Below are 57,435 nucleotides of genomic sequence, written 5' to 3' on the forward strand. Positions count from 1 at the left end.
ACTGAACATCGACTAGGTGCACTATGATACAAAACGAAGGCCCCAGCTGAGTAGTTCAGTTGGTTTGGAGCATGGTCCCGATGCACCAAGGTTTCAGATTCGACATCCCCAGTTAGGGCACATTCGAGAATCAAACAGTGAATGCATAAATAGGTGGAACAACAAATCAGTGTTTCTCTCCCTGTCTCTTTCCCTTCCTTTCTCTCTAAAAAATCAGTCAATATATAACAAACAAAATGGGTAAGACATGATCCCTGACCTCAGGGATCTCAGTTGGGAAAGGCATGTAGATAAACATGGACAATTGCATGATGACTGCTGGGAAGCACGTAAGGACAGTGTGCTAGAAGACACAGGGGAGATGCCTAGCCCAGAGGAAAATTGGGAGGAAAAGAGGGCCTCCCAGGAGAGAGGACCCCCACACTGACTCCTGGAAGGAAGAACAGGAGCTAGTCTAGTGAATGGGCTGAGGGAAGGAGGGGGCATATGAGGCATGGGGAGAGGACATGAATGGGAATGGCCTGGAGATAAAGTGAGTCCTTTGGGCATATGTGGGCAGTTTATTGATAATGGTGTTTAGACTGCAGATATAGACCCTAAAGTGCATCAGGAAACACCTGTATGCACTGCCAGGGAGTCGAGATTTACTAAGGCCGTGAGGACCCATCAGTGCTTAGTTATTTATGGAAAAACAAAAATTCGTGCAAGAAAAGAAATTATATACTCTGGCTCAGCATTGAATAATAAGTAGTCTTAATATCATAAACATTATATAATTATTTAACCCAAAATTATAATATTGGAAAGATGGGGGCATGGGGGTGACAACTGCCTTCATAAAAAATAGCCATACACTATATGGAAATAGAGATAAGAATCAGAATAGTTCAAATCATTGAAAGTGGTTGCTTTCAGGGAATCAGGAAGGGGAAATGTGGGAGATGCAACTGCCATTGCACTACTATTACTACTGTAATATTTAAATTTGTAAATAAACTATTTAGAAAGATAATTGTGTACCTACATTAATGTAAACACAAGTTTTTTAAAATGTATATGTGAACTTCAGTTTCACCATTTAATAACTGAGTGACCTGGGGCTGATTATCCTCTATGTGGCTTAGTTTCTTCACTTGTTAAATGGGATAATACCACCTATCTTGCTGAATTATTACGAATATATATAGATAGATAGATAGATATAGATAGATAGATATAGATATATATCATGCCTAGCACAGAGTCTGGAGCTTAGTAGGAACTCAATAAATTTCAGGCATTTTCATTTTTAATAAGAGATGGAAAAGAAGCCTAAAAAGCATGTTTAAGAGGACTGGATACCAGTCTTCTATATTATATACACCTCTGATCATTGCAACACAACCTAATTTAATAAAGGCATGACTGTATTCATAAAGAATAGAAGAGAGAGAAGCTATAACTGTGATATCAGAAACCAAAAACTAGTTCAATGTTTGAAAGTCAGAAGGTATATCATACATCCTTGAAAAAAAAAATTCTGCAGAAACAGAAAGATAAAAGAATGTTCTTTGACGAACCTATCTGTCTTGGAAAATAGGGATTTGCAACCATTTTGACTTGCATGTGCGTCTAAGATAAAAAGGTAACCCAGGATTTAATCCAGCTGACAGTAACATATTTACATAGAAAGATGGTTTCCCTGAGCCGTCTAGCAGCGAAGGTTCTAGTTGCTTTCACCTCTCAGGTCCTCAGATTTCACAATTGGGTATCAAGGGGTCAAATTAAAAAGATCTCTAAGCCTCATCCCAAACTCCAAGGTTCTGTGACTTCACCGAAATGTGCTTTTGTCTTGGACGTGGCAATAAACTTACCACACAGGTTTCTCACTAGGTTCCTAAAATGAATGCATTTCCTTAAGCCGCCTCTAACTAAAACAAAGTATTTCCGAATCAGCAGCCCCTGGATTGGGTCTCGTCACTCTTGCACCCGACATCGCTCTACAGCGGGGGACCCAAGGGGCCTCTACGGTCGCCGCCAAAGTAGGAACTACATTTCCCAGGATGCCCCGGGGTTGGGAAGCCCACTCGCATTGGCCGAGGATCGGTGACGCTCAGTGTTTTGGCCCGCAAGGTCACATGTTTCCTTTGTTGTGAGCTGCGGCAGAGACTGGTGGCTGGAAGAGTCTCCGGGCTGAAAGGAGAGCTGCGCCGCCAGCCGCTAACGGACCGCGGAGCAGCCGCTACTGGCCACTGCTGCTGGCCGCTTCCAGCCTTCGCCGACAGGTACCCCGGGATGACAGCTCTGGGACCGGCCGAAAAGCGAGGAACCGGCCAGAATCAGGGCGGAGGGGCGACCGAGGTCACGAACACGGGGTTGTCTGTCTGCAAGAGGGAAGCCAGCGGCGGCCGGCCTCTCGGAGCCAGACAAGGGGAGTCTCAGAAGAGATCGCGGTTGGGGTTGCAGGGCCCCTGTCTGGGGAGAGCGGTCTGCAGGGCTTCCCTGGGGGTCTTCAGCCCCGGCTCGTTAACGACAGTCCTGAAGGAAGGACACCCCCGCCTCCTGGAACTGCCGCCCCGGAACCGCGGCCCCGCTGACGCGCCCCGGGGGGATGGGTTGGAAGGGGCAAGGCCGCCAGGGCTGGGGGTAGCAGGTGCGGGTCACCCGGTCGCCTCGAGCGCGGGAGCAGCTGGCGGACGAGGCTAGGGAGACAGGTCTCGCATGTTGCCGATGGGCTTCGAACGGCAAGCTGCTCTTTTTAATCGAAGGAAGCACTGAGAATATAAAGGCCATAGATCAAGCCTTCCCGTTTGGTGGGGGCGACCGTTGTCTGTTGGGGACGGCTGACGGGGTCCAGGTGGGTCCTCAGGCTACGAGCCGGACAAGATCCATTAAAGCAGTTGCGAAATGTGCTCGGCACTGTCACCTGACCGTTACCCCCGCCCCTACCCCCCGCGAGCCTTTGTTTACCACGGATCGCGGCGGGGCTCGCGCCGAGAACCCGGGCCTGGAGGACTGTCCCTGGGGAATGGTGGCGGGCGGGGTTGCGGGCGTTCCGCCGGCGGACTCTCCGCCTAACCTCCCCACCTTCCTACTGCTCCAGGATTTGGTTTCTTAATTTAGTTCCTTATTTCCCCGCCCCCAAGTTCTGCACTTTCTGTGTGCGGACTGTTAACACGACCGGGATTGGGTGGCCGCGGCAGCTTGCGGGGCGGGGGCTGCGGAACGAGTTCCGTGTGTTTATTGGCGGCTGTCTTGTCGCTAGGTGGTCCCGCCCAGGCACTTCTTCCCCGCCCCCTTGAAGGTGATCTGGAGGACGCGCGACGGCGCGCGCCCTGCGCTCTCCTGCAACTGTGGCCCGAATGGAGCCGGCGGGGCGCGCTCCCGCACGGAAGGACCCCGGCGCCGGCCGAAGTCCCTGTAGCCCCCGAGGGAGCCTCGCGGCTCCTGCCAGAACCTTGGGCCAGCTCTGTGCCCTCAGGGAACCGCAGCTGCGGCCCGCCCTCGAGGACCGCAGAATTAGCCCCGTTTAAGTGGTGTCGTCTTATGTGCCAGAATAGTGCGAAGGAAGTTCTGTTGCGAATTTGTTCTTGATGGTTCTGTAAACAAGGTTTAAAAAGCTAAGTAAAGATCTTAACGCCATATTTTAGGGTGCCCCAGTCATCCCTGAGGCAGTGTCTATGCATAGCTAGTTTAGTGGATTTTAATGAATAATCTCTTGCACCCTTGAGCGGTATTTAAAAAATCACGTTTTAGTATTTGCAAATACAGACTGTTTATGTCCACCAGCTGAGGCAAATTTTTATTATGTATGTAATACAGATTTAAAATTGCCTGCTGTCGACCAAGGTGTAGGAAAAAATCAGATACCCTTTGAGGATATACTCCTAAAAGTTAGATTCTTCAATACCTCGGTTTGGATGAAGTGTTTTCTTTGCGGAATTATAGCTCACTCTTCTATGTATTTGTGACAGTGAATTGCAAATATCTTGTTTTAATCTTGTAACTTAATGTGACTAAAAATCTACAAAAACGATCAGTTTAGCGATAGTGTGTTGAAGATGCGGTTTTCCTGATCCCATGAGGAGATTGTGGAAATAGAGTACTTGGGTATTATCAGGTTTTCTTTCTTATCGATTTGTAAGGATTGACCCAAAACAGTGCATTTCTGTAGGACGTTGATTGAGCCGCCTGGGTGAGGCAGGAAGTGACTATGAACAGTTCTCAATGGTTAGGCATTTTAATGTATTTTTTTTTTTTTTTTTTGACTCCTTGGAATTTGTCCTGAGGCTAAGCCTCTTAATCTTTTTTTTTTTAAGTATATTTTATTGATTATGTTGTTACAGTAGTTCCAATTTTTTCCCCTTTACTCCCCTCCACCCAGTATCTCCCTCCCCCAGCACCCCCCCCCAAGTCCATACCCATGGTTCGTAAAAAATAACTATCCCTCCCTCTCAGATATTAAGACCCTTTGTAATCTTGTAAAGGACAATGGGCGAAGGTCTCAAGCTCCTCTAGCTGCTTCAAGCTGGACATGGTCGTCGTCCTACCTACCCTTGGGTCCAGAAATCCCTAATAACAGTGGGGGTGTGGAGGGGAGGGTGGCCTTCCCACATGGGGAAGGATTGTGCAGACTCCAGGTCAGTTGGCTGTCTCCGGACAACGGCGTGCTTGGTTTAGCAGGCTGGCATCCTTGTTGTGTTCTGGGGGCAACAGATTTGGCAAAAAGGGTTAAAAAGCATCATTCAATCCATAACTACTAGGTGGCAAAAGGCAGGGATTAATTTTTCAATGTTCCACATTAGGAGAAAAAAAAAAAAAAAGGGCTTCTTTGGAGGAAGGTGTGCTAGGCACATCTCTCCTGTCCAAAACCCTTTTGCCCATTTTATTTAGTTTGGGCTGAGGGAAATAGTTTATGTTTCCCCCCTCTCAGACCTCTGGGCCCTTTCTGTCCAAGCCATTAGGATAGAAAAGAGAATTCAGTTTTAAAGTGAAGCCCACAGACCACCCCATTCTTCACCAACTCAGCCATTTAGTTCAGCCAAACTGTTGAGTCTCCGGAGGCAGCGCTGCAGGGAGGATTAAGTGAGGCTTATGCGTACAGACAATCACTCAGGTAATGCGGTCATAGGCTTATGCCCTTTGAAAACAGAAAACACATGTTAATTTATGTAACATAACCAACAAAAAAGTCTCTAAATCTGTAAGACTGTCTTATTGGGAAGACATACAGTTGCAAGGCACTTGACATTCTACTTGCCTGCAACTTGAATCTCTTTGGTGATATCACAGATATGGTTTAATTTTCAAGTGAAAATTTAATGTATTTTTAAATTGAAGTGGAGATGGCTGCAGCAGAAAGAGCAGCTTCTGTGACTCCAGACTCCTCCTCACATGTGCATTCAGGGCTATGAACCTATCTTAAGTACAAAATGGCAAACCTTCTTAAAAAAATAAAACCACCATTCAAAAGACTGTTTATCCAGACAAAGCCTGTGACTTCCTCTCTACACAGGAAGAAGAAATAGTGTTCTGAACCATATGATTTCACTCATATGTGGAATGTAAAACTGAATACTCATAGATACAGGCAACAGTGTAGTGGTTACCAGAGGTAAGCCGGATGGAGGGGGGGAGTAAAGGGTAAACGGGGCCCAATATATGGTGTCTGAAGGTGATGGATGGGACTTTGGGTGGTTGGTACACGATGCAATATATAGATCATGTACCATAGAAAGGTATACTTAAAACCTATATGATCCTATTAACCAGTGTCATCCCAATAAATTTAATAAAAATAAATAAATAAATATTTTTAAAGTGAATTAGGGCCCTGGCCAGTGTGGCTGGTTGGCTGGGCATCCCATCTCTGCAAACTGAAAGGTGGTTGTTTGGAGTACTGATCAGGGCACATGCCTGTGTTTTGGGTTCAGGTTGGTCCCGGATAGGGGCGTGTATGAGAGGAAACCGATCCATGTTTCTCTCCCTCTCTTCATCTCTCTCTAAAATCAATAAGCACATCCTCCGGTAGGATAAAAATTAAAAGTTAGGGCTGAGCCCTGGCTCATGTGGCTCAGTGGCTTGAGCTCTGGCTTGAGAATCAAAAGGCCACTGGTTTGATTCCCAGTCAGGGCACACACCTGGATTGTAGGCTAGGTCCCCAGTTGGGGGTGCATGAGAGGCAACCGATCTATATATCTCTTGCATGTTTCGCTCCCTCTCTCTCTCCTTTCTCCTCTCTAAAAGTAAATACCACCTTTTTTTTTTTTTTTAAAGTTAGGGTTGACTGTCAGCTTTAATTTAAACTTGCTTGGCTTTTGTCCAAATTACTAAAACCTTAATGCTTTTTTAAAAAATCTTTATTTTAACTTCCTTGTTTTCTGTACTTTCATTAAAACCAAAAGGTTAATCCTGTGAAAAATAAATACCATTTATTAAATAAGTAACTGCAGTTATTTTTGTATATACTTTTTAAGATCCTATTCTATTAAAAACAATAGCTAAACTAACTTAAAAATTGATTAGTTTGTCACTCTGCTTAAATTTACATAAGGCCTATAGTTTTTCAGATTTTGGCACATCTTAAAGTCTATTAAATTGGTGTTTAAATTAGGCTTTTATTCAGTGGTTTCTAAATTTTATTTTTGTAAATAATTTGTGTCACCACTAAAGTAAATAAAAACCACTTGGCTTACAAACACTTTTATACATAGAGAAGTGATCTAAAATACTAGATCTCAAATTTGTTCAAGTGGTAGAGCAACAATAGTGTCCTTGTACATTTAACTAATTCTGATAAGAGAAACAAACAATTTTGCTAACAGAAAGCATAACTATAATATATATCTATAGGTCTTTCGATTTTAAAATAAAACAATGCATTAAATACCTAAAAGAAACATGTTAGTGGGATAAAACCAATGAATTTAAGTTTACATGTCAAGTCTAGTGAGAAGCATGAGTAGGCTCAATAGGACAGCTTAATACCAGGTATGATGTCTGATGATTAATGATTTATTTTTCTTCCTTTGTGGAATACTAGTAACCAAAAACTTTAAGGCCAGGGAGAGAAACAGTAAGTGGAAAAATTCAGTGTTTTTCATTCTGTGATTTGGGAAAAGATAGTATTCTTTTTTACTTATAGAACCATGTGGTTTGGTCTGATGTTTAAGCGCTCTTAAGTTTTTCATCATCAGATACCTCTTATTTCTCTTCCTCTCATTAATCAAAGTCATAATGTATTGACCATTTGACTTTCTAGTAAACAAAGGATATTCAGTAGTTGCTGTAATTCTAGACAGAAATTTCAGGTTTTAGTTGGTTTCTGATATCTTAAGTGGGTAAATATGTTCTTGGTGGTTCTATAAAGAAATTAGAAATGTTGAAAATAGCAGCTTGCAGACTGGACTTTAAATATCACATGTGTAAAACTTGGATCAGGAACCACTGCTGAAAGAGTAAAGCTTTAAGTTGGGAAGTGTAATTTTATAATTTTTAAAAAGTGATTATTACATATAATGGCATAAATAAATTAGCTTTTGAGAAAATGGGATGAAAATATCTGAAATTTATTAAAAATTCCTTGGTTTTACATAGTACTATGTTAAATATAATTTTCTAGTTATTTTTAAATAATGGATTTCATATTATGTTGCAGTTTCCTTCCTTCTTTTGAGTTACTATGTATCTTTAAAGATAAACCTCTTCTTGGTTAGTCTTTTTGTGTGTCTGCTGTGTTATTTACTCCAGGTTAAATCTGAAAAAATTCAGTTGTGTAGAGCATAGCATGTGGCAATTCACTACTGCATGTTGTAGGGACCTTGTTAGTCAAAATATTGGTTTCCTTGGCTTCCTGGTATTTGTAAGTCTTTATAAACCCCCTCTTTATACTTTGAAGCTGATTGTAACTTTTTTCTTTGTATAGATTTCTGCATTCTAAGGGAAAAATAAGCTTGGTTGCAGTACATCTACACTCTAGATCAATTCTGATACATAGTATATATCTTCTTTGGACTTTGTATGCTGACCTCCTCTGTCTCTTGCCCTTACTACCTATTAGACTGGTAAGTATTAGCTAAAAAACCCACAGGCAATGCCCAGGTGAATTGCTTCACACTTCTACACCTTCAGGCACACATAAACTAATTACTAAAATTCTGCAGCACACCAAAAATGTATATATTTTGCCTATCTGATAAAAAAAAATAGGTATAATTTTGATTCATTCACATCAGATGACTATTGTTGTGTTGGCTCTTGTCATTTTTTTAAATTTGACAATCTAATGGAAAAGAAATCAGTGCCCCTAACCAAATAGTCAGATATTGCATGTTTTAAAAATTCTTGTGGCACACCAGTTGAAAATCACTGGCTTAAGGTATAATTCTAGACCAGATCAGTTGTGAGAGAATCTATTCCAATTTGCACCTGTGTTTTCTGCTAGAAAAACACTGAGAATTTGAGTCAATTTTAATATATTCTAGGAGTTCTTGTCTGGTTCTTACTTTAGCCAAACCCACAGAATCTAAAATTGGATCTGAGTCCAATATTTGTGATTCCTGTGACAGAGTAAGCTATCTATAAATACTTATTGAATTGACCTGAATCCCTGTGTTGGCTCAGAATCTGTTGTCCATTGGGAAGAAGTGCTAAGCTAGCATTAACAATCCCCTGATTAGACCAAGATGAAATATTAAAGGAACACGAAAGTTAGACTGAGTTTTACATGTAAAGAAGCATGCAAGGTAACATTCACCTCACAGTTAACATATAATCAGGGTATAGAGGTGTGTGTTTGTGAGTATCTATAGAAAATAATCAGTAGTCCATAGCTTGGACTTCAGAATTTATGAGCTCTATTTCTCTGGGCCAGAAACGAGGACCATTTGTGTTTAAATACTATTGCTATTCTGTGCACAGTTCAAAGTGCTAGAATTTTCTCTTAAGCATTCCTCTCCTCCCCTTCTATCAAAAAAAAAGGAGGGGGGATGTTATGCTGAATAAGTGGTTTCTATAGGTACTACGTCTGTATGAGTTTCAAGAGAGCAGAAATATGCATTTACATATTAAAAGGTTAAAATAATTATTTCATAAGCTTGGAGATTCTGTATGGATAATCTACATAACTATCAATTAAAAATGAAATTATTTTCCTGAATTACCCAGAATACTCGAGGTTTTCTGACATTGATTCCGTGGTTATATAATACATAGTGACTAAACGGTTTGCTTTTGGTAATATTAATAGACCAACTCAATTATATAATGGCTCCAGACTCAGAGGTAATATCAATTACCAAACATTCTTCAAATATACAATGCAGAATTATCACAGGATATGTATTTTCCTCATCTCAGTGTAACTATTAGCATGCCATTGATGTGAGTATTTACTCATCTTTCACTTAAGAAAACTTATTGCAGGATATAATTGTCAAGTAAAGAAGTTGATAAATAATGAAACTAATTTGTATGTTAAAATAGCATAAAAATATTTGCCTTAAAGAATTGTTATTCAAATAATGATTTTGTATGCAAAAGTAAACTTCCAGTTGGAAACCTAAATCTACTAAAAACATTTTTCAATGTATTAGTACAATAAAGAATACCAGCTATACATGAAGTAAGTTGTATCTGATTCATATGTTGCTGTTCTCCATTTATTTTAGGTGTGGAAAATAAAACAGGACAAATATTTTGAAGCTTTGATTAAGCAAATGCAAAAAAGGTATTATATTTATAATATTTATAAACTATCTAAACATTGTTATTTAAGAATGTAAACCATTATACTTTCTTTAATCAGGGGTCACTTAGGTCAGTTCGAGTCATAGGGAACAATTCCATCCTCAAGATGATAATGGAAGATAGTGTCACAGTCATTTCTGTTACCAGATAGAGTATTTACCCACCCTTTCTTCTTCCTGGGAGTCTCAGTCCTGCTTCAGCATTTTTCTCAAGTCTGGGAGACACTAAAATAAGTTATCTCCATTCATTTTTCTGGGACATACATCAAAAACATGTCATTTTAAATCCACTTAACAACCAGAAACTAGGTGTACAACATTTATGAGTTCTGTTAAGAAAAGTCTTCCTTTCAAGTGATAGTGTCGCTCCCGGAATAAAGCTCCTGAGGAAATAAGGGAGTAAAAGAGTTACCAGCTTTTCTAGACAAATCTTGTGGCTTGGGCAGTCAGTCATGGACATGACAGTCTGATCACCCTTGCATCCACTAACTTATCTAGCTAGAACTTTCAGTAATTATATTTCCTTGGAACAAACATTTTCCTCTTGTTTTGTCCAGAGATGCCTACTTAGTTGCTTACTTTTTCCATTAGTAATTAAAATGCTTGAATTTATAAAACGGGAAAACAAAGGCTAGTAAGTTACATCAGGAGGCCCAAAAAATAAACTTTAAAATGTATCTCATATTTTTAAGACACTCCCATGCAAATCGTTTACCTACCCCTTCATCAATCGGAAGAGTTTACATTGGGTTGGCCGAAAAGTTTGTTTAGGTTTTTTCGTGAAATAAAAGGCACATTTTTTATCTTCACCAATAACCTTATGATTTGGATATTTTGCACATGGCAGTTATCTCCCACATGGTATAACATTAATTGTTCTTAATTAATGTCTCGATTTGATCACTATCAACTTCAACTGGTCTGCCTGACCGTGGAGCATCATCCAGCGAGAAATCTGTAGCATGAAACTTAACAAACCACTTTTGACTTGTTCAGTCACAGCATCTTCTCCATACACTGCACAAATCATTTGCTTTTTTTGCATGTCAGCTGTGTTTTTACCTTTCTTGAAGTAATAAAGCATAGTATGCCAAAAATGTTGCTTATTTTCTTCCATCTTCAATATCAAAATGGCTACACAAAACTTCACCAATTTTCATAAGTTTTCTTTTTTAATGCATGCTAATATGACAGCTGTCACAATACAATCTAACAGAACTGTTTTGAATGAAGTTAAAGACGACTAAGTGCTACTAGAGCATCTTACAGAAAAAAGCAAATGAAATTTTTTGGCCAACCCAATGTTAAATATTTCTCACTTTGTGGAGGCTGATTAACGGGAGAGTTCTCAGAAAGTCTAGAGAAAGTGAGGATGTCCAAAAAACCAAGCCAAAGCTGCTTGGAAGGAAACAGCCCCAATCTAAGAGATAGTCTTTCTTACAAACAAAGCAGTAAACAAGTATCTTGTTGCTATTGAATAGTTTATAATAGCAGGTGATTTTATAGTTGTTCTAATCTAGGATTCTCGGTTTTACATTGGGTGAAAGAAGTGGAAAACCTCTTGTAGGTCAGTAATTAAAGAACCAACTATAAGAATAAGGGGTTTTTCTCTTTTTCGTTTTTTTGAAAGTATGTTTATTAAAGGGACAGTGAAACAAGAAAGGGCTTAGGACAGAAGTAGCAACAGGAGAGAGCCCAGGCGGGGCTGCTTTGACTCTCTAAAAATGTTACAGGAATGCAGTGAGCCAACGTGGAGGGCTGCTCTGGCTCACTGAAAAATAAGTCACTGTGAAAGAAGTGAGCCAAGGCTGGGCTGCTGTCAGCTTGCCGGAAAGTCAGAGAAAAGGGGGTTTTGGAGACGGGTTCTGGGGGTTAGCGTGGGACGAGCTGCCGCTCCCCATTGCTCCCCTGGTTGCCAGTCTCAGTGGGGTCCCCTAGAGTCTAGGAGATGCACGCCTGTGGGGGAAGAAGAGGGAGAAGGGAAAGGTGTGGACATGTTCCCCCAAGAAAGAACACAAGTTTTAAGCAGCCGTACATTAATACTTAACTCACTCAATATGCTACCCCCAAATTTATGAGGTATAGTAAGATACCAGATAACAGTAAGATTATTGAATACAGAGTCGTCGGCAGCCGTCCGTCTCGAGAGACGATGGTGTAGCTTCTTAAGAGTCTATCTGCACCGCCGAGAATGGCTGTGCAGTCCGACTCGGGAGTGACACGGTATCTGTCTCCTCCCGTGTTGAATCGACATCTTGCGATGACGCTGGAGTGTCCTCTCCAGTGAAGCTGAAGCTACAGAGCCTGGGCAGGGTGATATGGAGGGTCTGCTGTTGCCCATGCAGCAGACCCCCCCTCTCTTCGCAGCTGAAGGGTCCAAGGGAAAGACGGAGTCAATACAGCTTGGCTTCAGCTGCGCCGCAGGAGTTGCCGGTGTTGACTACAACGTCAAACCGCCTTAGGGACTCCGGCTCCGGATTTTCTGTCGGGGTTTACTCCCTTAGCCTTTCCCCTGAAGAGGTATGCCGCAAGGCAGCGGAGGTTTTTTGGAGTCAGAGTGTTCCTTCTCTGATGAATACAGAGTATCTTTTCATGTATGTAAGAAAACTTGTCCCCTTTTATCCAAAAGGGAAATCCTACTGTAAGTAATGCTGCGTGAACATAGGGGTGCATATATCTTTTCTAATTAGTGTTTTGTATTTCTTCAGATACATACCCAAAAGTGGAATTGCTGGGTCATGTAATAGTTCTATTTTTAATTTTTTGAGGAACTTCTATACTGTTTTCTGTAATGTTAAGCCTTCTTCTTGCTACCATAGTTAGGCCTGGATATCTAGCTGTTGAAATATTTCAGGAGGAAGCTGGGACCTTTAGAAGCAATTGTGTATGAGAATCTGAGAGCGTGAAAATAAGTGACAGTTACTGTGAGAGCTCGTAAATCAATTACCAGTACATTTTGGATTGTATATCAACTAAAGGAAATGTGGAAAAGCGAGTAGAAGAACCTTTTAAAAATCAAAATTTAATTGATAACTATAGCCCAGTGCCTCAATCCATTAGTTACCTATTCATAGTCACTTTTGAGGGAGGTTTAAAAACAAAATACTACCTATTTATAGTGGAAATTTATGAGAAAATAGAGAAAAAACAGAAAATAAACAAATCACTTAATATTTTGACACATGTACCTCCTTTTTCCTATCCCTAGATGCACTGATACGTAAATTTTTCTATTTCCTTAGCATATATTTTATGATCTGCTTTTTCACTTACTATTTGGTTAATACTTCCCCTTGTCATTAAATAGTCAACATAATTTTTAATGGCTGCATAGACTGTGTTCCATCCTTAAGATGTACTTTGGTTTTACTAACCGCCTCTTATAAGGCATTTAGGTTGTTATAAGTATTTTTTGTTAAAACATCATTGAGCATCTCTGTAGATAAATCTTTCTACATATCCTGATTATCTCTTTGGAATTTCTAGAAAGGAACTTGCTGGTCAAACAATATACAGATTTTTAAAGGCCATTGATAGATATAATTGAATTCCTCTCTAGCAGCACTATATCAAGATAATATACACTTACATTTGGATTCTGAATGTAGTCAAATTCTGTCTTACAGTATTCTGACTTACCTCTACAGTCAGTGGATGAAGCCCAGGTGTATAGAAAGGGAGACAGAGGTTATTAGTAATTCACAAAGTACATGGTATCCTTTCAGCTGGGGAGTTAAGGAGTACTATTGCAAATTCTGATTGTGAAAAAGCAATTTTTATTAAAACAAAATAGTGCTCTATACCCTATATGAAATATATTATGCAATTTTATTGTAGCATTACATCAAAATGAAATTATGTAATTTGAATTCTGAATTTTTTACTCATTGAAATGTTTTCACTTTTTTTTTTTTTTTAGCCACATAAATAAGATCCCTAACAGTCATTTCTCAGCAATTATATAGTCAACTGATGTAACAATGGTCCTAATATTGGGGCGAAGACTAAACAGAGAGGATCTCGGGGTGCGTGATTCCCCAGCAACTAAGCGTAAAGTTTTTGAAATGGACCCAAAATCTCTGACAGGCCATGAGTTTTTTGACTTCTCTTCAGGATCATCCCATGCTGAAAATATACTCCAAATATTTAATGAATTCCGAGATAGCCGCTTATTCACAGATGTTATCATTTGTGTGGAAGGAAAAGAATTCCCTTGCCATAGAGCTGTTCTCTCAGCCTGTAGTAGCTACTTCAGAGCTATGTTTTGTAATGACCACAGGGAAAGCCGAGAAATGTTGGTTGAAATCAATGGTATTTTAGCTGAAGCTATGGAATGTTTTTTGCAGTATGTTTATACTGGAAAGGTGAAGATCACTACAGAGAATGTACAATATCTCTTTGAAACATCAAGCCTCTTTCAGATCAGTGTTCTCCGTGATGCATGTGCCAAGTTCTTGGAGGAGCAACTTGATCCTTGTAATTGCTTAGGAATCCAGCGCTTTGCTGATACCCATTCACTCAAAACACTCTTCACAAAATGCAAGAATTTTGCATTACAGACGTTTGAGGATGTGTCCCAACATGAAGAATTTCTTGAGCTTGACAAAGATGAACTTATTGACTATATTTGTAGTGATGAACTTGTTATTAGTAAGGAGGAGATGGTTTTTGAAGCCGTCATGCGTTGGGTCTATCGTGCTGTTGATCTGAGAAGACCACTGTTACATGAGCTCCTGACACATGTGAGACTTCCTCTATTGCATCCCAACTACTTCGTTCAAACAGTTGAGGTGGACCAATTGATCCAGAATTCTCCTGAGTGTTATCAGTTGTTGCATGAAGCAAGACGGTACCACATACTTGGGAATGAAATGATGTCCCCAAGGACTAGGCCCCGAAGGTGAGGAGACTTTAAAATTAACTACAATATAATTAACAGAAGTTTCTATTTTAAAAATATTTTTAAACATCCTGAAGGTAATTTCAATGTAGTCATTTATATATATTGTCCACATGTAGATATATATAATTAAGATTTCTTTTGGATTATGTAAATCATTAGAATGTCTCTCCCAGTGAAGACCAGATTCAACAACAGCATCTTTTGTTATTGTTCTGAGCTATCAGAGGTTGTTGCAAAGAGTCTTTGCAACTGTGTGTGTCTCCACATATTTCTACTGATTTCTCATAACCTTCATAGGGTCCCAAAACATTCCACTTTTCTTCTCGGAGGGTCTTTGTGAAGTAAGTTACATAAAGTGATTCTCAGATGTGAAACCCAGGCTTCAGATATTTTCTCACCCCCAAATATATTCAATCTCATGTTGAGGTTCTCAGACACGGATATGGCAAGTGACTGTATAATATTATCCCTTCTATTGTTAAGGCACAGAGTTGTTTTTTTTTTATAGTTTATTAGTTAAAAATATATGAGTGTTTTACAGACATAACCAATTATAAGAAGACAAATAACAGTATTCCTACCCCTTAACATAAATTTTCCAAATTCTCTAATGATGATGTAATTTTATAATAAAAAAAAATTTCAGTTTGAGATTGATATTATAAAATTACATCATCATTATAAGTGTACCATTCAATATTATTAAATATATTTACACTGTGCCCTGGTCAAGTGGCTAAGTCGGTTGGAGCATCATCCAGTATACCAAAGGTTGTGGGTTTGATCCCTGGTTGGGGCACATATGGGAGGCAACAAATTGATGTCTGTCTTTCTCTTGCCTTCCCCCCCCTTCTCTCTCTCTAAAATCATAAACATATCCTCAGGTGATGATTAAAAAAAGAAAATACATATATATATATTCACATTGTTGTGAAACTAGTGTTTATTTTTATTTTCCCATACCATCTCCACCTTTCCTATGAATTTACTATAGTATAGCTCTCAGACCACATTTTTGGTTTTGATATTTTTATTTTTTAATTTTATTTTTTAATTATAGTTTACATTCAATATTATTCTGTATTAGTTTCAGATGTACAGCATAGTGGTTAGATAATCATATACTTTACTAAGTGTTCCCCCTGCCCCCATGTTTCCATTACCCACCTGACATCATACATAGTTATTACAGTAGTATTGACTATATTCCCTATGCCGTACTATACATCCCATGACTATTTTGTAACTACCAATTTGTAATTCTTAATTCCTTCACCTTTCTCACCCAGTCCCCCAACCCCTCTCCCCTCTGGCAACCATGAATCTGTTCTCTGTATCTGTGAGTCTGTTTGAATTTTGTTTGTCAAACCACATTTTTAACTTTGGTTTTGATTATTACTGTTTTGGAATGTGATTTAAATTCACCATATTGAGAGGTAGCATGTCTAAAATCTACAGGTATAAGTTTGAATATAGCAAAATTTAATCTGTTTCTTTATATGTAAAATGAAAATGATGATAAATAGTGTGTACTTTACAGGTTTTGTCATTGAAACTATTAAATGCAGTAATCCTTAATGTACTCAGCATAGAAAGTGCTTAAAAACTATTAGCTATTATTATTTACATAGTTTAGTGAGGTCTGATCCATTTTAAGAAAACTCCCAGTGCTTTACAGTCTGAACTTTTTATAAATTATATATAATATTCAGTAACTATTATTACAAAAACATTAATGTAATATTTCTTGTATTATGGTTAAATTCTTTTTAAAGTCAGCTGACTTATGTCAATTACATCTCAATAAAACTGGAAAAAATCAGCTGACTTTAGTTTTTAAAAGTGTTTTATAGAAGAGAAATATAAATATTTTACTCTTAGTCATTTAACAAAGGACAAAAAAAAATACAGTTTTATTCTATAAATGTACTGAAGTTCCTGTCCTTTTTTTAAGGACTGTTAAAAGACTCAGGCTGAGCTTAAGAATGTGAACAGACCAAGGTTCTTAAATGTGTTAAGAAAGCTAAACAGCTTTGGGGCTGTTCCACAACTTTTCTGGATACACGGTATCCCTCCAAGGAAAATTACACATTTTTCCAAACAGAAGAAAGTCTTGGGGCCAAATGGGGCTAATAATACCTATTCAGCATATCTCATGAGGTTATAATAGGGACCAAGGGATGTATGTTTTAAAATCAAAATACTAAGTCATTTATTATTAATATTATTTATAAAAAGGTGACCTGAATGAAATCAGATTGCAGCCTAAGGGTTAATTAGGTCAAATAATAAATACTTTCGATTTACTTCATTATTTGATTTACAAAAATTTACTTTGAATTTTTAAAGGAACCAGTCCATTTTATACAGTGAAACACATCTATATATAAGATTGCCATATCACCTTTCTTTTGGAGCCATGTAGAAAAATCCAAACTATAGTTATATTGAATGTACAGACTATTATACACATAATGGCAGCTATTTATTTTATGTAGGCATTATGTGAGGAATGTAAGAGCAATATTGTATTTTACAACTGTGCAATCAACTTCTGTCCCGTATATTCTGTCTTCCACTTATTTGTTACTGCATATTAGTACCAATCACTAGGAATTTAATTATCTGAACAATGTGTATTGTTTGTACAGGTTCTCATCTTTCTGAGCAACTCCAAACTTCTTTGAAAGGGAGTGATGTCTCCGCTTCTTCAGCTGCAGTTCACTCCTCTGACTTCTGCTCCAGTCACCTCCTGAAACTCCTCTCAGTCAGGTCGTCACTGACCTTCTCTTTGTCATATGTTAGACACTTCTCTCAGTCTTCATCCAGCTTGATCTCTCTGTAGGATTTGACATTACTGATTGCTTTAATTCCTCTGGAAACTCCTCCTGTAGCTGAGGAGTACCATTTTCCTCATGGTCCTCTTACTTCTCTAGCTGCTCTTTTTCAATTTGATGCTTCCGTAGCTAGTCTTGGAAACAGTGCTAGTCCCTTTGGTTCACACCTCTTTGTCTTGCCTTATACACTTTCCTAGGCAATCTCATCTGTCCTTATGGTTTTAATTACCATGCATGCTATTGACTATCAAACCTATTATCTCCAGCCCAGAATTCTTCCTGTATTCATTCATTCATTCATGCAGCCAGTGTTTCTTTTTTTTTAATTATATATATATGTATTTTAACATAGGCAAAATAACATCATACTTAGTTAATAATTCTTTAATATTATCTAAATACCCAATTCATATTAATACTTCCCCAAACTGTTCTTTAATGAACCTGGATCCTATCTAGGACCACTAATTGCATCCGGTTATTTCCGTGAAATCTCCTTTATTTCAGCACAGTTTCTCTTTCACGATTCTAACTTGTTGATAGGCAAGTTGCCCAGGAAAATATTCCACCTTCTGTATTAGTTTTGTTGATTTCTTATGGTGTCATTTAACTGCATTTAGTCATGTTTCTGGAAACTAGAAGTTGGCTCTACAAGTGTCAGCTTAATGGAGACCAGTTAAATATTTTTGACTAGAGTTCATCCTAGGTAATGTATCATATTAGAAGACACAGGATATCTGATTATCTTACCATTAGCAATGCAAAGATTAACTCCAGATTACGGTGATGGCAGTCAGTTTCCACCACTAGTTAGGTTATACTCCACATCAGCCAATGTTTCTTTAGTATTTATCTTGTCTCAAGGATCCTCCAGAGCTCAACGCGTGCTGGATATTCTACCTATATACAAGGGTGCCCCCCCCAAAAATCGAAATTATCTTCTGAAGGGAAGACGCCTTGTAATACAGGCTTCCCCACTAGGTAAGTGTTCTAGGAACCCACCTGTATAAGTGTACCAGCTGGCATTGTTGTGGGAGGCTGCGTTCAGCTTCAGTAAATATTTTTTGAAGACTCTTTCAATGTGTTTGCCCATTTCATGATGGGTGATTTACAAGCACACCTGCCCACACCATTCTGAGTGTTCAGCAGTTTTTGACTAAAAATGGCATGACCCCTGTGCCCCACCCTCCCTATTCACCTGATCTCACCCCAAGCAACTTTTTGTATTGTTTCCCTGGTTGAAAAAAGGTCTCAAAGGGAAACATTTTACAGATGTGGAAGAGGTGAAACAGAAAACAGCAAAGCACTAAAAGGCATCAAAATTGACGAGTTCAAAACTGTTTCGAGCAGTGAAAAAAAAAATCTCAGTAGGTGTATTGCATCCAAAGGACAGTACTTTGAAGGTGCCTGAAGTTTAAATATGTAATAATAAATACATAATTTTTTATAAGTAAATTCTGGGTATTTTGGGTTCCCCCCTGATATACCCATATGTCTCTTAAATGACAGAGAAAGCCCAAAAATGCACCCAAGAGCATGACAGTTTTGATAATCCGCACTGTCAGTTGTAAACCCTTGGATGCATAGAGAGAAAACAGCGGAGACCAATCACAGAAGCAACAAAGCATAGGGACAATTGGTTATAGTGTTTATTAATATGTATTATGCAACTTTAAATCTCTGTATTAATACATAATGTTATTTGAGTAAATACCAAGTGCAAGCATTGTAATGTGTTTATACAGTACTGGCTTCAGAAACAGTCCTGGATTAGAATCTGTCTCAACACAACTAGTTAACTATCTGTAAAGTGAGCATAATACTACCTACCCTGTAAGACTGTTGTCAGGATTGGAGACACCGTATGAAAGAATGGATAACCTAACATTTGCCACAAAAATGCTTAATAAATATTATTGCCGGTTTTATGAATAATCAAAATATGTTGTAAATTTATACTATACTTTTACAGAATAGGAAATGTAGTTTGAGAGGCAGAAATGCTTGCTATAAAATGGTTCATTTTAAGCATAAATTTTTCAAGTCTGGGGGGTAAAAAAAATCAATGCTCTTTGCCATTCTCCACTGAGAAATAGATAGCTAAGTTTTAATAAACTACTACCTCTTGTCTAATAATCAGTTACTATATAATGAATATAGGAATATGACTACCATAATGAGAACAAGGTTCAAGTTCCTATTAGAAACCAGTTGAGAAAACTAAGATAAAGGTTTATTGGTGGGTTTTTTTTTTGTGTGTGTGTGTGTGTGTTTGTTTTTTGTTGTTGTTGTTTTTTTTAAGAAATAGTGTTTTAATTGAAACAGACAGATACAGACAACAGACTCAAGGTTGCCAGAAGGGAGGGACCTGGGGTACTGAGTTTAAAAAAAGGTGACAGGATTAAGCACAGATTCATGGTTACAAAATAGCCATGGGGATGTAAAGTACAGCACAGGGAACGTAGTCAATAATGTAATAACTATGTGTGGTGCCAGGTGGGCACTAGAAATGTCAGGCGCAATACTTTGTAAAGTATATGATTGTCTAACCACTATGCTGTATGTATACCTGAAATTAATACAAAGTAATATTGAATAGTTTTTAAAAAGTGATGTTTTAAGGTTAATAAATATCTTCATTCCTTATTTTATAGGTGATAAAACTGAGGCACAGTTAAGTAAACCAACTTGCTCTTGTCACAAAGTTACTTAGTGGCAGAGCCAAGACTAAATTTTTTGTTCTGAATTTTTGTTCTAGTCCCTCTTAAGAACGTTATTCTATTATATTATAGGATTCATGGTTTCTTATTTTTTATACATGTTAATTCATTATTATTTTGAACTCAAAATATTTTTTCATAAAAGTATATATTGTAATTCTCCCTTTTCCAGACCTTAGATATATCAGTTGTCCCCAAAGGATACCTGTTGCCAGATTTTTGAGCTCTTTTCAAAAGTATTCTTTGTATATAGCCCTGGCTGGGTAGTTCAGTTGGTAGGGGCGTCGTCTGGTACACAAAAAGTTTGCAGGTTCAGTTCCTGGTCGGGTGCATGTATGGGAAGCAACCAATCGATGTTTCTCTCTCGCATCTCTCTCTCTTTCTCTCTCTCTCTTTCTCTCTTTTTCTTGCGGCTCTCTCTTTTTCTTGGTGCCGCCACCCTACCCCCACCAAAATCAATAAACGTATCCTAGGGTGAGGATTTTAAAAAAAGAAAAAAATATTCTTTGCATGCTAGGTTATCCATTCTTTCATACGGTGTCCCCAATCCTGACAACAATCTTACAGGGTAGGTAGTATTATGCTCATTCTTTGCATGTGCACACACATGAGCACATACCTCCCACTTTTGTTTATACAGGTAGTAGGGTACTACAGTTTTGTACCTTGTTTTTATCACTTGAAAGTCTCTTAGAGATTGTTCTACATCACTACATAAAAGACTATTTAATTTACTTTTTACTTTTTTGTTATGGATATTATCAAATTCCTTTTTTAAAACTGTATAGTACTCTGCTTATGGATACCATAATTTATTTGATTTATCTCTTAATGAACATTTAGGTTATTTCTAGATTTTTGCCATTTCAAAGAATGTTCAGTAAATATTCGTGTGCATATGTCCGCATACACTGGTAATTTTAACTTGAATTACTAGAAGTAGAAGTGTTCAGTAGAATATGTGCATTTTTAATTTTGGTGGATACTATATAAAATTGTATTCTAAGCTATACTTCTGCCAAAACTATGAAAGTGTCTTATTTCTCCACTCCTTTTTCAACGTATTATATTATTAGTTTTTGTAAATCTTTGCTACTCTGGGAAGTGAAAACCATATCTCATAATTTTAATTTGCATTTCTTTTTAAATGTTGACAGTTGAGCATCTTTTTCTGACGTTGAAAACTGTATGCTGTTTTTCTGCAATCCATTGAGCTCTAATTTATCAAACTTCTGATTACAAATAATTAAATTTAGCTCTCCAGTTGATGCTTAAAAGGGAAATGTATAAAAGGGTACAGGAGTCATTATTTTGTAAAACCTAAGTGCAAAATTCAATAGGACCTCAGAGAAGCCTGGAACAGGCAATCAGGCAATCAGAAACCAATCTGTGGCCTTTCCTCTTGCCTCTGCTTTTCTCTGTGTGTTCGCTTTGTTCTGACTGAACATGGCCATTCATAGGTTTTAGGTTTCTATAGTACAAGTTCAGTCCCTCAGAGAGACTGAACCTCTCCCTCTTGTAGAAAGATAATCTCTGGTTAAGCCATTGTCTGGACAGTTATCCTATGGCCATGGAAGCAGGACCATGTAGCAAAAATGTGGTGACTGAAAGTCTAGTTGCATACTAGGTTGAGCAGAAGACCCAGCAGTGGCTCTTAATAGTGAAGTGGATTTTTTTTCCTTTGTTCTTTCTTAAATTGGGGAAACTTTAGAGAATGAGATAAGCAAAAATTATCACTCATATTCCTATTTCCAAAAGGTAACACTGTACATCTGGCTTTATTCTTCCCTTTTATTCTCTATGAATTTGTTATTACTGTTATTTATTTTACAGAGTTGTAATCCATTTCATAGTCTTTTATCATTCAATATATGATAAACATTTCTATGACATGAAATCTACTACAATATACCACAACCATTTCCCCACATTTGAGCTCTTCCTGATTTCCTTACCATGAAGTGAGATGAACATCTTTGTGGCTATTTAAGCCCATCTGTGATTAATTCCTGATGATAAATTCTTACATAAATGCTGGTTTTTAAAAGTAAACATTTTGAATCTTTTGATTAGTACAGCCATTTCTTTATAAACCCATTCTGCCTATCTCAATTTCAAATGGATGGCTTTGTCCTCACCAAGTTTTTAAAACCATGCAATTTATGGTTGGCGAAGCCTGTAAGGAGTTGTTTATGTAGGCTCAAACTTTTATTTTTATTTTTATTTTGATACAGTTAGAATATATCAGACTATTAGGGACAGATTTAACATTTACTGTGAAAGATTAATAACTTATTTTCTAGTCCATATATGCAAGGTGAAGCAAAAGTAGGTTTACAGTTGTGAGCGTGTGAAACAGTTTATTTTTGTATGTATTAATTATTGTATTTTCCATAATTGTGGAAAAAGAATAATTAATTTTCAGTAATTAATAAATATAAACCTCCTTTGGCCTCACCCTATATTTATTTGCAATAAAAAATGGAACTGTCAAACAAACTAGATATTTTAAGTCAATCTGTTCAGCATATTCTCATACTACAGGCAAGTCACTACATGGGAAGCCAAGGCTTTCAAAGGCTGCTGGCAACCATGGAGCAACAAACAAAGAGAATCAGTAGATATTTACAGCTGGAATCATCTGGCCTAGGATAGCTTGAGGAAGTCTCATATACCCTAAAAATATTCTTACAAAAAAACCAGTAATGTTCGACTTAGCTAGGATTAAGATTCTCTTTCCCTTAGACCAGCGATTTTTACCCAGTGTGCCACAGGAGTTTTTAAAACACGCATATCTATTTAATCAGGGGCATTGATCTCTTTTCCCTTAGATTGTCAAAAATTGACAACAGCCAACACAACAATAGTCATCTGATGTGAACAAACCAAAATTACACCTTTTTTTTTTTTTTTGTCATATCAGCAAAAAGTATAATATATTTTTTGGTGTGCCGCAGAATTTTAGTAATTAATGTGTGCCATGAGATGAAAAAGGTTGAAAATTGCTGCCTTAGGCAGTAAGTTGAATGGGCACAGGAAATGTTTGATTCTGTGATTGTTACTTAGTTTCATGCATTCATACATTTACTTACTATTCCAGGGCTGACCAAGTACCTTCTTTTGATACATAGTTCTTTTTTTAGATAAATTAATAAGTTGTGTTTAGTAACTGTCATATCCTACAGACTTGAGAGCCATTCAGTCTCTTTAGGGCTGGAAGTCTTGTATCTCCATTTTAGTCCATTATTTTTGTTTTCATAGCTTGGTTTTAAGATTTCTTTTTTAAATATATTATATTGATTATGTTGTTACAGTAGTCCCAGTTTTATTTTCCCTTTGCTCCCCTCCACCCAACACCCCCCACTCCCCCATCATTGTTTATATGAGTGGGTCATGCATATAAGTTCTTTGGCTACTTCATTTCCTACACTGTATTTTACATCCCCATTGGCTATTCTGTAACTACCTATTTGTACTTCTTAATCCCCTGACCTCTTTACCCATTCCCCCCACACCCCTTTTCTTATTTGGCAACCATCAACACACTATCTGTATCCATGATTCTGTCTCTGTTTTTCTTGTTTGCTTAGTTTGTTTTTTAGATTAAATTGTTGATAAGTATTTTTCCCATTTTTTGTTCCTAGTTTTTATATTCTCCCTTTAATATTTCATATAATAATGGTTTGGTGATGATGAACTCCTTTAGATTTTTCTTGTCTGGGAAGCTATTTATCTGCCCTTTGATTCTAAATGATAGTTTTGTTGTGTAGAGCAATCTTGGCTTTAAGTCCCTGCTTTTCATGACTTTGAATATTTCTTGCCAATCCCTTCTAGCCTGCAGTTTCTTTTGAGAAATCAGCTGACAGTCTTATGGAAACTCCCCTATAGGTAACTAACTGCTTTTCTCTTGCTGCTTTTAAAATTCTTTCTTTATCTTTAACCTTTCACATTTTATTTATGGTGCGTCTTAGAGTGGGTCTCTTTGCATCCATCTTGTTTGGGACTCTCTGTGCTTATGGACTTATATGTCTATTTCCTTCAAATTAGCAAAGTTTTCTTTCATTATTTTTTAAAATAGATTTCCAATTTCTTGCTCTTTCTCTTCTCCTCTGGCACCCCTATGATGCAAATGTTGGCGTGCTTTAAGGTGTCCCAGAAGCTGCTTATACTATCCTCATTTTTTTGGATTCTTTTCTCTTCTTGTTCTAATTGATTGTTTTTTGCTTCCTGTGTTCTAAATCATTGCTTTGATTCTCAGCTTCATCCACTCTACTGTTGATTCCCTGTAAATTGTTCTTTATTTCAATTAGTGTCTTTCATTTCTGACTGGATCTTTTTTATGCTGCTGAGGTCCTCACTAAGTTATTTGGGCATCATTATAACCAGTGTTTTGAACTCTGCATCTGAGAGATTGCTTATCTCCATTTCATTTAGATCGTTTTCTGGAGTTTTGATCTGTGCTTTCATTTGGGCCATGTTTGTCTCCTCATTTTGGCAGCCTTCCTGTATTTGTTTCTATGTATTTGGTAGAGCTGCTTTAACTCTGTGTCTTGGTAGCGTGGTCTGCCACATCCAGTGGCACAGCCTCCCCTATCACCCAAGCTGATTACTCAAGATGTGCCCTTCGTGTGTGCTCAGTTGAGCCATGGTTGCTGTTGGCAGATCAATGGGAGGGATTTACTCAGGCCAGTCAGCTGCAAGGATTGGCTGTGACCACTGACCACCAAAGTCCACCCTCCCTGTAGGATCAACTGTACAGGGGCAGGGTGGTGGTGCTCCAGCGTGGTCTATAGCTGTCTAGTGGGTGCGCTGGCCCTGGGGTTTCCCAGGTGGTGTAGGCCAAGGTCAGCCCCCACTTGTATTTTGCCTGGGGCACTCTGTCTGAGCTATAAAGCAATCTAAGATGGCTGCTATTTGTGCTGGGCTTAGAGATTCCCAAGTGAAGCCAAGCTTTGAATCTAGGCTGGCTCACTGAGGCCAGCTATTGCTTATTTAAGAGGATTTAGGAAGTTGTGAAGCTTGAGCCAAGACCACCAATCATTTGGAAAAGCAGCTTGGGTGGGCACATACGTTGGGTGGTGCTGAGTCTCTGGTGATCTCCAAGGAGGGTCAAACAGTTAGCCAGGTTGATGGATCTCAGATATGGCACCAGTTTGCTGGCTCTGTTGGGGGAGGGTTTAGAAAAGGGACAAAGACCTCTGCTCACCTCAATGCCAGACACTTCAGTTTCTCCCTTTATGCTACTGGTGCCTTTCAAGCTGCTACCCTGGTGCTGGAGCTCAGAGGCAGTGAGTCTAGTAGGTGAGTCTGTTGTGTGGCTTCTTTAAGAGAAACTGCTTGGGATTCCAACAGTTTCTTCCACCAATTCAGTCCCTGCTGATTTTTGCAGCCAGAAGCTATGGGAACTTATCTTCCTGTCACTGAAACCGTGGGCTGGAAGACCTGGTGTGGGGCTGGGACTCCTGGCTCCCAATATACCCCTTCTGAATTTTTGTCCACCACATGTGGATGTAGGACTAGCCCGATCCACGCCTACGCTTCTCCTACCAGTCCGGATGGATGTGGTTTCTTTAATTCTGTAGTTGTCAGATTTCCATTCAACTCGATTTCTAACGGTTCTGAGTGATGTTTGTTCTTTATTTTAGTAGTAATCTTGATGTGTTTGAGTGAAGAGACAACCCATGTCTGCCTACGCTGCCATATTAGAATGTGACCTTTTAATTTCATCTTTTTAAAATTTATGATAAAAGATGATTTTCAAAAAATATTCACCATTAAAAAAAAGGATAATTTGGTTGTCATACTTCACTAAGAACAAAGAGTGAAAATTAGTATTAAAGCAACAAATATGTAATTTTGTCACAGCAGGAAATTAATTTCACTTTAAAGGATCACAAAAATAAAGTAACATTCACTCTGAATATAGATTTATGAATATCCAGAACTATATTAATCCTATACTATCATTTTGATTGTCTTTTTGTTCTAGTTGCCATTATTAGCTAGAATAACATATTTTCTTTTTTTAAGTATGTTTTATTGATTATGTTGTTACAGTAGTTTCAATATTTTTCCCCTTTGCTCCCCTCTGCCAGTCCCTCCCTTACCTCCAGCAATACCACCCCCCTTAGTTCATGTCCATGGGTTGTGCATATAAGTTCTTTGGCTTCACCCTTTCCTATATTATTATTAACATCCCCCTGTCTATTTTGTACCAACCAATTATGCTTCTTAATCCCTGCACCATTTCCTCATTTCTTGCCCTCCCCCTTCCCAGCTGATAACCCTCCAAATGATCCCCATACCTATGATTCTGTTCCTATTCTGGTTTGCTTAGTTGGATTTTGTTTTTATTTTTTAGATTCAGTTGTTGATAGTTGTGAGTTTGTTGTCATTTTAGTGTTCATAGTTTTGATCTTCTTTTTCCTAAGTAAGTCCCTTTGACATTTTATATAATAATGGCTTGGTGATGATGAACTCCTTTAGCTTTACCTTGTCTGGGAAGCACTTCATCTGCCCTTCCATTCTAAACAATAGCCTTGCTAGATAGAGTAATCCTGGTTGCAGGTTGCCTTTCATCACATTGAATACTGCTTGCCAGTCCCTTCCTGCCTGCAAAGTGTCTTCTGAGAAATCAGCTGATAGTCCTATAGGCACCCTCCTGTAGGCAACTCTCCGCCTCTCTCTTGCTGCCCCCAGTACTCTCTCTTTATCTTTCACCTTTGGCATCTCAATCATGATGCGTCCTGGTGTGGTCCCCTCTGGGTCCAGCTCATCCGGGACCCTCTGTGCTTCCCGGACGTATATGTCCATCTCCTTCACAAAATTTGGGAAGTTTTCCTCATTTTTTTTCAATTCTTGCTTCCTCATTCTGCACTGGTTGACTGTTTTTTTTTTTTCTTCCTTATGTTCCAAATCATTGATTAGAACCCCAGTTTTCTTCCCTTCATCATTGGTTTTGTGTGGATTTTCCTTCGTTTCATTTAGCATACATAGCCTTCACTTCTTCTCTTATGTGTTTGCCATAGTCAAGCATATCTGTCAAGCCCGTGAGCATCTTTATCACCAGTGTTTTGAATTCTGCATCTGTTACGTTGTCTATCTCCTCATCTGTGAGATTGGCTGTTTCCTTATCACTTAGTTATCCCACGGGAACCTTGATCTGTTCCCCCTTTTGGGCCATACTTCTCTGTCTCCTCATTCTGACAGGCTCCTGGTTTGTTTGCCTCTGCGTCCCAGGAAGAGCTGTGGCTCCTGTTATGTTGTAAGGGGCGGAGCCTTAGGGATTCATCAGTATAGGGCAACCTGTTTCACCACGTTGTGGTAATGTATGTGGGGGAGGGGTCCAAGAGGGAACAATGCAGCCTGCCCAGCACTCGCCCCTTTCCAGGCACCTCGCCCACTTCTGCACCGGACTGGTGCCCCTCTAGCTGCTGTGCTGGCCATCATTCTCAGATTGGGTGGGTCTGCGGACGTACTAGGACCATGGGGGCCCTTTAAACAAGCAGACTCTGCTGAGAGACCGGCAGTTTCTGCCTCTGCCCCAGCTCCCACTGGTCTGCATAGTCAGAAACAATGAGGCTTGATTTTCCCCGGTGCTGTGATAGTGAACTGCGAGGGCCCGCCATGAGTTGGGAGTACTCCCCAGGTGTCCCTCCTGACTTTTTAAAACATGTGACTGTGCTTTCTGCCGGCCTGCCGCTGCTGTTGCATCTGCTGCCACATCTGCTGCCACATCTGCTGCCGCCACAACACCGCGTCCTCTCTACCCCGGCTCTGCCCCTCCTACCTGTCTGGATAAGTATTTCTTCTCTATATCTGTTTGCTGGACTTCCATGTAGTTCGATTTTTCTGGAACTTCTGGTTGTTTCTAATTTTGAGGTAGTTGTATTCCTTCTTAGTTGTGGAAGGAGACGCAGTGTGTCTGTCTACGCCTCCATCTTGGCTGGAAGTCCACGTATTTTTTCTTTAAGGCAGTCAGCTCAGTCTATTTTTCCAAGGTTAAGAAATAAGTATAACTTTTATTGGGTTAACCGTCCCTAATGAGAAGACGAGACTTACCTCGAAGTTAAAAGCCACTTGCTATATGTAGGACTTTCAGTATAGGTAAAACTACTACTAGTTTGAAGTGACTGAACCCCGTGACAGTATTTAGAAATTTTTGTTTTGGTAAGTCAGTAAAGAAGACTTTAGGGAATATCACCTGGATTTATTTTACAGATATTTTAACTAGGATTTCAGCAAATAATACTTAGGTGAAAAGAAGGATGAGTCAGCAGTTATACTACTAAGTGTCTGGTGCTATCCTATTTTTCAATTGGACTTATTTGGGAAATAGATATTATTGATATTTGAGTCCATCTAATAATGTTTTACTATATATATTAGATTAGGGTTATATAATTTGCGGGGTACCTAAAAGTAATTTTTATTGCATCTATGAACAAAATTATTTTCTCTACAATTTTATATTTCTAATTTTATAATTGAAAGAGTATGCCTCACATGGATAGGTAAATGAGTTAGTTGAAATATCTGTGAGTAAATGGAACTAGAACATAACAGCTCTGTTAAAGTGACATACCAATATTGAGCAATTTCGTTTTTTCCTAGTGTAATTGTGAAACATGACACTGACTAAAACTATCTATCAATGTTCTGATGTGGTCTTTTTTCCCTCCACATTTAAATAAGCGAAGAGAGATTGTTAGCATTGTTCTTCTTGAGACTTAAAATTATAGCAACCATAAAATGCAATTATACTTTTACGCTTTGATTATATTTGTGAAAAATATAAAAGCCAAATAACTTTAAAATTCCAAAACTGTCTGTTGATTCTCATGAACAAAAAAAGCTTGGACAAGCTCTTAGTTTTGCCTGTATCTTAAAGTATAAAATAAAAGAAGCCTGTGTTTAACCTAATTCTTGGGATTTTCTTAATGCTCTTAAAAGTTTGTTTGTTTCTTCACGCTCAAATTAACCCATGCTCTTTATCAATTTGAAGATTTGTGTTGATAGACAGTGGGAGGCCACACAATCCAGAGACAACCATCATTAGCATTTTGGCATATTCTTTCCAGGCCTCTTTTAATATAGTATTAATTGTACCTTATGTACAGCTTTTTATCTTGCTTTTTTCTTTTAACATTCTATGTTATATAAACTTTGTTAACATTTTTAGTAGCCAACATTTTGAGTTGGAGTACCTAAATTTACTTAACTTTAAAAAATTATTTAGGGGAGTAAAGGGGAGAAAATTGGAACTATTATAACAATATAATCAGTAAAATACATTTAAAAAATTATTTAAAAATAATAATTTCTATACATATACAGTCATGCATTGCTTAACCACAGGGGGGATACATTCTGAGAAATGCTTCTTCAGGTGATTTCATAGTTGTACAAGCATCAGAGAGCACTTACACAAACAAAGGTGCACACCTAGGCTGCACAGTATAGCCTATTGCTTCTAGGTTATAAGTTTCTACAGAGTGTCACTGTATAAAACAATATAGATGAAATCAAACACAAGAGAAAATTAATGCAATCAAGAGACAATAAACAAAATGGTTGAGGCTGCTGGTGGTATAACACCACATACAATTTTGCAGTAATTTTTTTTCTGTAACTAGAAAGAATATACTCTAAAATAATGATTTAAAGTATAATGTAGTAAATACATAAACATAGTTATTTATTAGCATTATCAAGTACTGTCGAAAATTCTATGTGCTATACTTTTATACCCCTAGCAGCACAGCAGATTTGTTTACACCAGGATCACCACAAACACATAAGTGATGTATTGCACTACAGCTTTATGACAGCTACAATGTCACTAGGTGATAGGAATTTTTCATTTCCATTATAATCTTATGCGATCACCCTTCTATCCACAGTCTGTTGTCCAAAATGACAATGTTATGTGGTGTATAACTTACTCCTTTAAAGGGTGTTAAATTATACTATGAAGTTGTTTCTTTAGAACTGGCAATCTGGTTGTTGTTTTTTTTTTAAAGCACCATTTCCCTACACTTAGAAAAAGTGCATCATTTTATCTTGTGTATTTATGCATATCTGAATTGCTAAACTTCATTTGAAAGTCATCCCTAATATTACCAGCATTCCACCCTGGCCTGGTAGCTCAGTTGGTTAGAATGTCATCTTGATACACCAAGGTTTCAGGTTCAATCACTGGTCAGGGCACATAGAAGAAACAGCCAGTGAGTGCATAAATAGGGGGGACAAGTGATGTTTCTCTTGCGTATTCTCTCTCTGCACACCCCCTTCCCTTCCTCTCTCTCTAAAAATCTTTTTTAACTTACAAAATAATAGTACCAGGGTTCCAATTGAGTTAGATAGAATCTTTGGACTGCTTTACAATTTTTAAGGAAAAATTCAAAGGAAAAAAAATAGGAATTTTCTGTGGAAAAATGATATCACTAAATCCCATGTAAATGTTCTCAAAGTAGTAATTAGTAGCCTATATTATTTGGCACATGCATGGAGAATAAACTTATCTGTTTATAGTACTCTTCCACTTTCTTTATGACAATGGCATGTTTTTAGGGTCTTAAAATGACCTTGAGTATATTTTAATATATTATTTATTCATTCTTATAATAATTGTTTTAGGTCAACTGGCTATTCTGAGGTGATAGTTGTTGTTGGAGGCTGTGAACGAGTTGGAGGATTTAATCTTCCGTACACTGAGTGCTATGATCCTGTGACAGGAGAATGGAAGTCTTTGGCTAAGCTTCCAGAATTTACCAAATCAGAGTATGCGGTCTGTGCTCTAAGGAATGACATTCTTGTTTCAGGTAAATAAAGAATTATTATAGTAGCCACTTTTCATTTGAACATAACTTGGCTGTTTTAAATGATAACAGTGTCTCAAAAAAACACAGTGAAATTGGATATGCCCACTTTAGGCAGATTAGTTTATACAACAAATGAAACCAAGAAATGACTTTTTGCTATAACTACAATATCTATGGTCTGAAGTCTGTTTAATTGGTTAAGTAATTGTACCAGCTTTGCAGGTTACACATTGAACAATATAACAACGCATACTTTACTTTGTACAATGGTATGCTTTTTAAAAAAATGGGTGCTTCTGACAACTGACTCCTAAATTAACAATCTATATACATTTGTAAAATTTATAATCTACATTTTATTATTTGAGGCCTACAATTATTATTTCTCACAATAACAACTGGCAGAGTTTAAATTGTTCTGTAGAATTATTTCCCTTCAGCTTTAAGAGGGCCCTTATTTCACTTCCTGAACTGAATTCTCAAATTCTTGGACTGGTAAATAAATGCCATGTTTTCATTATCTATGCATTGGGCATAGATCCCTTAGTGGTATTTGCATATGTTATCATATTTGCATTGTTCTGCATTTAAAGGTGGAAGAATCAATGGCCGGGATGTCTGGATTTATAATTCACAGTTAAATATTTGGATCAGAGTTGCTTCTCTAAATAAAGGCAGATGGCGTCACAAAATGGCTGTTCTCCTTGGTAAAGTAAGAGAAACCACTTTTTATTACTATTGCTGGTACATTTCCAAAATAAATACCACAGCTGAGGCCTTCATTTTACTCACCCTCTGGGTATTTTGGATTCAAATTGTACTTCCTTCCATTTCTAACCTCAGTAGATAAACTGAAGATATAAACAATTTGACACTGTACTTTTGAATGGATATTTTGTTCTCCCAATTTGGAATTGGTGGCAGTACAGCACATTTCTCTTTCCATGCACCATTGGAGTCTAAATGCCTAAGAAGCATTGGAAAATAAAGGCGTTACATCAAGTACAAAAACAGGACAATGTCTAATCCAAGCAGTCTTTTTCCTTTTACTGACTTTGGCAGTCAGGCAGAGATATATTTATCTAGAGTGATGTTATTTTATCTTTTCTCTTGGTACAAATAGGGACAAAACAAATTTAAAATAAGTTTTAAGATAAACTCACCAACATATTTTAAAGAAAACTTTAAAATACATTTACTGCAACTAATAAGTATTATAAAAAATATATAATTTGGTTCTGAACCATTTTCTGTTTTAGGAACTTGAGAATTACCTGTGGATTAGTGGCTTCCAAATTTTTAAAAAGCGACTACAACTTCCTTTTTAAAGTTAAATCTAATATAAAAATCCATAATATAAAAATTCCATAAAACAGATTTTTTTTAAATACAGCAGTTATACCAAGAGCTGATTCGGGCTCTTTAGCTTTTTCCTGCCTCCATCTCTGTCAGCTCCTCGAAAGCCACCTCAAACTAATGAACAATCTATGGAGAAGCAGCATACTTGCTTGCACATTATTTTTGACTGGTCCCTTATTACCCCCTTCGAAAAAGATTGCTACCTCTTAAGCCCTCCTGCAGGGGTATTTTAGAGCTACTAATGCTCTAATTTGAAACAGTGATGGTGCTGGAACCCTTCCCACTCAGCCTCCTGTCAATCCTCCTCCTGTCTCCCATCCCCACAGAGGCATCTCAAAATGTCTCTACTGTAGTAGAATCCTAGAGCTTCTCAAAGCACACTGGGGAAGCTACTGTTAATTCCTAAAGATTTTCTTTCACTTCCTAAGGATATTGATCTAGTGTTCTGCTGCTGTCGAAAAGGTCAATGAAATAATGAGGACCTTGCGACAGATGTAATGGAAATAAAATAGTAATAGAATATTTCCTAAAACCACTGATTTGGCAGTACCTATTATTATGTGTAGTTTCGGTAGCTATGCCTCAGGAATGACAAAATATTACTAAAAAGGGACGGCTAAAATAAGGAATTGGAAAGATGAAGTCTGACTCAAAATATGATAATGATTTAGTCGGGACATACAAAGGTAATGAAAATGATTATGTCTCGAATACTATATATGGATTGGTGAGCACAAATTTATTTAATAAATATTAGTGTACTTGACTTGAAGGTACCCAAAACTTGAAATCGCTTTATCAAAACATAAAAGGAATCCCTCTTACCTTACACAGCAAGTACTCAATCCATGGAAACCATTATCCTAGAACTTACAATATAGGCTGAATTCAAACCTATAAAATTATTTTAATTTTTAAATGTTCTCTGAAGAAGAACCCTAAGATAGTTTGGAATATAGAATCTTGGCGCAGGAACTGTAACGTTTTCAATTCATAAAGAAACTGAATCCAAAGAGATCAAGTCACTGCCCTAGGTTGTACGGAAAGTGATAAAGCAGGGGCAAACGCTCAGATTTTATTAAGATAGAGGCCTTTTATCTTGATGTTCACAGCATATCTTTTAATTTATGCAAGTAGGGGAAATTAAGACTGAGTTACATAGAGGATGGATAAATTGCCCAAGGTCTTACATTGCCTGGCTGCCTCTAAGGACTTCAAAGCCTATGTTCTAATTGCCCCGTTGTACTACAGTTTCCATGTCTCTTCTAACTGCAGAACCTTGAGTGAGTTACTTAACCTCTCAGAGCTGCATGGTGTTAGAACAAACATAACAGGTCATTTTAACATAATGTGAGAAAAGCAGGATAGAAATGGCATTGGCTGCTGTGAAAATTTGGAGGAAAATAGATAAATTATGGACAGACTTTGAATAATAACTATACCATTTGACCTTGACCCTTAGGCATTTATTGTTGAACTAGTAAAAGGAGTTGATGAGGCATTTTAGTAAGATTGATCTGTGGTTTATAGACCAGGAGATTGAGAGACAGGAAATGACATGGACCTTGGCGGAGGGTAATGGCAACGGGAAACAACAGGAAGGGACAGATGTCAGGGATACCATGAAAGAAGACTTAGTAGGTCTTAATGATTAATTAGATGTGGAGGGAAGAGTTGGTGATGACTGTACTCTAAAAGAACGGTGGATTTCAGCCCTTCCCCTTATTCTACTTCCCAGCCCACCCAACTGTGTGTGTGATCTCAGACCTGTGCCCAGCCAACACTGGGACAAAGAGAGAAAACATTGCTCCCTTCCCTTGTGATTAAAGTTATTGTTTTTTTAATAAAAATAAAGGAACTATGAGTGTTAAACTGGAGAGCTCCTTTAGTTAAAAGTATATTGTGTGTCTCATGATGTTTAATGGACTATTCTGCATATAAATTATTTAATAAATGGCTTGTTGATTAAAGATACTAATTTGCCCTATCTTCCTCATATTTGTGAGGAGAAAATGCATGCAAAACCCCTCTGAAATATATAGTATGGAGTTCACTATGTGTCAGGTACTTTTCTAGGCACTTGTAGAGACTAAAATGAAGAATAAGATATGCACTACCTCTAAAGATCTCAGCCTAGTAATTCTTACCTAATATTTAAGTTTTTAGCTTTATTACTTTATTATAATTAATATTTTCATTATTCATGAGTGTGAGCATTCAAACTAAATCATGTAATTCTCAGCTCAAGCAGTATCATCCCTAAGAAGGTAAAGATTTGGTCTTAAGGGGGTAAAAAAAATGTATCATGTATAAAGCACAGATATACGATACAGTACATAAACAGATATACACCTATCAACTATCTGTGGTATTAAAATTTTGTTGGAGGGAGCTATTATGAAAAAATGTCTAAAAAGACTCCTTGGGGTTGGTAAGAGGGTAATAATTTTTTTAAAGTTTCAGAAGCTGAGCTAAGTATTTTGCAATTATAGTTATCAAGTGCTCTTTAAAGGGGAGAGATCACTTAATTCTTTAACCAACTAGTTCAAAATTTAGGCTTTTGATAATTAAGTTTTTTCCGTGTACTTTATATGTAGGTATATGTTGTTGGAGGCTATGATGGGCAGAACAGACTTAGCAGCGTAGAATGTTATGACTCCTTTTCAAATCGATGGACTGAAGTTGCTCCCCTTAAGGAAGCAGTGAGCTCTCCTGCTGTGACTAGCTGCGTAGGCAAATTGTTTGTGATTGGTGGAGGACCTGATGATAATACTTGTTCTGATAAGGTAAGCCATGTTCTCTTAGAGAAATTTCCAATGATGTATACAAGAAGAGAAATACAGAAGGCTTATCAAGGAGGTGCGAGGTCCTTTAGTGTGAGAGGCCTTTTGAAAATTGGTACTTTATACTTCTTTTTAATCCTCACCCAAGCCCTGGCTGGTATGGCTCAGTGGATTAAGCACTGGCCTGTGAACCAAGGCGTGGCCCGTTCGATTCTTAGTCAGGGCACATGCCTGGGTTGCTGGCCAGTCCCCAGTTGGGGGTGTGCCAGAGGCAACCACACATTGATGTTTCTCTCCCTCTCTTTCTCCCTCCCTTTCTCTCACTCTAAAAATAAATTAAATCTTTTTTAAAAATATTCTGTTAATCCTCACCTGAGAATATGTTTATTTATCCCAGAGAGGAGGGGAGAGAGAGAGAAGAGAGAAACATTGATTGGTTGCCTCCCTTACACGCCCTGACTGGGGTTCAAACCCTTCAAACCCACCACCTTTTGGTATGTGGGACAATGCTCCAACCAGCTGAGCCACCCAGCCAGGGCAGTACTTTACACTTTTGAGGAAAAATACTGAATTTCAAATTAGTAACATGAAATCCTAATATAGCTAACAATTTGATATAAAAAGCTTGATCATATGTTTTTGAAATGAAACTACAGTATTCCCTCACTTATTGTGAGTATTATGTTCTAGACCCCCTCCCTCATAGGTGAAAATCCGCGAAGTAGGAACTTCACACTTATTTTACTATTTATATATGTTTTAAGGCTTTATAAACCCTTCCCACACACTTATAAACCATTCCCAGTCCCTTATTAACCTTTTCCACACTTTTATGAACACTACTTATGTTCTTAAACATATTCTACACTCTTAAACCTACGTAACTTTAACAACATACGTATACAGTACCGCAAAATCCCACAATATCGCGAAAAATCCACGATAAATAATTAAGTATAATATTTTTAAAAATCCCGCGATACAGTGAGGCCACTATAAGTGAACTGCGATATAGAAAGGGACTACTGTAATCACAGTGTTGAGGTCTTGTACTAAATAAATTGTTTTAAACCTTTTACTGCTGTAGTCAATAGAATTGAAAAATTATTAACACAAAACATAGTTGGGAAGTGAATTAGCAAAGGGTATAAGACACCGTGACTAATTTTACGGTTTCCAACTGGGTTATTTTTTACATACTTTAAAAGTATATTTTTAGAACAAAGACAAGGAAAGGAACTTTTGTAAGGTAAATAGAGAATGGCTCAAAGATGCTGCATTTCATTGAACTCCTAGGACAAAAGAACTTATGCCACCCTGACAGCTCAGGAAATACTACATTTATTCTGGAACCAAGTATCTATTGCCTAATTGGTTTAGCAATAGTTAACTGAATTTTGTCAATGAATTTTCTTCTAAATTAACTACAGTAGTCCCTCTCTATATCGCAGTTCACTTATCGCGGCCTCACTGTATCGCTATATCGCTGGATTTTGCAGTACTGTTTACATATGTTGTTAAAGTTACATAGGTTTAAGAGTGTAGAATATGTTTAAGAACATAAGTAGTGTTTATAAAAGTGTGGGAAAGGTTAATAAGGGAGTCGGAACGGTTTATAAGTGTGTCGGGTTTATAAAGCCTTAAAATATATATAAATACTAAAATAAATGTAAGGTTCCTACTTCACAGATTTTCACAGGGGAATCTAGAACATAATACCCACGATAAGTGAAGGAATACTGTATACAGTATGGTCAAAAGTTACATATTTAAAATTTATTAATTCAGAATCTGTGTTAACTCAAAGGATACTGAATTGATGTTTACTTGTGTTCTTTTGAAGAAAGGACTCAAAGTGTAAAGAAATCATATTCAGATTAAAGCATAGTTATGCTAGATAACACAGTTTTTTAAAACTCTAATCTGTTAATTTTAATGGAAATAAGTAAAGCAAACTTAGTAACCATTCACCCTGGAAGCAATCTGTGTTCGTTACTTTATTCTGCTTGATACTAATACACTTAACCTTCCTTTTGAGAATTTCACAATTCAGACAGTTCATTATCAAGCAGCTCTCCTTTAAGTCTATGAATTAATGGGATTTGACTTTTAATCATGTTTCTGTATATTGGTAGACTTTTTATTAAGCAAATGTACATTTTTGCTTAGAAATTTTAATTAAATATTTCTATATATATTATTAGGTTCAATCTTATGATCCAGAAACCAACTCTTGGCTACTTCGTGCAGCTATTCCAATTGCTAAGAGGTGTATCACCGCTGTGTCCTTAAACAATCTGATATATGTTGCTGGTGGACTGACCAAGGCAATATACTGTTATGATCCAGTTGAAGATTACTGGATGCATGTACAGAATACATTCAGCCGGCAGGTAATAACAAACAATCCAAAAGAAGAATGAACCTAGGAGGGCCCAAGTATATAACTGTTATGAATATACTATAATTCCATTATTAAAATACTTTGTAGATGCTTGAACTATTTCATAATTTTTAAAAACGACATAAATCATATGATATACCTGTTTTGAACTCCTTCCAAGGAATTGTACTATTGAAAAAAACTTTTTATTTATTGTCCCGTGATGAAGTAACTATTGTAACCTGAGCTATTGATTTTTTTCCTTCTTGACTTGTCTCAGAATCCTGCTCTAGTCTTTACCATTCTCTCTTGCATATTTCAAAAGATAAGAAATGCTCCCAAACTGGTTTTTTCCTTTTGTAGTTAGAGACTAGTTTGTTATTTGTTATAAAAGAAAATGGCTGTGCTCAGGTCTTCACCCACACACTCTGGCCTGTATTTTCCTACTCCCTCTCCACCCCCTGCTTCCACAAAAGGCCTTTTGATTCGTGGCTCTACTCTTCTTTCTTCTACCACCAAAATGTGTGATGGTTCTGATGCTGGAAATATGACTCTACCTATACCACTCTAAAGATCTTGTACTCCCAAAAGGCATTACTAATAATCTCCCAGTCTCATTTATATGCTCTTGTTTTTTTCAACCCAACCCTTAAATGCAGGTTTGCCTAGAGCCTCTTTCCCCTGCCCTCTTCACAGGTTATACACTATCCCAGAATGATATCATCTACTGCCCAGTACTGATGACTTCAAGTCTTTATCTCCATTAAAGCCTCTCTCCTGTGCTCTAGATTCAGATTTCCAGCTGCTTATTTGGGTGTTCTCCCCCAAGCCTACTTTTTCTGTTACCAAGTAACCTAGTGAATGGAAAAACTCTTGTTTCTCCCTTACACTCAAAATACTTCTGACACCAGATACATGGATTTTCCCATACCAATTACTTTTTCACAGTCTGGGTTGCTTACAATTCAATTCAGTTCTGATACTATCTACCTGGAGTTAAGTGTTCGATTCCACAAGTTGAAGGGCTCAATGCCGCTAGACGGCCCCTGCTTCAAATGCCAATCACACGTTCCAGGCTGTCCTGGTATTTCTGACCTACTACTTATAAATCAAGGTTCCCAAAACCCCCTCCTCAGGTTTGATAATTTACTTGAACACCTCACAGAACTCAGGGCAAAACGTATTTATGTTTCCTGGTTTATTGTGTATAAAGGATGTTGTAAAGGATAGAGATGAACAGCCAGATGAAGAGTCAGGTCCAGAAGGGTCCCAAGCACAGGAGTTTCTGTCCTTATGCAGTTCAGGTACATCCTCACCCACCCCGCCCCCCACCAGCACACAAATGTGTTCAACAGCCTGAAAGCTCTGCAAGTCCCACACTTTGAGGATCATGTAGGCATGATCAGTTATTAAGTCAATTTTCATCCCATCTCCCCTCTCCAGAGAATGGGGGGTAGAGCTGAAAGTTCCAAGCTCCTAATCATCATGGCTTTGTATTTCCGGTGCCCAACCCCCATTCAGGAGCCCACCAAGAGTCACCTCATTAGAACAAAAGATACTCCTGTCACCCGGGAAATTCCAAGAAGTAAAGAAGCTCTGGGTCAGAAACTGGGAGCAGAGACAAATATATATATATATCCTATTATTTCATAGCTAGAAACAATTTCTTAGATTTTCCTCACTTTCTTGTATATTGAATCAATCTAGCCTCTCAGTTTATGTCCTCAGTTTCTCCTCCTTTTCCATTCCTATTGTTCTTGCTTTTGTTCAAGTTCTTAATAGTTCTTAACCCAAACCATATAGTGTTCCTCTTTTTTATTTTTGCCAGTTTTTCAAATGTTTTTTTTATTGGATTTAAAATTCATTTAACAAATATACCAATATACAACTAGTTTGATCAGCTACTAATACACTTTGGTAACCCTTTATTTTTGTACTTAAGAGCCAGTTCACTTTTTCTCCATGTTCCATACTTAGCTTTGGTAAAAATGTGCCCTGTCCTTCATCTATTACTGAAGCATTACTGTTTCCACCCTTCTTGGAATAAGTTGCTCTTTTAGTGTTCCTCCTATGTTTTGTAGGACTCTTCTGATTTTTCTCAACTTCACTGCTTACATCCCACAACATTATCTTCCCATCATTCCCTCCAGTAAGCAGCAAATAAGATTCTGGCAGAAAGCAGACCTAGGATACCCCTAAAGTGTGGCCCTTAAATCCCAGTTCCTGTGTACACTTGACTCCCATCACCCTAAAGATTCAAACCTTACGTAGTGTTCTTTTCTTTAATGTCTTGCTTCTCTAACCCATTTGCCACCAGTTATTTTCCAACAAATGTAGTTATGTCTCTCCTCTGATTGGAAACCTACTGAATAAAATCCAAAGCTTTTCCACTTCTAGGCCTTCTATTGGCTGATCTCTGCTTATCTTTTCAGCTTCACTTTCTGCAACTACACCCCGATTATATTAGTTTGTTACTTGCATTCACTATATAGATCTTAGGTATTCCTGCCTTGGGTCATACTGCCCCCTTGCCCATCATGCCTTTCTGCCTTCTCTGCTTGTAATACCACTCATCTTTCAGACCACTTCATAGTTCAAACAAAGTGAGATTATTCGGTTCAGAATTGATCTTCTTTTTTTTTTCTGATCCTTCACTGCATTTATGTCTCTCATATGGCAGTCATATATTATTCCCTTCTGGGTATAAATGTTTATTTCTATACTGAAATTCAGTCTCCTTGAGGATACTCCTTTTGTCTAATTCCTCATTTATGTATCTTGTATTTATTGGTGCTTAGTAAATATTTATTGAGTAAGTAAACAAATGAGAGACTCAAGCAACAGAGAGACCTAATTGTAAGACAATCTTACCACAAGATACATAAGAGATATTGACTGTAAGGACAATCAATAGGGTTTGAGTATAACACAGTTGTTCTAAAGTTGTTGACACTGGTGTTTAATCTCAATTAGTAATGTATTCAAAGTAACATTGCCTCAACGGATGAAGAGACATAATAAGATCTTCAGCTTCATGGTACCTATAATCCCTCTTATATCACATTTAAGTAAAATGAATCACATTTCTCTAGTTTAGTGGCTTCTCTTGGAAAGAACAGTCCAACTCCGTAGAGTTAAGATTATGCCCAATGACATAGGAACTCGAATTATGATAACATTCCCCCATATAACAAGTGTTCACACTTATTTCTAAATTTTTTAATGAAAGCTATTTTTATTGGTTTATTACAGTGAATAAAATATTTTAATTTTTTTAAGATTTTATTTATTATTTAGAGAGAGGGGAAGAGAGGGAGAAAGAAAGAGAAACATCAATGTATGAGAGAAACATAGATTGCTTGCCTCTCACACGCCCCCCAGTTGGGAGCTTGGCCTACAACCCAGGCATATGCCCTGACCAGGACTCCAGCCAGCAAGCAACCTTTCAGTTCATTGGCCGGTGCTTAATCCATTGAGCTAAACCAGCCAGGGATACAGTGAACGTTTTAAAAGATAATACATTTTCACTACGAATTACTGTGCCTTTAGAACTTGACTCTATTGTGTAAAACAATAACAGACCCTAGGAAGATAATTGCCAGCATCTAGTACATTGTAGGGCATACACTGATTATGTTTTTAACTAAATGACTGAGAAAAAAATAACAACGGTATACACATGACCCATTTTCTCTAGTTAAACAATGAATAACATTGACTTCCGAAACTTAAGGGAAAAAATAGATCAGAAATATATTAAATCTACTGTAACAAAGACAAGTCATTTGAGTTCAAGTCTAGTATTCTGTATTAAGCCTATCGAAGCCAAAAATACTGAGGTTTCTGGTACTATCTTTTCTCCCTGGTCCATTCTTACTACTAGTATTTCTAAATGTATCTATGTGTACATCATTGATAAGCAAATTTTGAACCCTCTATGTTTGCCTACCATTTTAATGCTCTACAATGAAAAAGGATAAATCAGCTAATTTCATGGTGGAAAGTTATTTGAGCCCAAGGCAACATTTTCTTTTTATTTATTTTTATTTTTTTAATTGTTTTTCTGTTACAGCTGTCCTATTTTTTCTTCATTGCTTGCCCCTGTCTTGCCCAATCCATTTCTCCCACAGTCAGTCCCCACCCTGTTGTTATTATGTTTTCTTAAATGTTTAAATTTCTGAATAACAGCAGCTGAAAAAAATTAGCTTTTTTTTTTTTTCCAGTCTCAACCGGCAGGGTTTTTTTCTGTCTCTCACCAAGTCAATGATGATTCTTTTTTTAAATCTGTCTTTGATAGACCAGGTATTTAAAGTGTCATTAAAGTTTAGAATAATAAATGAAGAGAAATCTGATTTTTTTTTCTTTATTGTTGGCATTTCAGCATTATAAAAATAATAATTAAGGAGAGAGTTGTGAGTTTTTTTAACAATATTAGGATTGTGTTTCATTTTAGTCTTTAAAAAAAGTATGTATTGATAAATTATTTTTCTTACTGGCTGCAATTGTGTGATTCTTATAGAGTAAAACTATATCTTATATAAGTAATTTATTGATTTGAAAGAATAACTGTTTCAAGGTTGCTTCATTTAATTCTGAGCATTATTATCTGAAACGATGCTAACAATAAGATCCTATAACTATATAGTGTAAAATCATCATCAAAGTGATTGGAAAGATTAATAGTGTTGGATAGCTTGTACTTGAAAACTAAGGGTGTTGTTTTTTATTGCACTGAGAACTTTTAGACTTTGTAAAAGAGCACATTTGTACTTTAGATGAAAACTGTTATAGTTTGGCACATAATTGGTACAATTCATGAGTTTATAGGTATTCTGGATAAAAGTTTGTCATTCACTAATGATAATCAGCCAAGTCATTCTGGGTATATATGAACTCTAACATAGGCATTTTTAAGTACTAACTAATTCCTTTAGAGCTGAAGATACTAACCTCTGTTATGTAAGTACACCAATATTTCATATTTTTCTACAAGAGCAAAACTTACATATGTGTAACAGATCTGGCTAAGTAAACAAATGTTTATTGCTCTCATTGGTAGACTCCATCTCACTGTTGGTTATGTGGAAACGGGATACTAACATGCAACAGCTTTCTCAATTGAAATGAAACATAAATAGAAGGATATTAGGCCTGGAGTATAACCAGTTCCATACACAATAGTGAGATAATTTTAGTGTAATGTCTTTCTTTGAAGAATCACTCTCATCCTTGCAAGAGTATTTGTTTTATATAATAATTATATGAATGACAGAGAAGAGTACAATTTAGCTAAGAATCACATTATGTGGAAAGTTAACTATAAAATGTTATTTGGGGAATTTCTGTGTCCCAGCCAGGGCCTCTATTAACAGTGCTTTGTTCATTTAATTACAGTTCTTTCTGTCATTCCTTTAACTTGTGGGTAATTCCATATAATGAATAATGTTCCTAATCCTTGGTCATATTACAGCCACTTTCTATAATAAAGCACTTTCCTGTAATAGGAGAAGAAAGCCAGGCTCTTCAAAGATGTTTTCTTGAAGTTATCATTAAGTTAAAACCCTTCTCTCAGTCCACAACCCTCGCTTCACCCACACACACACAACTTGGCCCTGCTCAGTAGCGTATATTCTATCCTAACACTCACCTCACCCATGCAAAATTAGGACTCACATAGAGCAGGCGTTAGACAAAAGGGAGTTTATTTCATGTCTCCTTTTATTGACTGTGTTAATGCATGTCTTATTTTACTTTTGAGCTTGCTACCAAATCTCTGACCTTTAACAGCTTTTTTTTTTTTTTTTTTAATGTATTTGGTAAAACAGGAAAACTGTGGTATGTCTGTGTGCAATGGTAAAATATATATCCTGGGCGGAAGACGGGAAAATGGAGAAGCCACGGACACTATTCTCTGTTATGATCCCGCAACAAGCATCATCACAGGGGTAGCTGCAATGCCCAGGCCAGTGTCCTATCATGGCTGTGTGACTATCCATCGATACAATGAGAAATGCTTTAAGCTCTAAAGCCCAGATTCTTCACCCAAGAAGCCACACCAATCCAAGATGAGAGGTTTTAAAAGCTCCAGGGTAGGAACTTGGCATATCTCCTTTGTGTCATATGCACAAGTAAAAATAGTAACTGTGGTGCCTTTCTCCCCCAAATATCAATCTTTCAAACTGTAACAAAGCCTCCCCTGTCATTGGAAAATAAAAAAAGGTTTTGGTTGTTGTTGAAGGTAACAGTGGTATTGCTTAGGCTTTGAATGAACCTTTGTAAATATTTGTGAGAAACCTATGTGGAGTAGGAAATTATGTCTGTCTGTATACTTTTTAGGGATTTACGAATGGTCTCTTCATTCATGTATGTTCATCTGCAAGACTGTATATTCCTTATTTTGTTATATATACATATAGAAAACTACACGACTTAAGGCTTCATTTAGGTTGAATCACATAATGCTTAGAACACATTCTAAGGAGGAAAAATCAGTTTTATAAATCTTTGTTACTAAAAATATATCCAAACTGATTAACTTTATTGAAAGGGTTTTTTTCTTTAATTGATAAAAATGTATGACAACAGTTTGAGTAGAATACTGAATTATTACTTCATTCATAGAGTTGTTGTATTATATTAAACATTTTTGAGAAGAGGTTGGGAAGGAGGTAGAAGAGCAGATGCTGTTAAAATAACAGATAAAATCGTAAGAAAAAATTATTTAAGATCCATTGAAGGGAAAATGACTCACTGTGGCTCTCAAAGTATTTGCGTATCATCTCTAAATCCTCTAAGGAAGTTCCTTTTCGTGAACCTGGGCAAAGGAGTTGAAATCCATTTTGCAATATTACCTTATGAAAAACAGGGACAGATTTTCTCCCTAGCCCAGTAGGGTTTGACCTCATTAATGTGGTGCTTTCGGTGCGGACCCCTTCCCTGGTTATCCTACTTTCATGTGAACAGCTAAAAATCCTGGGAGTCTCTACTGTTAAGTTGCCTTTAAAGGATGAACCAGGGACCGACCACCTAGCTCAGTGGGTCCGTTTTTCTTTTAAAAGTAACTGTCTAAATAAACTAACAGCAGTAGTTGCTGTCTTCTAAAAGAAATCTTTCATTTGGTACCATTGATCAACATTCTTAAGCGTCTATACAACAGATTGCCTTTGCCTAGATTTTTCAACTCCAGTTTATGAAGTTTACTAGTTCTCAGAGAAGAATTTAAAATGTTTTCCTACAGCAAATGGTGTAGCAGGAACTACAGCCTACCTAAGTGACTGTTGTTATTTCCAGGTGGACTGATACAATTTACAACATTTTAGGGCTATTCCACGTAGCCTGCTATATTATTTCAACTTCCCAGGCACTATTGACATCTCATTTTATAATTAATATACTCCTTATCATAGGAAAGATGATGCAAATACATGATTATAGTGTCATCACATTTCTGTTGAAATCAAGATAGTAATTAAAAATTTAACATGGATGAACTATTTTTTTAATCCTAGGATGATAGCAGATTTCAAATAAACTGTGGCATCAACTGCTTAGCTGGACTCTGAATTCTTAGGAAAACTCTTAAAAATCCTACAAATTTTTACTTTTCAAATCATAATTTTTAATGATATACCTTTTTGTGATAATTATCAGAGCAATTCCGAAACCAATTTTCTGTCACTTTAGTATGTACAATTAGGGTACTTGTGTCAATTTTTGAGTAAACATCTACTTTTGCATTATACCATTTGTGTAGATAATGGAACCTACTTCGTTTAGAAATTATTTGCAGTAAATGAGATAATGAATGAGAAATGTGTAAATGCTGAAGATTATACAAATGCTCCTTGTTAGTTTATGTTTCTTTGTAAGATCATGCCCATTCTTAAATACAGACATTTCACACAAAAAATATTTTCTCAAGGTTACTTGTATTCTAGTAGTTTTGTCTATTGTAAAAGTATAATAACTTGCATTGTTATTCATTTATTTTAATATCCATGTGTTCATTGCAGTAATTTGAAATGAAATTCAATAGAACAGAATTTGTTTAAACGTAGGCCTCATACCAATATTGTTTAATTTTTTTCTCTACATAAATTAAGTAGGTCCCCAAGAACTTAGCCTGAATACTAGGAAATGAAAGAACTATTTTTAAAGTTACCCAAATGATATTTTAATTTCCTTTAACTATTTATCTTCCTTTACTCATTTTTGGTAAATAATGATGTTGGCATTGATAAAATAAAAAAAAAAGAATTTTAGGATATAATTAGTATATCAAAAGGGCTATATCAACCAAATTGGTGTTGGATTATATTCATACTGTCATCACATAGTTGACAGATTTTCTTTTGATAGGTAATGCTCATATAAGCCTTTGCGTTAGTGTGTATGTATATACATATGTATATATGTAGATAGATAGTATGCTCATGTACACACATATATACAGACACCAAGAATTGTATCAGTTTGTAATGATCAGAAAGAAAGCACTTAAGTTAAAAATTCACCTTATTAAGTTCAATTATAGGAGATTTTTTATTTGGGCATTTCTAGAATACTTTTTTACATTTGAAAGTACATGAGGAGTATTAGTATGATGACTTGTAGACAGAATCTGTGTAATACATATAGTTTTATAAGGTCAGAAAACAAATTGGAGGTGGAGATGCATTTGCTAAATTGAGAAAGGAAGTTGAAGGGTATGTTTTGTGGATCAACAGACAAGTACAGTTTCTTTTTCCATGAACTTTAATCCTTTTCCATGTGTTCCTATATGTGAGTGAACTATTGGGTGGTCTAATTTTCACCACAGAAGACCTTCCTTTTCTACTCAAATCTTCCACTAACTTTACTGCAGAGGTATGAAATGGTAGCCTATTGGATTTTAAGTAACCTTTTTTTTTTTTCTAGATAACTGAGATATAGGTATTTACTCCATTTAAAGGAGGTGTTAAGAAAAATGATGTAAATACTCAGGGAGGGTATTAAGTTATCATTTTTGCTTAATTGGGGGGGCAGTTTAAAGTGTCATAACTAAGGAACCTTCCATTCCTGCTTTTTAGAGTAAATTAATTTGATAAAAGAACTTCACACATGGCAGTGGTTGAACATTCATTCTTTTACATTTAGAAAAATGAAAATGTTTTGTGGACTGATATATTTTCTCTTAGTGAATATGAATTGTTTATGTATCTCTACTGTCAAATACCCTTTTGAAACTCAGGAAAGACAAAGGTTCAATTATACTACTTTTGTCAATATGCAAACCAGGTGTTTTTTGTTTTTTTCCTGTTGTCTGAATATGGCAATAGATATTTTTTTAATTGCTGTGAGAATCCATACGTGAAAAGGCAGGGGTGGAATTGTTCATGTGCGCCTGTTGTGTCTTGAGATATAAATGTGGAAAAGACATCTACTCCAGACTGTATTTTCAAAGAGGAAAGATTACTAATTATGTGGTGCCAAGTGATAAGACAATGTCTATTAAAGGCTTCCTATGGATTGCCTTTGTTAGTTAACTCAAGACACCAGTTAACCTCAACATAATTTTGGCCTTATTAGAATTTGTTGTGTATTATATTGAAAGACAGGTTTACATCACCCCACTCCATTATTCTTTTTAGTTAAATAAATATATTCACTATAACGTAACCAGAATGAGGCAATTTGGTTGACCTTTAAGGCAGTAGGTTTGACTAGCTAGCTATACTTACTGTCGTATCTCTTGCTAGACACCAGAAACCACTTGAGCCAGGAGTGTGAGTTGATAATTCCAGAGACATTTTAACATACTTCAAACATTTTAAATGTTTTATATGAATGTTTTACATTTGTGTGATTGCCTATTAAATTTACTTAGTGCTCAAGATCATCATAAATAATTTTTTAAATAGCAATAGTCATAACTTATGTCATATATTGTTCCAAAGAAAAGAATTTTAATGTTTTAAAAAGAACTGCATCTGAATTTGCGCCTTAAGTTCTCTAATGCTATTTCAACTTTTTTCAGCCTAAATAAAGGTTACCTTAGAAAAGTTAACATAATTTGTTTCCTTGAGAGTAAATAAACCTTGTTAATTCTTTTTTTTTTTTTTTTTTTTTTCATTTCAGTCCTCCTTACATTTTTTATTTAGCACCAACTGTGTGGTTGGTTGGCCGAATGACATGTTAAGAAAGGTTGTTGAATTTGGAGTTTTATTATTATACTTTTTGTGGGGTATTTTTTTGGTTTTTGGTTTTTGGTGCTTTTTAAGACATTCAGAAAAACTTTCATCTTACATTGATTAATAAGCCCTTGTAAAACATCACTTGCATTATCTACAGCTAACCTCAAAAAAGTAAATCTTATTCTTGCCATTATGTACTTTTTTTATTTTTCTCTACAGGCTTTTTCAGTTAACTTTCTTGGAAGAGTTCTTACTCTTCCTCTTCCCATTACCCTCCCGTGGTTTCTTTATTTAAATTTTTGTTGAGAGTTTCTGGAGCTAAGACAACACAATTACAGAGCTGAACAAAAGTATAATACGCCTTAGAACGTATCCAGACCTGTGACGGCCAAGTGTCATTTGCCTTCAATTATAGGACCTAGAGTCTTCACAGTGGAAAGGGGGGGCGGGGGGGACTTTGTATTTCTTTGTTCTCAGTTCAGCTGTAGCACATTAATACTTACATGTTTTGTTTAAATATACTTTGTGCATAGCATTTTTTAAAGTATCTAATAAAATGTCTTTTAACCATTATTACTTGACTATATGGTTGTATTAAATTTTGTTACCAAAAATTTGTTGTTCTGTTTTATTTCAAATATATCCAAGTGGTTGTGGGAAAAGGGGATGGGGGGGAAATACATATTAATGTATGTGAGCCCTGGCTGGTGTGGCCCAGTGGATTGAACAGCCACCTGCAGACTGAAAGGTTGCGGGTTTGGTTTCTGGTCAGGGCACGTGCCTGGGTTGCAGGCTGGGTCCCCAGTTGGGGACATGCAAGAGGCAACCAATCGATGTTTCTCTCACACATCAATGTTCTCTCCCTTTCCCTATCTCAAAATAAATAAAATTTTAAATAATTATAATATATGTGTATTTACTGGTATATTCATAAAGTAACTAGGATAGCTTATATTTGGAAAACATGGACAGTGGATAAAGAATGGGCACCTCTTGTACTTTTGATTTTCTCTTTAAGATGGAGTGAGGGGAAAATGAACTATACCTGCCTTCTGCTTCTCTACTGTTTTATTTTTTTAAGATTTTACTTATTTATTTTTAGGGAGGGGGAGATACATCGATCAGTTGCTCCCAACCTCCAACTGGGGACCTGGCTCGCAACCCAGGCATGTGCCCTGACTGGGAATTGAATCGGCAACCTTTAGGTTTGTAGGCCAACATTCAATCCACTGAGCCACACCAGCCAGGATTCTCTGCTGTTTTTTAACTGTTAATAGAGACAAATAAACAACAGGGTTGGTCTCCTCCTAATTATGTGGGGTCTTTTTAAAATTTGTGTTTTATATTTGACATCTTTTGTAGACTTTGCTGGCTGGAGAGAAACTGTTCCTCTCAGGACTAGTTAATTTCTAGAGACAGTAAGCAACTTGTCAATGAGCCCACCTTTCATATATAAACCAACCAATCCCTTGTTTATACCTCCCAACCACCTCCTTTAACTCACACACCAAGTCAGTTTTCCTCTGCCCTAAATCATCCTGGGGCTAGGTACCAGACAACTAAGAAGAGCCACTATGCTGCAAGGCTCACCAAATTTATCCACACTAGCCAATACTGAGCTGTTTACCCTGCTCTGCCTTGACTTTCCAATGGAAACCCCAATAAAGTCTCTGGCCTAAACTGTCCCTTCATTTCTTTCTGGCTCCTGACTGACAGTGGTACTTTCCCTGTGACCCTGCATGGCGTTCCATGCCTCTTGCTTCTAGGGGATCTATCTCAATGGCACTGACTTCTTCATGTCACTCAGTTACCTTGATTAAACTCACAAACCACGAATTTCAGTCAAGATGGAAGCATAGGTGAACCAGCCTTGCCTCCTCAAACAACTACAGAAAATATTACAACTAGACTACAATATAAATATCACCCAGAATACTTAGAAAATTGAGCTGTATGGAAGTCACCACCAAGGATTTAAAGAAGCCACATTCATCCAGACTGGTATGAGGTGCAGAGAGGTGGGGAGGCGCGTGGTAGAGTGGCACGGAGCCATGCAGAGATATGGAACAGGCGGTCCCACATCCACATGAATCAGGAAGGATACCTCGGCAACAAGGGGTCCCAGCCCCAGACCACCTAGCCCAGGGTTCCAGTGCCAGGAAGGTTAAGTCCCCATAGCTTCTGGCTGTAAAATCCAGTATGGGTTGGGGCAACAGAAGAAACTGCAAGATTCTTAGGAGACTCCTCTTAAAGGGCCTGCAACAGATTTCGGACTTTAACTCCCTCTAGGATTCAGCACCAGGGCAACACTGAAAGGGCACCAGTGGCATACAGGGAGAAATTGAAGTGCCTGGCATCAGGGCAAGTGCCAGGAGATTGTCGGGGTCCCCCTGGGAAAGTATCGAGATTTAGAGCCCTGTGCAAACCAGGTGAAGGAAACACAGCCTGTAAGACCTAACCAGAAACCCAGGAAAGCTGGATGCCTATGTGCCTCGATGCTACAGCCAGTGAGCCCCGCTGGGAATTAGACCATGAGAAATGCTTTATCTCCTTTGAAGCTTGCTCTGCTTTTTTACCTTGATTGCTTTATCGTACCAGCAGCAGAGGTTTTAATTCTAACTCAGAATGAACTTACCCTCCCTATTTTATGGCCATCTGAAGTCTTTGTGTCCAACACACCCTGACCTGAGGGAGATCTCAATGTTCCTTCAGTAGTTACCCCTGAACAATATCTGTTTTCTGTAATCAGCACTGTTTAACATTGATGAGCTTTACATGTATGCTATTTGCCCTTAAGCTTACTGCACTTGGTAAAAGACCTTAGAGGAAAGCAACCAGAGCATTTGTCTCTCAGATATTTGCTTGGCCTTCTCTCCCCTAGCACAAGCTGCCTGGGAAGTCTTCATTTCATCCGTGATACCAGGGGATCTCTGTGAGTCAGGGGTCCCCAACAGGAGACAGCTTACTCCCAGACAAAACTCCAGAGGCCAGGCAGCAGCAGTATTCCGTCTCTAAGCTCTCCCTTACACAGAGCCACAGAGTGGTGACACTACCCTGCCAATTACCTAAGGCTCCACCCCATACAGCTTACTGGTGCACTTTTTTCCAGTTACCCACTCTAGTAAGACAGGGAGTCCAAGCAGCTCTACCTAACATATGCAAACGAATACAGAGAGGCTGACAAAATGAGGAGGTAAAGAAATATGGCCCAAATGAAAGAAAGAACAAAACTCCAGAAAAAGAACTAAACAAAATGGAGATAAGTAACCTATCAGATACAGAGTTCAAAACACTGGCTATCAGGATGCTCAAGGAACTCAGTGGGTATTTCAACAACATAAAAAAGACACAGGCAAAAATAAAGTTTACATTAAGTGAAATAAAGAAAAATCTGCAGGGAACCAACAGTGGAGGTGATGAAGCCAAGAATCAAATCAATGATTTGGAACATAAGGAAGAAAAAAACATTCAATCAGAATAGCAGGAAGAAAAAAAAACCAAAAAATAAAAATAAAAATACAGGGATAGGCTAAGGAGCCTCTGGGACATCTCCAAACATACCAATATCTGAATCATAGCACTGCCATAGGAGAAGAGGAAGAACAAGAAATTGAAAACTTATTTGAAAAAAATAAAGAAAACTTCCTAATTTGGCAAAGGAAATAAACATACAAGTCCAGAAGCACAGAGTCCCAAACAAGCTAGACTCAAAGAGAAACACACCAAGACATACCATAATTAAAATGCCAAAGGTTAACGATAAAGACAAAATCCTAAAAGCAGCAAGAGAAAAGCAGAGAGTTACCTACAAAGAAGTTCCCATAAGACTGTCAGCTGACTTCTCAAAAGAAACTTTGCAGGCTGGAAGGAACTGGCAAGAAGTATTCAAAGTGATGAAAAGCAAGGACCTACAACCTAGATTACTCTATCCAGCAAAGCTATCATTTAGAAATGAAAGGCAGATAAAGTGCTTCCCAGAGAAGGTAAAACTAAAGGAGTTCATCATCACCAAGCCATTATTATATGAAATATTAAAGGGAATTCTGTAACAAAAAGATCAAAACTATGAACATTAAAGTGGCAATAAATGCACCACTATCAATAATTGAATCTAAAAAACAAATTAAGCAAAAAAGCAGAACAGAAGTAGAATCATAGATATGGAGATCATTTGGAGGGTTAGCAGCTGGGAGTGGGAAGGGGAAGAAGGAGGGAAAAGGTGCAGGGACTAAGAAGCATAATTGGTAGGTACAATATAGACAGGTGGATGTTAAGAACAGTATAAGAACTGGAGTAACCAAAGAACTTATATGCATGACCTATAGACATGAACTAAGGGAGGAGGTTTCTGGATGGCATGGAGGTACCAGGTAGAGGGGGGTAAAGGAAAATTGGGACAACTGTAATACCATAATCAAAATATATTTGAAAATAAAATAAGTAAAGGGAAAAAAGAAAAAATAAGCTCACACATCACTCGTTCATTTTTGTATTGCAATACCATGCTTGACACAGAGGTGCTTTGTTTTAGTGAATAAAAACACCAATTCAGGTTTTTATAGCTATACAATCCTGTTCAAAATAGACTTTAAAACAGGATTTTTGAGTCTGAGTTTGATAAACAGAATAATCCATATAAATGTACTATAACCAAAGTCCTGAAGAGAAATTGGTCTAAAGAGTCAAGGCTTAAGCACTCTCATCTTTTTATACAGAGCAAATGTGATAAAAGAAGGCATTTTGTCCAAATGGAAGGAGCAGAGAGGATTTTAAAAGATCATACTTACTCATTTAACACACATACTCCATTCTACTGAGATTTGGTGGGTGATTCCAAACATAATAAGACTTTATGGGAGGGAGTTCAGTGTCCCCAGGTTGATAAACAGGAAACAGAACAGAAAGTAGCCCTTCTCTAAGAAACTTTCTAGCATGGTATGGAAATGGGCCTGACCGACTTTCAAGTACAGGGAGTGTAGTTGACCAATCATCTAGCACTTGAGCTGAGGCCTTATCTCCCACCAGCTGCTTCCAGCCTATGAGTTGGAGCAGAGATACTAAGGCACACCAGTTCCTGAGAGACAGACCGGACTGCTGGGCCAGTGGGTGAGACCTGCCTCCCTTTGGTTTTCAGCCTCCTTTTTTAAAAATTTTATTTTTAAAGAGAGGAGGGAGGAAAAGAGAGAGAGAGAAACATCAATATGTAGTTGCCTCTCTTGCATCCCTATCCGGGGACCTGGCCCACAATCCAGATATATGTATGCTCTGACCGGGATTCAAACCAGTGACCTTTTGGTTTTTAGGCTCTTAGGCTAGTGCTCAATCCACTGAGCCAAACCAGCCAAGCCTCTAACCTCCTGTTTTAAGCTCTTCATTAGATCACATTGGGCAGGGGTCCTGCTTTATTTCCACTCCAGCTGTTCATTCCTGGCTGCTACCTATAGAGAATTTTTGTGAGTTCATTTGAGCCAAATTGATGACAACTGCCAGGAAGTAAAATCTCAACAGATTGAGAAAATGATCCAGAAAATGGCAGTTCTGCACCTTGCTTTACACATTACAATCAAATGAAAGGACATAAGTAAGTGAGTTACACAAAATCCATTGGTGATAGATTAGGGAGGTGAAAGAAAGCAAAGCAGGGAAACTGCTGGGATTGGATAAAACGTAAAAGGGTAGACATATACTTCTTTTACATAGATGGGTATAGAATAGTTAACGGTCAACAGTTAACTCTATAATAATGAGGGGATTTGTGGTCTCCACTCTGGTGCAGAATCTGTGCTTTGAGGGATCAAAAAAAAAGGGAAATTACGTTGACATTCCGAAGGTATGTTATCATAGAAGCAAAAAGACAATAGGCAGGCTTAATTAACACGAAGATGCACCTTTATCAGGGATGAGTCTAGCCTAGGACACGACTACCTGCCATGAACTGCTTTTAGTTGGAAAGTTTTAATTTCAGACCATCCATTGTGGTTACTTTAGGTCTCTTAGAAGTTAATAGAGCCATCACGCAGGCCTCACCTGAACTTCTCAGGTTTAGTATGTGGCCCTTTTTTGTCCACACATCTCTCATTCCATGACTTTCCTTGTGACCTTATCCAGATCTCCAGTCTCCTAACATCTCTTCATGCAGGCCCCTGGATTACCCAGTATCCCTTCCCAACCTGCATTTCATAGTTATAATATCATTCCAACCACCCTCACCAGCATGCAGATTTCCTCACCCTTTTTGTCTCCCATTCCACCTACTCTCCTACCTCTGACATGTGTATCAACCCAATTTCTGGCTTCCTCTGCTCCTACACCCAAGCTATTGAGCACTGGAAGAGAAAATCAATTAACTGCAAGTTGATAGCTCAAAAACTTTTGTGATCTCCAGCCTCAACAGGGCAAGATATGCTTGGCTATTCTTCAACATGTATCTTACTCTCTCCTTTTCCTTTCTCCATAACAGCTCACTTAGCACCCCCTGGAGTACTCCACTGTCCTCTTTCGTTCTTGCCTTCTCTTTCAGAGACTTAAAGGAAATGAGGCAGACTATCTCTCAACATCTTGCCTTCCCATACTTATTTCCTGTCCTCTCTCTTCTTCATGATTTAGGTGTCCCTTCTCCATCTAAACTCTGAATCCCCCTTACTTGGAATCTTAAGGACTTCCCCTCTCACCTTCTCTGATTTTCAACCTCTCCTTATGAATGTTTCCCCATAGTCTCATCCATCTTTAAAATACCTTCTGCAGCCTTAAGTTCCCTTCTAAGCCCACCAACTTTTAAAAAATATTTTATTTACTTATTTTTAGAGAGGAGGTAGGGAGAAAGAGAGGGAGAAAAACATCAATGAGTGTGAGACGCAGCCCAGGCTTGCGTCTTGACGAGGAATCAAACTAGCAACCTTGGTCCAGAGGTTGATGCTCAATCCATTGAGCCACACCAGCCAGGGCTCCACCCACTTTTTTAAAAGTCTCTCCTTGCCTCAGTTCTTAATACACTACACTCTGGCTCACATACTCACATCACTACAGAAATCACCCTTGTCAAGATCACCAATTACATCTCTGTTGCTAAATTCAAAATTCTTAAATTATTTAGCCCTGGCCAGGTAGTTCAGTTGGTTAGAGAGATGTTCCAATACACCAAGGTTGTGGGTTCGATCCCTGGTCAGGGCACATATAAGAATGAATCAATGAATGCATAAATAAAGTGGAACAAGAAATCAATGTTTCTCCTTCTCACCGTCCCCCTCCTTTTGTGAGAAACACTCACAATTAAAACGGGGACACAGGACTTGAGCAGCAAAGCGAGACGTTTATTCATAAGTCTGCAGAGTCGGGCGCACCACCAGCCAGGAGAATGTGCGCGCAAAGTAGACAAAGAAAACTAGTTTTATACTAATGCCATTAGCTCCCCCTCCCCTCTTCCTCTTCCTTGTTTCTCCATTACTGGTTAATCTGGGTTCACAATCTAACACAATTAACTACTTAACTCAGGGTGTGATTAACTAAGTGTAATCTAGTTATAGGTCTATCTCCAACTTATTTGCAAAGTTATCTAGCTACATCTTCCCATTTCTCTGTGTTTGGTGACAACAATCTTCCTCCTTTTGGTCCCAGAGATATGTGTGAGGAGCCTCGGAATGTCATTTCCTTACCCCTTTTCCATAATTCATCTGTTAATTATCTCCTACTGGTTTGAGAGTCATTGGCCTGCTTCTTTATCCCCAACACTCTCTATCTCTAAAATCAATGAATTTAAAAAATTTTACCTTATTGACTCTCTGCAAATTTGATGCTCTTGATTACATTTTTCAAATCTTGGCTAAAGTTGCACTTTCCCTTTTATTTCTCTTTTACGGGTTCTTCCTCATTTCTAAATCCTCGACCATCAGGCTTTCTCTTTATCCTGCAGATAATTATCCTGGGAAACTTTATCCATTTCCATGGCTCCAGTTATGACTGTATTTGATGACTCCTAAGTAAATCAGTCAAGATACTTGATATACACAACAATGATCTTTAAGCCGAAACAACCTGGATAGCATATCCATGCCCATCCACTGTTTATCTTTACCTCACATACTCCTTTGACCAAAATCCCTGGTGAAAACAATCATCTGGTTGACACTATAGTTTATACATCTGGCTGGCTGTAAAGGGCCAGAGAGGGAGATCTGAATTTTTTAGGGAAAGGAAAGCTTTGCTTCTTGCCAAAATAAATACAATATAGAATTCCCCAAATCTTGGGGGGGGGCGGGGGCGGCGGGGGGGGGGGCGGGGGGGGAGGCTTCATGGGCTTATCCATCTCTGTGGCTTCCTTCTGCTGAAACGCCTGGCCTCTAGCTATCACCCACACTATCTGAAAGAGCTAGAATTTATTTCCGCAGGGCAGCTTTTGTAAACATCCTTTTCCCACCCCAGTCTGAGTTAGATAAGCTCTTGTGTGCTTCCATTAACCCACTTTACATATCTGTTAGCACACTTTTCTGTTTGTTTGACTCCTTACCTGTTTCTCCCAGATTATGTACTATTCACTCAGGTGAGGTCCAACAGTCTCTAGCCCAGAATCCAGTTCAAAGGAAAGGATCAGCTGGGGTAAGATGCCTTAGTGAATAGTTTTGGAAAACTAGAGTTCACTGGAAAAAGAAAGGAGCTAGAGTTCACTGGAAAAACAAAGGAAACAGAAAATGGCTAGCAAGTAGAGTGCCAATGATAAATGGCCTATTTCAAATTAGCCCAGAACTGAAAATCTCATCAATATTTGTTAAATCATATTTGCAATGATTTCCTGGCATCTTATATAACAGATGGTGACTTTCCCTTGACCTCATCATTAGGTTTTGGATTTCTGTTTAAATTTAGGTTCAGGATCAACCCTCTCCTTGCTTCTGAGTCCAGCTCAAATGCTACACTTATCTATGAAGCCTCTCCTGATTCCCCAGATGGGTTTATTTTTCACTCCTTGAGGGCAAGGACCATGTCTTTTTCATCCTAATTCTATCCCCAAGACCTGGCAAAATGCCTGGGACCGAGTAGGTAATGAATATTTATTTGACTGATAATCACTATGGGAAGCAGAAGGTGCATGTTGTTGAGGGTAGGAGGAGGGAAGGAACAGGGAAATTACAAAGCCTCTGAAGTCCTTCAGTGATCCTTGGTTTGGTTCACAGCTATTGCCTCTCTTCTTATGCTAAGTAGAAGTCCTAAAGCATTGCTACCCAATCTTTTATTCCTGACTTACTCTGCTACTCTTTCCCTAGCCCTTACCTATACCCTTACCCCCACATCTGCAATGAGCCATTTTTATCAAAATGTATATAAGTGGGTTACTTAGACAATATATGAATTATATCTCAATAAAGCTGATGTCTTAAAAACTCTGCATAAACTTTTTCTTCAAGAAACCCATCCCACCCGAAGTTGCTCTCAGAACTGAAAAAGAGCAAACGTTCTTCCTTGTTTCCAGTGTGTAATTTTTGTCCTTGAAGCCAAGAAATGATAGGACTTTGCCCTGCTCATCATTTCCTCACAGGGAGACCGACCTATGGATGATTGCAATACTATGTGTGAAGATCTATAATAGGGAGACAATGGATACAGTGGACAAAGCACAGATTTTGAAGGCAGGTGGCCCTGGGTTTGAATCCCAGCTCTGCTACTAGCCCCGACTTCCTCCTTTGTAAATTGTAGACTCTAATGATGACCCATGGGACTGTTAAAGGAATCCAATAAA

The 57,435-nt window shown here is 37.7% G+C and overlaps 1 protein-coding gene across 3 annotated transcripts; it reads left to right on the forward strand.

The window, feature by feature from the left end:
* The first annotated feature begins 2,119 nt into the window (after positions 1-2,119).
* Positions 2,120-44,161, forward strand: KLHL24 (kelch like family member 24). Of its 3 annotated transcripts, XM_090274525.1 has the most exons (10): positions 2,120-2,264; positions 5,495-5,593; positions 7,904-8,042; positions 9,648-9,706; positions 13,645-14,625; positions 30,824-31,008; positions 31,602-31,720; positions 34,965-35,153; positions 37,355-37,543; positions 43,359-44,161. In XM_090274525.1, exons 5-10 carry the CDS (start codon positions 13,706-13,708, stop codon positions 43,557-43,559), a joined length of 1,803 nt encoding a protein of 600 aa, XP_090130651.1. In that variant the 5' UTR covers positions 2,120-2,264; positions 5,495-5,593; positions 7,904-8,042; positions 9,648-9,706; positions 13,645-13,705; the 3' UTR covers positions 43,560-44,161. The 3 variants fall into 3 exon arrangements, with proteins under 3 accessions (XP_090130651.1, XP_090130645.1, XP_090130659.1); XM_090274519.1 differs by lacking the exon at positions 5,495-5,593; XM_090274533.1 differs by lacking the exons at positions 5,495-5,593; positions 7,904-8,042.
* Positions 44,162-57,435: the final 13,274 nt, after the last annotated feature.

The sequence above is a fragment of the Furipterus horrens genome, unplaced genomic scaffold (genome assembly GCF_987537825.1).
Source record: "Furipterus horrens unplaced genomic scaffold, mFurHor1.1.pri manual_scaffold_1, whole genome shotgun sequence".
Lineage (NCBI taxonomy): Eukaryota > Metazoa > Chordata > Mammalia > Chiroptera > Furipteridae > Furipterus > Furipterus horrens.

What these genes read in the sequence shown, in the direction of transcription:
- KLHL24 (XM_090274525.1), top strand. Translation starts at nt 13,706, where the DNA reads ATGGTCCTAATATTGGGGCGAAGACTAAACAGAGAGGATCTCGGGGTG. An exon ending in TGGCTGTTCTCCTTGGTAAA is followed by an intron (nt 31,721 to 34,964) that starts GTAAGAGAAACC and finishes CTTTATATGTAG; the next exon opens with GTATATGTTGTTGGAGGCTA. An exon ending in ATAATACTTGTTCTGATAAG is followed by an intron (nt 35,154 to 37,354) that starts GTAAGCCATGTT and finishes ATATATTATTAG; the next exon opens with GTTCAATCTTATGATCCAGA.